Source organism: Conger conger, chromosome 2 (assembly GCF_963514075.1).
Source record: "Conger conger chromosome 2, fConCon1.1, whole genome shotgun sequence".
Lineage (NCBI taxonomy): Eukaryota > Metazoa > Chordata > Actinopteri > Anguilliformes > Congridae > Conger > Conger conger.
Window position 1 is genome coordinate 73,821,911 of NC_083761.1, and position 60,144 is coordinate 73,882,054.

The window sequence follows — 60,144 nt, forward strand, 5'->3', positions numbered from 1 at the left end:
AATTATACTGTCTGCTGTTGCCAGTGAGATCTTTAACAGGTGTTTGAGGATATAATTACAGTATTTAACCAATGCCACCAGAGCAGTATATTCATATGGGGACATTTCTAAGCTGAACGTTAAATAACTTTTTTGCTAATTAATAATGTGGTTTATAAGGTACGTGCTTCCAGTTTAATCATTGATATCAATTCAATTAAATTTTGAACTAATACTTTATGAGGGCTTTTGTTTCTGGATAGACAGTGGCAATTCATTTGTGCAGCTGTGTACATGGAAATATTGCAATCATGTGATTTTCTTAAAACCCTGTAGCATCTAATTTACTATACTATTTAAAACTGCTATTAGATTATACATTTTTTAATTAGTTTTGCAGAAGTGGAAGGAAACCCTCAGCAGCTCTTTCACTATGCGGATTCAGGGGTGTCGGATCGTTCTGTAGTTTATCAGGCGCTTGTACACCCCCAAACTACAGTATCAATGCTGACGGGCAGACAGTTAAGCATGGCGGTGCAGGGGGTCGTGTCTGCCCTGCTCCTCATATCGCTGCTGGGCTCACCCTCTCTGGCCCAGAACAGAGAGATCACAGATACGGTCCCCCCAACGACCAATCAGACCGCAGCGCCCTCCGTCGAACCAGAGGTCACCTTGACAACACCTGGAGGGGACAGGGAGGAGGAGGCTCTCCCGACCACGGGCAGCCGTTGCCAGGGCTACTACGACGTGATGGGCCAGTGGGACCCGCCGTTCAACTGCAACGTGGGCATCTACCTGTACTGCTGCGGCACCTGCTTCTACCGCTTCTGCTGCCAGTTCCGGCAGCACCGGCTGGACCAGACGTCCTGCTCCAACTACGACACGCCCATCTGGGCCAACACGGGCAAGCCGGGGGCGGCCGTCACCGAGGCCCAGGACGAGCACGACCGCGACCGCACGCACATGGTGGTCTACATCATCTGCGGGGTGGTGGCCATCATGGTGCTGGTGGGCATCTTCACCAAGCTGGGCCTGGAGAAGAGCCGCGGAGGCCAGACCGACATGACCAACTCCAGGTGAGTCCAACTCCAGGCCAGACCGACGTGTCCAACTCCAGGTGAGTCCAACTCCAGGCCAGACCGACGTGTCCAACTCCAGGTGAGTCCAACTCCAGGCCAGACCGACGTGACCAACTCCAGGTGAGTCCAACTCCAGGCCAGACCGACATGTCCAGCTCCAGGTGAGTCCGGCCGGACCGTGGAACAGGGGCTGGGGGGCTGGGTGTGAGAGCGAGTGAGAGTGAGGCAGGGGCAGAGAGAGAACCCAAAACAAAGAGAGAAAAATGAGGTTACAGGAGCCTTGAGGGATGTGTGTGGAAAGGAGGAGGGGTGGGTGTAAAGAGGGGGGTGAATGTAAAGAGGGGGGTGGGGGTGTTTGAAGGTGTAAGTTTTGAGTACCGCTGTAAGGAGAGACTCATCAAAGTGGAGGAACAGATGCTCTAAAACAACAGAATAAAAGGCAGGGATAGGGGCTCGGAGGATAAGAGAGGCGGTGAGGTTGACAAGTGTTTTTTTTTAATAAAAGGAGAGCAGACAGTCTGTCCTCTTTCTGTATTTTCTGCTTCATTCAGACAGTGAGAAAACGGAGAGGGTAACAGTCAGAGGGGTGATCACAGCTCAGGAGACAAGCCCTGGTGGGGGATAGAGCCCCTGTCTGCGCGGGGGGAGGGGGCTCAGACGCAGCTCCGCAGCTCACACCCCGGCGCACACACCCCGGGAGGAGGGGATTAACACAGCGCTACTCCGCTTAGCTATGATAGGCATTCTAAAAGCTGTGAACGTCTGAGCATCTTTGATGTGTTTCGAGGTTGTAACCATTTCCTTATGTGAGCCAATAGACACCCAAAGGTCACCTGACCAAGCGGTTTAAAAAGGTCAATAGCTCCTGGCTAAGAGTGGTATGACTCACATGTTCAAAGTTTAATGCCAATTTCTCGTGTGGAGTGTGACTGCACTGGATTCAACAGTGGATGTTATGTATCCGCCCGTTTGAGGAGAAACCATTGAACCATTCAACCTATTTAATAATTTAAACTTCCATATGATTTTTATGTAAAGAAATACCCAAAACATTTACCAAGTAAGCATACTGCAGTCTGCCACGCATCATGTACCCCGGATTTGCATGCACAGTATGAAGAGACAATATGCACGGTGCAGTATGCAGTGTTTTGTACATGATCACATTACGTCATTCTGGCTCTCTTTATGAAATAGATTTACTACAACCAGCAGGATGTGCCACTTTTCACACAGCCTCTGGCCCAGTGGGGACTGAATGAAGCACATAACAGGTTCTTGTTTTCATTCTTCTCCAGGAATGAATTATGCCGAGAACACAGTGAACCACGAGGAGCGGTTGTACGAGGGGCGTGGTGTTTTGGGTTTTCTTTTTTTTTTTTTTTTCCCGCTTGCGCTACGCCTGCGCCGTGTTTCGGCAGTCGGTCCGTCGGGGAGGTTAAGCGCCGTCTCGTATTCGCGCCGCCACACGTGGAAATGCGTGAGGAGCGAATCGCGTGCGGCTCAGCGGAATAGCGAGATTTGACTACCTGCCCGGGCTCCGCTTCAGCCCTCCCGCTCCACGGGACACCAAGCCTTGCCAGGATATCTGGTTTTGGCCAAATGGTGCCAGATGGCGGTATGGCAGATCTGGGTGTTGCTAAGCTAAAGTCAGCTAACTATTTATATCAGGGTGTATAACCTGTCCATAAGATAGTAATCCATCATAGCCAAGCTATTTAAAATTTGTTGTGGACCAGCACAAAAAAAGTTTTTTTAAAGATTTTACCTTTAAATTTTGAACTGTACTGGTAGCCGATCTGAACTGTGTGACTCAAACTATGAACTGTCACTACGAAAATAATAATAATAATAAAAACATTTAACCTTAGCAGAGCAGACACTGAATGCATATTTTGGAATACTGAGATAAAAAAGTTTAAAAATCAATATGTTTAATCTCCTCTGCTGAAATATTGCGGTCCGAAATATTGTGGATCAATAAGGTCCCTAGTATGTGCTAACATTAACCTGAGTGGTGCAGATTGTGTTCTTTGGGATTGTGACCATGCAGTGTGTGTTTGCTTTGTGTGTATGTATGTTCCTGCATGTGTGTGTGTTTGTGTATTTATGTCTGTATATATGTATGTATGTTTTGGCATATGTGTGTGTTTGTGTATATGTATATGTAACTCCATGTCTGTTTGCCTATGTGTACGTGTGTTTGTGTATGTGTATGTATGTTTCTGCGTGTGTGTGTTTGTGTATATACGTGTGTGTTTGCATATGTGTATGCGTGTTTGTGTATGCATTTGATTAGCTCGGTATCTAAAAGTATATTTGCCAGAGCATGAAGATGCAAGTGTTCGGATGACATCATTAATTCCTTGCTGTCTCTCACTAATCTGTTCATTGGCATCGCTTGCATTTGATTATGATATTTATCTAAATTGTGTAATTGAGCCCGGTTGACTCTTTTTTTTCTCTTGCTTCATTGAGCCCTGTCTGGGGTCTAGCAAGATGCATGTCAAATAAAATGTATGGCATCAATATTTAATACACATCATCACCTCTAATGTGCTTTTTAGATATAACATCAGATAATTCCTCATGTATTTGACTGATTCAATTAACTTTGTGAGGCTGATCTGAATTACATTTCCCTGATCTGATCTTTATTGCCTGAGGGAGGAGGAAGATTGGCGTATTACTTTTCTGCTGTAATGCAATGACAGGGACATTATTTATACTTCATTTCACCTTTAATAAGAGGGTGACTCACATATAAACGGGCAATTGACTAATTGTGAACACACTGTTAATACAGTAAACACATATTGAGATATTAACATTAAGGTCCACAGATAAGCACATTCTTATACATCATTAATGAAGAAAAGAAGGACAAGCAATCTCTTAATTGTTTTCAAATGAGTTAACCCCAGCTGACAGACAATTGAATTGCCTCAAGAAAATGTATCTAAATGCCTCTAAAATCCTATAAATAAATGTCCTGACATTGTACAGTCAGGATATGTCCTTTCAAAGAAAAACATTTGTTTGGTTTTGCCAGTGTGATAGCCAACTAGGTGAATGGTATTTTATGGACTATTTACTTATTTTCTCAATAAAATCAATCAAATTCACAAAAGAATTAAAATAAATTGTGAATGTCGTAAATAAATCAACATTTTAATTCACCTCTGTTACGTACTTGGGGAGATTCAATAGCGATGCATTGGATAATTTACTGAAATATAATGTTCGTTAATTATCCTCTTCTATTCTTGTTGCTTTACTGAAATTGATTTGATTTCAATAAAGCCTGTTTATGATTGTAGACAGTATATATATCAGAGAATGCAGGATTCTTCTGTTTTACATATGAGGAAACTGAATAGCAAATAACATGTTTATACAGATGTAATAAACTTGTATTGATGTGTTATACATCATTTATAAATCAATAATGTGAGAGCGTAAGCATAATAGTTGAGCGTACAGACTATAAATCAGTTGATTATTGGCATTTTGAGGGGCATATATGCCAAAGAATTGTGGGTCACTTTATATGGGCTGTTACATTAGTTTTTTCTCTTAATATTTACTCATCTTATGTTTAAAATAACTATATATTTAGGATTTGTGGTTGGCAGAAGAAATTATATTTATTGACTTTTCACCTAGAATCTATGGAAAAGCACCGATTTGCCATCAGAGGCTTTTTCACCCAAACCGAAGTGGAAATCCTCGGAAAAGCAGTTATGTGTTTTCAGTATGAGCGACGTTTGAATGATGGTAAAACATGGTATCAGTAGAGCTGCTTCGCAGAGATGCAGAGACTGAGGCTGGCTTGTGGATTAACACTGAGGCCTGTAGAGGTCTGTATTATACATGTATAATGCCTTACATGCTGAACCCTGCTGACGGGGCCTTTGTGCGGAGCCCTGAGAAACGCCACTCGTGTTTAGCGGGAGCTGGCTGGAACGCACGGGCATGATATCCCCCGTTCAGCCTCTCTCAGCTGCTCTCTTACACACACTCCCAGCCTCAGAAACCCCTCATTATCCTCTCCTGACAACTGCTGCTTCTGCACCACAGTTTGCCTGGCCTTTGTTCTGCGCTGGCATCTTTTACAATCCCCTCTCTCGGTCTCACTTTCTTGGTCCCTCTCTCTCCATTTTTTAGTTTGCATATCCCCCTTCATTATTCCCACCCAAACATACACACAAACACACACACACACACACGTACATGCATGTGCACACTCACACTTTCACGCATGGGCACACACACACACACATGTACATGCATGCACACACACACATTCATGCATGGGCACACACACACACTTACATGTAAATGCATGCACACACAACCACACACACATATGTAAATGCATGCACACACACATACATGCATGTGCACACACACACTTACACATTCATGCATGTGCACACACACACTCACACGTTCATGCATGGGCACACACACACATGTACATGCATGTGCACACACACATTCATGCATGGGCACACACACATGTACATACCTGCACACACACACACACACACTCACAAACACGTCATACATGCACACACATATACACACACATTCATGCATGGGCACACACACACACACACACTTACATGTAAATGCATGCACACACAACCACACACACACACACACACACACACACATGTAAATGCATGCACACACTCACACGTACATGCATGCACACACACATACATGTCAATGCATGCACACACACAACAACACACACAAACATGCATGCACACACATACATGTAAATGCCTACACACATCTATATGCATGCACACACACAACAACACACACGTACATGCATGCACACACATACATGTAAATGCCTACACACATCTATATGCATGCACACACATACACACACGTATACACGCACACATAAACACACACATTCAGAGACACACACACACACATACACACACACTCAGACACACACACACACACACTCAGACACACACACACACACACACTCAGGGACACACACACACACTCACACACATATACACACAGACACACTCAGAGACACACACACACTCACACACACACACACACACACACACACACATAAACACACACACACACTCAGACACACAACACACGCACACACGCACACAAACACACACACACACAACACACGCACACACACTCAGAGACACACACACACACACACACACTCATCTACTTGCTCTTCATCTTCTTTATCTTCCGTCTGTCTCTCTGTAACGCTTCATCCTCCACTCCATCTCTGTGACTGATGAAGATTTCTCTGGGCTGTCATGGGGTGGAGGTAGATCAGACAGATCTCACTGGTGCCCCCCTGTGTTTCTCACACAACAACCTCTCAGCAGGGCAATGAGACACAGAACAAGAACTAATCATTTATCTTAGCACTTAAAGCAGTCAATAATTTATTGTAGCACTTCTCAAGGGTGATCTGCCAAGTGGTAATATATCAATTGCACCATGTGCAATAAATAAAAATAAAATAAGTTAATACCACAGAGATATTCATAAATATGCAGGAGTACTGAATACATTTTTAATGCATACTGTGGGCTGTTACATATGAATCAACATGTGTGAATTCCCACTGCAGAGAAAACTGCAAAATTATCTCATTGTTCATCATTCCATCACAGTGTGAAATATTCTGATTGAGAAGTTCTGATGTTCTTAAAAACAAAGCAATGCTCAGACAGAATTTTTCCCAGCCAGAGTAAAATTTCATGAAATCTAAAATCAACAACTTTTTAAAGAAGGGCCCAATTCAAAACCCACAAAACGATGCTTCCAGCAAGCTGAATACTTTATGCAAGATTAATACCTCATGTAAGATGAATGGTTTACGTGAACCCCCCCCCCCCCCCCAGGCCTCAACACTTCTCGCAAGATTAACGCTTCTTGCCAAGATGAACACCTCACAAGATGAAAATTTGAGAGTAAGATTAACGCCTCGCTGGAGAAGATCTCCAGGCTTTCCTCAGTGTTCTCCCGTTGACCAGGAGAGCGGATCCGCGGCAGGCTTGTAGCTCTCCGCGCGCCATTAAACGGGGCGGGAGGCGGTTCATAAACGCAGTCGATTATGATTGAAAGGTGCGGAGGGATTCTCGGCGCCCGTCTATGGGCAGTAACTCATCGCCTCGTTACCAGGCTGCAATTAGAGCTGGTAATTGACTCCTCCGAGTCGGCGTAATGATGAGAGATGACTCAACTGGGCTGGGTAACGATCTGATGCTACTCTGCGCTGGCAGCGACGGGGGGCAATCAGCCCCATAAACTGGTCTCAGGTTTTTTTTAAAAGGGCAGACCCCCTGCCCCTACCCCTGTCTGCCTTGTTTCCTCCGCCCGCTCTTCACCTCTTCATTTCTGCCGTGACATTACGTAACAAAACGAAACTCTGCCCCACCTCCCCGTGGAACCGGAGGAGAGAGAGGAGAGATGGGCTCTTCTTTGTCTTGTCTGTCAGTGCCGCACCTCCCTGTTACTGCAGAAACTTGAAGAAAAACTCATCCCAAAGGCAGTTTGAGCCCCGATACAGGGGAATACTCAGCCCAAACATACTGCATTTTGGTTGCCTCTTCTCATATGGAATTAAGCTGCATTTTAAAAGGCCATCTTTTGCTTTTTAGTCATCTGTACTATTTCAGGAATGTTTTTGTTGGTGTTGTTCCTAATTGCGTTTTTATGTTTTATGTTTTACGTTTTACGCATTTGTGAGCACTGTGAAAGCAAAGTCGCTCCGCAGAGCTATCGGACAGCATCTGCCAGGGGACAGAGCCCCGCCCCTCCGCCCCATGTATACATAACAGGAGTAAAAATGAGAGAAACATGGCGATCATCGTCATAATGGCTGCAGAGGACAGGAGAGGGTCAGGGGTAAAGAGGAGCACAGCTGTGCGTTCTCGGAGTTCACGGTTCAGAGCACCGCACACAGAGGGCGCCATGCCCTCGAGCCGCGCGCGTCTCAATGGAGCCATCGCGCAAGGACAACACACTCGCGCGCGGAAAAGGGGCGAAGGCCGGCTCAACCTGGAGGAGGAGGAGGAGGAGGAGGAGGGGGAGGAAGGCTTTGAGATGCTCCAAGTTACGTAACTCGGCTCCGGAAAGTGCGCCGACCTCGATACGTAACCCAACGCTGTGACAGAGATCACACTATTCTCTGAGAGAGGGAGGGACAGGCTCGAATGCACTGTTAAAGGAATATTCTCTCTCTCTCTCTCTCCTCCTTCACTCCCCTCTTCTCTCTCTTTCTACATCCCCCTCACTCCATGTTTCTCTGTCTCTCCTCCTTCACTCCCCTCTTCTCTCTCTTTCTACATCCCTCTCACTCCATGTTTCTCTCTCTCTTTCTCTCTCTCTCTCTCTCTCTCTCTCTCCCTCTCTCTCTCTCTCTCTCTCTCTCTCTCTCTCTCCTCTTTGATAGCGTCTTACATGATTTGTCCTTTGCTTCTGGGTTCGGGTGCTTAATGTGACTTTCATCATTTGTGAAACATCAAACAGGCGTGAGTTACTAAATCCTGAACTGACACATGAAAAAAACATTCATGTTCCATACGCGTGCACGGAACTGATGAAAAACGGATGAGGGAAATAATTTTTGTTTCTTTTATCTGGCCCCCGTTGCACACCCAGAGGCCCCCCCCCCCCCCGCTGAGCTCCGGGCCTGCACCCCCCCCCACCCCTCTCCTCTGCATTCTTTCATTCCTCCTTTCAAGAAGCCCCAAACAGCGGTGAAAACATCTGATGTGAATGCAAAGTGGCTGGTCACCGTGGGTGGTGAAGAGGTTTCGGGTTTTTGGAGAGAAAATCTTAGACCTGTCCCCTGTGTCCCCTGTTCATCCAGCACCCAGACTCTCCTCCCCCGTGCGGGAGGTAACCAGTGGCATTTTCAGCCCACCTTCTGCCCCCTGGGGCCCTGCTGTGCCTAGACAGCCTGATAGACCCCCCCACCCCAACACTGACTCACTCAGCTTGGCACTGCCTGTGTGTGTGTGTGTGTGCATGTCTCTGTGTGTGAATGTATGTGTTTATGTGTGTGTGAATGTATGTGTGTGTGTGTGTGTGTGTGTGTGTGTGTGTGTGTGCGCGTGCGTGTGTGTATGTGTGTGAATGGGGTGCGTGTGTGTGTGTGCGTGTGTGTGTATATGTGTGTGTGCGCAGGTGTGTGTGTGTGCGTGTGTGTATATGTGTGTGTGCACGCGTGTTTGGGTACAGGACAGGTGGACACCTGCAGCCTGCATGCTTATGCACCACCAGCTGTGCACCGGCCCCTTTGTCATGTGATACAGGAGTGAGTTGAAGCGTACCTGCTGTACACCATGTGAAACCCTGAGGGACAGTGACTGATGGAAACACAGGCCAGCTCCACACTCTGTCTACAACACCTTCTATAAAGAAGGGTTTGGTAATACTGACTTTAAAAAACACCCCCAAGACATAGTGCTAAATATTATAAATGAGATGTAGTGTAATATGTAAATGAAATAAAAACTAAAATACCATAAGAAGGAAGGGATATGTACTGTATGTTTGCGTATGAACGTTCCTGTGTGAAAGCAAGGGTTAAAAGGTGGGTCTTGAGTTAATGTTTAAATTTCTCCACGGCGCAAGTCCATGGACAGACTTAAACAGGAATGAAATAATCTTTAGATAAGTTCTAACAGGGTATCGGGAGTCATGTAATATGTTCTCTTCCTGGTTTGACTCAAAACTCTAGCAGCGGCAGCGTTATTGTTCTTTGGCAGAGATGGTTTAATAACTGTATTTATCATCAGATGCGGTGCGCAAGAGGACAGCCCTTGCTCAGAGTATTGTCACTAACGCCCGAGTGTCAGAGCGAGTCAGTGGTCAGTCTGTCACATTTAACTGCCTCGAGTCCCTGATGGAGACCGACAGCTACAGCTGTAGCACAGAGGGAGCGAGGGAGCGAAAGAGAGAGAGTGAAAAAAGAGATTGAATGCTGGAAAGATCGATTTATTGTTTCCCGCTACAGACAAAATATGAGGCAATGGCTTTACTGTCATTTCTGTGGAAAGGTCAGGCAATAGTTTATTTATATTTATGTATTTTCAGCTTCATTTTCCCCTCCTGTGATATACTGCCATTTTGTGAATGTCACCCCTTTGAGTAAATACAGTAGCTAGTGTTATGAATGAGATATTAAAAATTCTGTCACGGTGAACTCAATGACTGCTACACACTTGTAGGTAATGTGTCTTTGCCTTCCTGTTAATCAATTCAATATCATACTGGGAGGTGTTTGACTACGGAAGATATTACCTAGCAAAGGATAAAAGATTGCTTCTGTGAGATGGAACAAAAGGTTTGTATTATGCCAGTATTTGGGTGCATGCATATTTTGACCTTTATGGTATTGGGCAGCCTGTAGCATAGTGGTTAAGGTACATGACTGAGACCAGCAAAGTCGGTGGCCCAATCCCTGGTGTAGCCACGATAAGATCTGCACCGTGGCTGGGCTCATTAAACCTGCATTTCTCCAGGGGGGATTGACCCCTGCCTCATCGAATCGACTGTAAGTCAGTTTGGATAAAAGCATCAGCCAAATAACATGTAATGTAATGAGATTGGGAACACTGAATAGAATAGAACAGTAGAACAGTATTTAGTAGAAAGGGTTAAACTGCACCATTTTGCTGTTTTAAACTACAGTTTAGCATGAACCATACTCTCTTACATTTTGGCTGAACGATATTACATTTTTCTGCCGGCATATCTTGTGCCAGTTGTTAACATTGTGAACAGCTATGGCGATGACACTGTATATTTTCTTTGCTCCAGCATTTCCCCTTGCTATGAGGGCAGTGACATCATTAGCCCAGTTATCAACCACAGGGTTCAATGTGTACTGTTCCAGAAAAGTCTCTTCAGAAAAACAGGTTTTGTGCATATTCTTGTGAATTTGAAAAAACAAAAAACAAGTACCCTTAGGCTGTTCTAAAAACAATGACAGAACAAGGGAATCAGAGGAAGAGAGCAATTCTGAGTGATACCAGATGAAGAGAAGGACTGTGGATTAGTTATGAGTTAGAGGGAAAGCGTAAGGAAGAGAAAGAGAGGTGGAGAAGAGAGTAAGAAAGGAAGAAGAAAGGAAGAAAGTCCTCCCACATCCACTGGTTTCACACAGACACATACACACACACACACACACACACATATATACACACACACACACACACACATACACACACACACACACATATACACACATACACACACACACACACACACACATATACACACACACACACACATATACACACACATACACATGCACACACATACACAGACACACACACACACACACAGGGAAGTCTGCGTTGGAGTGTCATTGATGTTTTTCAGTGTGCAGTGTGTTTTGTTGTATGCAGTTCGGTGTGTACAGTGTATTGTGTGTATTGTGGAGTCTGGGGTACAGTACAGTGTGCTGTGTACAGTAGGTATACACCCACCCGCACACACACACAAACACTCACATGCACAAACATGCACACACAGACACACACATACACACACACACACACCCACACACACGCACAGACACACAGACACACACATGCACAAACAGACACACAGACACACACATGCACAAACAGACACACAGATACACAGACACACACACACACCCACACACACGCACAGATACACAGACACACGCACTCACGCACAGATACACAGACACACGCATGCACAAACAGATACACAGACACACGCACTCACGCGCACACAGCCCCTCATCCAGTCCAGGCCTCAGACAGCCGTCTCAGGCCTGGGCCCGCTGTGCCCTGTTCGGCTCAGTGGGAGATCTAATGAGCCTCTTGTCAATGGCTGGTGAATCAGGCTACAGCTGTCTAATAATAACCGGGCCGTGTCCTGGAGTTATGTTTAGCAAGTGCAAATTACAGCTCCCCGCCGCCATGACCCAGTGCTTCCGCTGGGGTGACGGGGCACTCACACCGTGAGCCCAGCCTTTCACAGGCTGGAGCCGCGTCAGCGTTTACAGCAGCCTGCTCCACGCGCTTTCCCAGGACGCGTAGCTCAGAGCGTGTTTTACACACACAAAACACGCTCTCACAGACACGCGTGCACACATACACACACACACTTATTTGATCGAAGAAAAAATTGTTTATACTATTTTACTATTCCATCGGGTCATTGTGAATGTTCTGTAAAGAGTTTAAACCTCTCTGTAATTATAGTGGTGGGTCAGTGTGAGTGTTCTGTAAAGAGGTTAAACCACTCTGTAATTACAGTGCTGGGTCAGTGTGAATGTGTCTCTGAAAAGTTTTAATCTCTGTCATTACAGTGCTAGGTCCTTGGGAATGCTCTGTGAAGAGTTTTAATCTCTGTAATTGCAGTGCTGGGTCAGTGTGAATGTATCTCTGAAAAGTTTAAATCTCTGTAATTGCAGTGCTGGGTCAGTGTGAGTGTTTTGTAGAGTTTAAATCTCTGTAATAGCAGTGCTGGGTTATGTATGTGTCTCTCGGTCTCCCACAGGACGCTGACAGAGCTCTTGAAGCAGCCCGGGGGCGAGGTGGCCTGTGTGGAGGGGGCGGTGGAGAGCCCCCCCATCGGAACCAACGGCATATCTGCCCGCATGCTGCGCAGCAGGAGCGGTGAGCTCAGCTCTCGGTGCTACCCTAAACACCCCTAAACAACCTAAACAACCCTAAAAACCCCTAAACACCCCCAAACAACCATAAACACTGCTAAACACCCCTAAACACCCCTAAACAACCTAAACAACCCTAAACACCCCTAAACACTGCTAAACAATCCTAAACACCCCTAAACACCCCTAAACAACCCCTAAACACCCCTAAACACTGCTAAACAATCCTAAACACCCCTAAACACCCCCCAAACAACCATAAACACCCCTAAACAACCCTAAACACTGCTAAACAACCCTAAACAACCCTAAACACCCCTAAACACCCCTAAACAACCATGAACACCCCTAAACACCTCTAAACAACCCTAAACACCCCTAAACACCCCTAAACAACCTAAACAACCCTAAACACCTCTAAACACCCCCAAACAACCATAAACACTGCTAAACACCCCTAAACACTGCTAAACACCCCTAAACACTGCTAAACACTCCTATAAAACCCCAAAACACCCCTAAACACCCCTAAACACTGCTAAATACCCCCAAACACCCCTAAACACCACAAAACACTCATAAACACTCCTGAATACCACACACAACTGTAAAACTCAATGAAAGACCCAGAAATAGCTTGCCACTCAAATGAGAGAAAAAACTATTGTTATTCAGACAAATAATTTCATTGCTTCATCTCACAAATCTCAGACAGACTGACAGACATATGAAAATTCTCCTCTCTACAGTGCAGGGGGGTTGTTAGAGTTTCAGTTCAGGGCCTGCTGGCTGTAAGCAGTGAAGTCTGCCTGTGTGGAGACCATCGCTCTCTTTTGTCTGTCCCCCTCCCTCACTATCCTGCTCTCCACCTCGGCCTATGTCCCTCTCACTGGACCGGTCCGTTCTGACAGACCGTCAGAGGTGGGGGCTTTAATTAGTCTTTAATGAAGAGCTCATTAGTGGAGAAGATGCTGACGGAGCAGGCTGAGAGAAACTGTGTGTGGTCCGTCTGTCCGCCCTGTGCCCAAGCCCTCTCTCACCATGGGCCACAGAGAGAGAGAGAGAGAGAGAGGGAGGGAGGAAGGGAGGGAGAGGGAGGGAGGGACAGAGAGAGAGAGAGGGAGGGAGAGAGGGAGAAAGAGAGAGGGAGGGAGGGACAGAGAGAGAGAGGGAGGGAGAGAGAGAGAGAGAGGGAGGGAAAGAGGGAGAGAGAGAGAGGGAGGGACAGAGAGAGAGAGAGAGGGAGGGAGGGACAGAGAGAGAGAGAGAGGGAGGGAGAGAGAGAGAGAGAGGGAGAGAGAGAGGGAGGGAGGGAGAGAGAGAGAGAGGGAGGGAGAGAGAGAGGGAGAGAGAGAGAGAGAGAGGGAGGGACAGAGAGAGAGAGGGAGGGAGAGAGGGAGAGAGAGTGGGAGGGAGGGAGAGAGAGAGAGGGAGGGAGGGAGAGAGAGTTGGAGGGAGGGAGAGAGAGAGAGAGGGGGAAGTGAGAGAGAGAGAGAATAAATGGATGCTTTCTTCACACCATATTAGAGAGATTAATCGATTCAATTTCAGACACTTTGTCACTACAAAGTCTGCTCAATTTATAGTGACGGCGTTATATTTGCAGCATACTACAGAACTGCAATAAAGGCTATCTAACCTGAGCTCGATTGTGTAAATGACTAAATTTGTGTATTGATAGATACATCTTTGCCGTGAATATTCTTGTAGTATGAGTGTGGAAAACAAAGAGTAGCTACATGTATCAACAATTTTGAATAATGTTGAATGAAATGAGCGCAAATAAAGAGTTTTATTTCTGTTTTACCTAATTGAGTAAAGTGGCTACACCTGATGGCACCAACACATTGATAATCAAGGAAAATGATTGAAAACGGGTCAAGACCAATAATTAGTTTAAGGGGATATTTTCTGCCTCCTCACCACCACTCCTTCAAGCACTAAACAGAAGAAAAAGAACCAGATCAGAAAGATCTTTCCATGCAGTTGAAGAATGAAATCAAGGCCAGGATAAAAGGTTTTCAGATATGTCTGCTTTTTCTTCTCAGTGGGACATGACGAATCCCCCAGCTGGGAGCTCATAACTCGCTGTGTAGGGGAAGATCCAGATCCGGCAGAATATTATTCATTATTTAATATAAAATGCCAAGAGACTGTTAGTTTATGTTGTCTTTACACATCAAAACAGGCAAATGAAACAAAAAGCTAATACACAGTCTTCGCTTTCAAAGCAAGCACAAATTCAAGTGACAGAGCCAAAAGTGAGGTTACAGCAGAACATGGGACGTGTAGCCCTTCCTCAAGTGAGTGTGTGTGTCTGTGTGCAAACGCGTGTGTGTGTTATATATCTGTGTATACCCTGTACAGAGTGTGTGTGTGTGTGTGTGTGTGTGCGTGCATATATCTGTGTATACCCTGTACAGAGTGTGTGTGTGTGTGTGTGTGCATATATCTGTGTATGCCCTGTACAGAGTGTGTGTGTGTGTGTGTGTGTATGTGTGTGTGTGTGTGCATATATCTGTGTATGCCCTGGACAGTGTGTGTGTGTGTATGTGTATGCCCTTGAGAGAGTGTAGTATGTGTGTGTTTATTTGTGTGTGTGTGTGTGTGTGTGTGCATATATCTGTGTATGCCCTGGACAGTGTGTGTGTGTGTGTATGTGTATGCCCTTGACAGAGTGTAGTATGAGTGTATTTATTTGTATGTGTGCGTGTGTGTATATATATGTGTATGCCCTGGACAGTGTGTGTGTGTGTGTGTGTGTGTGTATGTGTGTGTGTGTATGCACTGTACAGTGTGTGTGTGTGTGTGTGTATGTGTGTGTATGCGCACTGTACAGTGTGTGTGTGTGTGTGTGTATGAGTATGCCCTTGACAGAGTGTAGTATGAGTGTATTTATTTGTATGTGTGCGTGTGTGTATATACATGTGTATGCCCTGGACAGTGTGTGTGTGTGTGTGTGTGTGTGTATGTGTGTGTGCACTGTACAGTGTGTGTGTGTGTGTGTGTATGTGTGTGTGCACTGTACAGTGTGTGTGTGTGCTGGCAGGCTGCACTGGCACAATCCCTGTATTAGCGCTGGAAGTAGGTCACATGGCTCCATTGTGTTGGAGAGCGTACGCTCGTGCAGCGGAGTGTTTCTGCGAGGCGCTTCCGGGCACCGTCTCCTGGGGGTGCACACGTGCCGCGATGCCTCGCCTCAAACAGCACGTCCACTCGGGTCCGGTCCCCGGACAGCACCCCCAGGCCCCGCTCCGGCAGGAGAGAGAGAGTGCAATTCAGCGCCGAGGAGCCCAGACCTGGTGCAGAGAGGATCCAGCCTGGCTTCTTACAGCAGTACAACTTGGGCCACGAACACACAGCCTAGCCTGACCATTCACGCCATTGCGTTTAGTCATTCTTGCGTGAAACCATTTTTAATTAATTATTTTATGTCATTCATACACACCAAAAATTCTAGTGCTTTTAATGCTAAGTGCATGCTGCCTCTGGTGCCTCATGTAAACACAAATACACTGGGAATATTTCCTTATGTTATTGATACTCCCTGTGTTTGCAGTTTAATCCCCGGGCATTTAGATTCAGATCTTTACTAGAGCAAATCAGTCACACTGCTGAGCTGCTGGGCTGTCATTTTTAATTGTTTCATGCCCTGATGACAAATATGGATTAATAACACACAACATTAATAGCTTCAATAACACTGCCGTTGTATGATCGCATGCTTACCGCACACGCTCGGCTCTGGCCAAACTCCCACTGCAGTACGTGTTCTCACAATATCTGTGTGTTCATCGATGCACATCTCCCAGAATGCCACAGCTGACTGAGAAAAGAGAGACGACATCAGTAGCGAAAGTGGTCTGGGACCGGGGCAGAGGAGGGGGGGGTCTTAAAGTGTGGAAACTGGGAGAGAGGAGCCTGTTCATTGTGCGCAGAGGCACTTCAGTACTTCTTACAAATTCACTGTGATAAACACTCGGGCGGTGAGCCAGTTACACACAGTATCTCTGCATAAGCCGCGTGGACTATCACGTGAGCGTGTTTCTGTGTGTGTGTGTTGGTGTGTGTGTGTGTGTGTGTGTGTGTGTGTGTGTGTGTCGGTTCTTCTACACTATTTGCGGGAATGGAGTAAAACTGTTTGATCATTCTTTCTCCCTCGTTCATCTCTCTTTTTCCCTCTTTCCCTCTCTCCCTCTCTCCCTCGCCAGCTGTCTTTAACAGCTCCTCCAGCAGTATTGCGCCCCCATATACAGTATACTGTACCCATTCCATATCTGTACCCCTTCCCCCTTAGCATATTTTAGCATACCTCTACCCCACCACCCAGCACAAACATCCATATGCATAGTGTGCAGCTGTATCTGTGCCACCTTATCCCCCGTACGCCTGTTGCCGTGCCGACTGCCTGCAGCCGTGCCTGAGCCGGTCTGCGCAGACGCAGCCGGGGTCTCTGTGGGGGATTAGCATGCGCAGACGCAGCCGGGGTCTCTGTGGGGGATTAGCATGCGCAGACGCAGCCGGGGTCTCTGTGGGGGATTAGCACGCGCAGACGCAGCCGGGGTCTCTGTGGGGGATTAGCATGCGCAGACGCAGCCGGGGTCTCTGTGGGGGATTAGCATGCGCAGACGCAGCCGGGGTCTCTGTGGGGGATTAGCATGCGCAGACGCAGCCGGGGTCTCTGTGGGGGATTAGCATGCGCAGACGCAGCCGGGGTCTCTGTGGGGGATTAGCAATGCGCAGACGCAGCCGGGGTCTCTGTGGGGGATTAGCATGCGCAGACGCAGCCGGGGTCTCTGTGGGGGATTAGCATGCGCAGACGCAGCCGGGGTCTCTGTGGGGGATTAGCATGCGCAGACGCAGCCAGGGTCTCTGTGGGGGATTAGCATGCGCAGACGCAGCCAGGGTCTCTGTGGGGGATTAGCATGCGCAGACGCAGCCGGGGTCTCTGTGGGGGATTAGCATGCGCAGACGCAGCCGGGGTCTCTGTGGGGGATTAGCAATGCGCAGACGCAGCCGGGGTCTCTGTGGGGGATTAGCATGCGCAGACGCAGCCGGGTCTCTGTGGGGGATTAGCAATGCGCAGACGCAGCCGGGGTCTCTGTGGGGGATTAGCATGCGCAGACGCAGCCGTGGTCTCTGTGGGGGATTAGCATGCGCAGACGCAGCCGGGGTCTCTGTGGGGGATTAGCATGCGCAGACGCAGCCGGGGTCTCTGTGGGGGCTTAGCATGCGCAGACGCAGCCGGGGTCTCTGTGGGGGATTAGCATGCGCAGCGCAGCTCCACGCCGCGGAGTAGAGGATTTGGATCTAACAGTCAAGTAACTGTAGCCGCACTGTAGTTCAAAAGGATTTTCACTGATCTCCATAGACCGTACTGGACTTGGATTATTTATATAATATTTATTTATTTATTACCCCAGAGGATTTGGTGCTGGTGGCTTAAATTATTTGACTATACGCATGTCTGCGCTTCAGGCGAAGGATGTTTTTCAGATTAGGCATTGACACAGTCGATTTGGCAGTTTAAAAGGGCCTTCTCCGAAAGTGAGGAGCCGTAACTGTGATTTAAGTGATGAGGCAACTCCATTCTGTGCCTGTGACACATCCCATGGGCTCAGGCTGCATACAGCCGCACACCGGATTACCGCAATCATGTGAGCTACGGCAGCACTGTGCAGGAAATGACATGGATTTACATCCTATTCAGCCAAACCAATGGCACCGCTTGTCAAAGTGATGTGCTCGCAGCTTATAATATCCCCGCGGCGATAAAGTCTTAATGAAATATCAACATTTTTCCCCTTTATGCATCATTAAGTACAGATATTTCAATGGTAATTCCAGCTAACGTGAAGGAAGTCGAAACGATTGAGACGATATCCCTCAAAGGTGAAATCTGTACTGTTGAGAATGGGAGTTTGCGCTACAAGGAACTGCTTAGCATGACCACATGTTGAATTTCTTTGGAAAAACTGACCTCCTTCTCAAGTTGGTACTAACTTTATTGTCAGACTAACACTAACGAATCTATTTCTAAAGAACTACTGTTATAAATCAGTTATTCATGCGTTATTAAGATGAAAGGGCTATGGCGGGACAACACTGCACTGATACGCACCAATCCACATTCAATTCAGAATTGCACCAGAAAACTGACCTGCTCTGTTCTCTCCATACATGCATGCACACATACATACACACAAACACACTATGTGCTCTTTACAATACTCTGTTCTCGGCACACACGCATACAGACACGCCTGCACATACACACACGCACATACACACTATGTGCCCTTTAAAATACTCTGTTCTCGGCACACACACATACACACATGCACGCACATACATACACGCACATACACACTATGTGCCCCTTAAAATACTCTGTTCTCTGCACACACATATACACGCACGCACATACACACTATGTGCTCTTTAAAATACTCTGTTCTCTGCACTCACTCATACACACATGCATGCATGCAAGCTCACACACAGACACATGTCATTTTCCCTGACACTGTCTTGCCTTGCTGTTTTTCTCTACAATGTACAATTGAAATGCCACAGGACAGCTTGAATATGAAATCAGTAGACTGGAAGAAATGTCAAGCGAGCTAATGCCTGTGTGTCTGCACGTGTTTGTGTGATGTAGATGTGTGTGTGTATGTGTGTGTGTGTGTGTGTGCGTGCGTGTGTGAGCGTGTGTGTGTGCATGTATGGGTGTACTCATGTGTAGTACTACTGCTATTACTACTGCTGGGTATGAACCTAACTCATTGGGTTTGTGTCATTTTATTTATACAGTATTGTTTAAACTGTATGTGTATTGTGTATGTCTATGTACAAACATATTTTCAGTTCATGAAGGTGCTCATATTGTACTTTAAGTCTACTGTAGGTGGATGAGACATGTGTATGTGGTTTGTGTGCATGATGTTGTCTGCTGGAAGTGTGTTTGTTCTGGCCACAAATATGCAGTAACATCACACTTATCACATGGGCTAAGAGAGAAAATAGTGTGTGGGGTTCTTTAGAAGACATTGCAGACTCTGAACAGTGTGTGGGGTTCTTTAGAAGACACTGCACACTCTGAATAGTGTGGGGTTCTTTAGGCAGACACTGCAGACTCTGAACAGTGAGAGAGAACAGATCAGAAGGGGAAAGACAGGGCTAAACAGAACAAAGAAATAACAAGAGATTGTCGCACTGTGAGATGAGAGAGCCTACCTGGCACCTGCCCCTCCCCCACACCCCAAAATCTCTTCTCATTCACTGCTAACCTGTTTTCTCACAACCCATTTTTACACCTCTCTCACCAGCACAGATCTCTGTCAGTTAGAAAGCTGCACTGGGACTCATTAAACTACTGACTTTATTGTATGTTCCCCGATGCGGTGACATGTCCTGACACCACAAACATCAAGTTCCCGTCTGGAAAATAACAAGTCAGGAACAAGAGCGATGCAGAGACACGGCTTTGTTTCCGAAAAAAGGCCAAAGGGAACAACCACTTCACTGTGCCTGCGATATTATTGCTGGGATAAATCTGCGCTAGTTCGTTCCGCTAATTTCGGCTAACCCCCTTTCTCACAGGGACGCACACGTCCATGTGGCGAACATCATCCAAAACCCACGTGCCAGCACCTCCCTGATAGGGCTTGTGTCCCGCAGGGCTGTTACCACGCAGACATCTGCTCCGAAACGTTTCATCGCCCCCCTCTCTCTCCAGCCTCCCCCAGGGCCCTTTATAGGCGCTATTACAGGTGTGCTGAAACTGCCCAGCCCTTTCCAGAATGTTCTGTGAACATGAGCACACACACACACACACACACACACACACACACACACACAGGGCCTCTACAGAAGGAGCAGGTGGTCTGCGGTTCTGTAGGGGTCTCTGGTGACGCAGACGACACACGGCTCTCATTTTCTTAAATCCACACCACTCAGCTCAGTTCCCCAGGGCCTATAGCAGCACGGCCCCAGACCTCTTCTTACCGCTCCTGAATGGGTTTCCATTATTACATTCACAATTCAAATCGTTTCAGTCACCTTGTAATATACATTCCATTTATATATGTGGATATGTACAGCAGCGTTTAAGGTTTAAGCAGCAGCCTTGCTCAATTGCACCCCAGACTAGAGAACTGAACCCACAACCTTCTGGCTAAAAGCTCTGTTGCCATAACTACTTGCCATATGGTAGACTGGTTTCAGCAGTGAGTTTGCAGAGTTTCTGTACATATACCATAATTTCTGAAAAAATAAATGAAATCTGCTGTTAGTAATCAGTAAAAGACAACATAAGTACAGTACATATGTACTTTACATCTGACACAGTGCTTGTCCAATGTCGCTTTGGTTGTGTCAGATATATACACTCACGAGCACTTTATTAGGAATATTTTTACTTTATTACACCTATGATTATCTAATCGGCCAATAGTGTGGCAGCAGTGCAATGCATACAGGGGCTTCAGTTAATGTTCACATCAACCATCAGAATGAGGAAAAAATGTGATCTAAGTGATTTTGACCATGGAATGATTGTTGGTGGCAGACAGGGTGGTTTGAATATCTCAGTTCAGTTCCTGCTGATCTGCTGATCTCCAGGGATTTTCATGCACACTAGTCTCTAGGGTTTGCAAAGAATGATGCAAAAAACAAAAAAAAACCCCAGTGAGCAGCAGTTCTGCAGACAAAAACGCCTTGTTAATGAGAGACATCAGAAGAGAATGGCCACACTGATCAAAGGTAACAGTAACGCAAATAACCACACATTACAACAGTGGTATGTGGAAGAGCATCTCTGAACAAACGCATCATAACTCTAGGTGGATAGGGTACAGCAGTAGAAGTATAAAAAATAAGTCTAATAAATACCTAATAAAGTTCTCACTGTGTGTAGCTTAGAGGAGCTGGTCTGGAAGAAATTACAGAGCAGGATTTACGATGCAGTTTAATGTCACAGACCCTATGACAGGGGGCCCGCCAGGTTACGTAACACATCTAAAGACTTACTTGCACTTTATTCCTCCCCTGCTAAATGCTTTTTAAAGGTCTATTCAGAACAAATTAATAAGCACAGTCATAACCTAAAGTAATATTTAAATATTTACTATTTAAGTAATATTCTCCCTCCGTCGTCTCTCCATCTCTCTCTGTCTCCTGTCTCCCTTTCTCTCTCTTCCCCCTCTTCCCCTACTCTCTCTCTCTCTCTCTCTCTCAGTGCCGTGTTAATGTCTCTCTCTCTCTCTCTCTCTCTCTCTCTCTCTCTCTGTGTCTCTCTCTCTCTCTCTCTCTCTCTCTCTCTCTCAGGTTCATGTGTTGCTGGGTCTAATTGCACAACAGTTGATGAGGGAAGGGTAGCTTGCCTTTGGAGGGTCTTTGTGCTGATATACCCTCTCCATTAGTCTGTGCCTCTCTCTGTCTCTCTGTAATGTGGGGCTCCAGGTCCCAGGACCCCCTTTATTGCAAAGGAAACAAAGCAAGTGGCCAATAAGAGGCAATTTGCCATTAATTAACATTAACCCCCTAAAATGACTGTGTCCCAGACACAGAAAGTCACTGCTGTGCAGTGTATGTGTGTGTGTGTGTGTTAGTGTGTGTGTGTGTTCATAAACTAACCTCCCTTTAGCCAGAATGGCATTTACTCTGTGATTATGCTCATCACAATGTGCATTAAGCAATCTAATACAGGGGCACACTGTCATGTGACAAGTTATTGTGTTTAATGGTTATTGTGGATGGTCTTCCAAAGGATTTAATACCAACAAGTAAGGATAATTGACATATACAGTATAGATTATAATATACACAGTGTGTTTACATATACAGTACTGTGCAGAAGTCTTAGTCACCTGTAGAACATTCTGTACAGATAAGATTCTTTCAAAAACAATTTAATGAAAGGTCCTAAATAAACGTACTATACATTTTACATTATATTTTTGTAATTTGGCAGAATAGTTAAACTGATATTTCTTGTGACCACCCTTTGGCGTTAAAACTGCATCACTTCTCTGTTCTGCGGTTCTGTAAGACAATCAGTAGTGAGGTTGTTCCAAGCATGTTGGAGAACTTGCTTCTTGCTTCTGCAGACTTTGTTTGGCTCCTTGCTTCTGATCTCAGACAGCCTTGATCAAGTTTTTATGTAAAACATAGTCAAATGCTTACAGTAATATGTTACTTTTTAAAAATGAAATACAAAAATGTCTCTGTAAAATTAAATATTTTAGAAAATGAATATTTGGAAATCTCAAACGTGTTTTTTATACTAACACACACAAAATTGCAAATATTTTTATGAACAAATTGTTGGCTAGCAGCTTCCCTCAAGCCTCAAGGCATTCTTGATGTACCATTCAGTCCGCCTGCACGCATAACAACACTGCTCTCTGCCTGAGAGCTCCAACTCAGGCTCAGCGGATAGATCTACGCTAACACTAAATATAGTCACTCTTCCCACAAGTTCATTTAAATTCAATTAAGGAGTTGTTTTACCATAATAATAAACGCTCATTACTGTGATGTTATTACCAACAGAGTGAATATCATTACCCGTGTATAAATAAAGGGTATTTCATTTCATAATTGAAATGTAAGAAGCCCGCAACAAGGTCGATGCGTTTAAAGATCTAATCACACGCTAAGTGGGCAGATGTGCTATTCTCACATCCGTGAAGTCATTCCCGTGAGATGTACGGCAAAGTCCAGCGCTCCAGATGAGCTCGGGGTCTCGAAGGGACAGAAGTCTTGGCTTCTGGGGACATTGGTGATGACTCGAATGACCCTCATATCAATGAGGCTCTGGATTTTGGGAGGGGGGAGGGGGGGGTAGTTTGGGCAGAATGTTCTACAGCTGTGACACTCAGTGCTTAGGGCAGGATAGCAGGCTTGCCTCTCAGAGTACAGTCTCTGCTAAATGAATCATGGCTAATTAATGTCGAAAAAAAAAAAAAAAAAAAATCCACTAATTGCATTAACGAACTCTCTGCCTCCTCCACCCCCTCCGCTCTCCCACTCTCAGCAGCAGTCTGGATGGACACTGCAGAGCGCTCAAGCTGGGTCAGTGCTGCGCGAGTGGCCAGCTCCCATAATGCAACGGGGCTGCAAATAGGGCACCGTGGTTGGGCGATAAGTGGGCTGCCTGGCTGTGTTTTGATCAGCAGGGCAGTGATGGCAGGGAGGTGAGAAGCTGCTAATGCTAACTGGTCGTGTCAGACTGAACACACGCACTGGCGAGTGACCTTCCTCACTGCTGTTCACCTTCACATGCACACACGCGTACACACATACACACACTCACACAAACACACACGCATACACACATACACACACTCACACAAACACACACGCATACACACATACACACACTCACACAAACACACATGCACACACACACACTCACACACACACACACACACACACACTCACACACACACACACACACACACACTCACACACACACTCACACACACACACTCACACACATTCTCACACACACACACGGACACACACACACACTCAAACACTCTCACACACACTCACACACACACACACACACACTCAATGGTTGGGGGAGGACTGAGGGCTGGTCTGAAGCCCAGGGAGGGAAAGTGGAAGGGTGAAAAAGTGAGCTGAAAAATACGCTGACATCACCTGTTAAACAGCCCAGCCCCGCCTCATCCACCAATCCCTGCGTCCCATGCAGTTTGGTGGGATAAGCTGATTATCTCTGAAAAAAACGCTCACATGCAATTAGGCTCCAGATTTGCACCGTTACCGTGGATACGGCAGCGCCCTGGGAGAACGCCTGCGCTCTGGTTTACTGCGTGTTCATCAGGAGTGGGGTGCACAGTACGGCACGCGGGGCGGAGGGGTGGCGCAGCGGTTAATGAGCCGGTGTGGTAACTCAGAGGTACCAGGCTGCATTCCCATGTGGGACGCTGGCAGTTTTACCCCTGAGCGGGGTACTTAACCGAAATTGCGTCAGTCAGAAGAAGCAGCTGTAACATAAAATGTTAAAATGCGAAAAAGATGGCCTGTTAAATTCCTGAGTGCAACTGTATTCAGAGGACCTGGAATCTGTCCTATATATGGTCCTCCTTGTTAGCTTGCCTAGCTGTCTCAAGGCCATTACCCACAATCCATCTGTTTTAATGATGTGAGCCGGGAGGAGGTGAGTGTTTGCCGTGTCTTTGAATGAATGAACGAATGAATGACTGAATTTGACAATTTAAAAAACAATTATTATTACATAAGACTGCACCATCATAGGAGACAGTGGTCCATTCAGAATTGTCGAGGAATATAAAAACAAATAAAGCCAACAGACTTTTTTTCATTGTGGTACTCGAGCGCCCAAACACGGACATGACAAAAGACAGACAATACAATTAATGCCACATAGACTGACAGCATACCTGCAGAGAAGGGAGGGGATGAACAGGCTCACCCTGGATGGCGGTCTGTATGCTAACCTCTCCCTCCGATGCTCCCTCTCTCACTCTCCAGAGCAGTACCACCTCAACAACACCTCCCACTATGGCCCAGCGGTGGCGCTGTCGCACACGCACGGGAACCTCAACATGGCCAACCTGGACTTCAACAAGTACACCTCGCTGAAGGCTGTGGGTAAGAACTGCAGTGCATGCATGTGAACGCCCGCGCACACACATGACCCCCTACACACACACACACACATACGCATGCCCATGTACACGCTCACACACACACACATACGCATGCCTATGTACACGCTCACGCCCGTCACAGTGACACAGTCATTGATTGACGGGGTTAATAATGGTGATTGTGTGATGCTGCACGGTGCAGAGGGAACCCACCTGTGTGTGGAGCGGTCGAGCGACAGGACCGTGCGGTCGACGGAGAGAACAAAGACACACACACACACACACACACAGGCTCACACCCACACATACACAGGCTCACACCCACCTACATGTACTGAGATTCATGCTCTCAGGCAGGGGTTACAGTCACAAGGACGTGAGGTTTCTCATGTTAAATGTATGAGAGTGCATGGTGGGGTGAGGCTGGCCACCCCTCTGGCACTGCAGGTCAGTGCTCTGACTAGAGAGGTCGAAGCCATCCTTCACAAACGCACACTGACACACATACACACACACACGCATGCACACGCGCGCACAAACGCATACAATTTGTTTATGTCTTTGTTCGGACCCAAGTGCTATGGCAAATTTGGCTATGAAAGATTTTTGTGTGAAGCTTTGACAATAATTAGTCACGCAACCTAACTGAGAAAGCACAAACACTAATACATGATGACATATAGACAGAGAGAATGGCACATTCACACCCATACACACACACACACACACACACACACACACACACTCCACTGTAGAACTGAAGACCAGCTCAACAATGCAAATGTCTAATAACCCAATCATGTGGCAGCAACTGCATAAAAACATGTTATAACAGGGGTATGCAGAAGAGCATGTCTGAACACACAACACATTCAGCCTTGAAATGGATGGGCTACAGCAGCAGAAGACCAATAAGACAAAGAAATCGCTCACTGAGTGTACATATGCACACATATGCCAAAACACAAATACACACAGGACCACTCATTTTCTGCCTGTGCCTGGCTGCCCACAGGGCCAATAAAGAGCACCACAGGTCAGAGAGAGGACAGAGTGGTATGGGCAAAGTTCTGCCAGGTGTAGCAGCAGGTCCTGGACCGGGCCGGACTTCCTTTCGTCTTAATTAAACCCTAACGATCCACACATTTCCGTTGGGGGTTGGGTGGGTGAGAAATGGATGGGGATGCTAAGATATGGACAAAGGAAGGTGTTAGCACTCCTGCTGTTAGCGCTCCTGCCAGCACACATACGCTTTCCCTGGTTTTAAATATATCTCCCCGTACAGACACACACACACACACACACACACCTACGCACACCCACAAACATGTACACACACACACACACACCCACACACACAACCACACACACACACCTACACACACCCACAAACATGTACACACACACACACACCCACACACACAACCACACACACACACCTACACACACCCACAAACATGTACACACACACACACACCCACAAACATGCACACACACACACACACACACCCACACAAACATGCAGACATGCACACACATACATACACACACATGCACACACACACATAAACATGCACACACACACCCACACAAACATGCAGACACACACACACACACACACAAACATACACACACACACACACACACACACACACACGCACACGCACACACACGCAAACATGTAAACACACACACACGGAAACATGCACACACACACACACACACACACACACACATAGCCACATCTTCATGCTTCACCTCCATTGTGGGGACAGAGAAGTGACTCTAAGCAATGGCTTCAGTTTTCAATTCTACTGGTCATCCTGGAGCATAGAATACAGAAATGTGTCCTCAAAATGCTATAAATGCAATTAATCATCTTGGGCTTGTGTTCACACTGTACCTTCAAACCCTGTAATAGCTTCCAGTTATATTTCAGGTATTTGCATCACCATTCATACAGTAGCAGCTTTACAGTTACAAGTTGAAAATGACTCCTGCCTTAAAAACGTGCTTATTAATATCCTCAGAGTTGCATCCATAACAATATATTTGTAAAACTTGTGGACAAGCATTTATGAAATTTGAAGTTTTGTACACACATATATTTATCTTACACCTCATAGTCAATTCATAGAGCAGAGAAATAAGCAATGCACACACACACAAACACACAGATTCAGTACAGACAAAGAAACACAGAAATGAGATAAGAACAACAGTTGAACCTCTTGACCATCTCTTGAACCTCTTGTCTGCATACTTTTATGCATTTAGTTGCTGCCACACGATTGGCTGATTTGTCACACTCCGTGTTCCCCTGTGATTTCATTTTCCGGCCTGCTCTGTGTTCCGACTCTCTTTGCCTACCCCGACTACTGCTCTTTGGATTATCCTTCTGTTCTGATTCTGATCACCCGTTATCGAACTTTGCTTGGCTTGTTGGATTTTGATTCTTGGATTACGTTCTGGACCGTTGCTACGTTCTGTTAGCCTGCATTCAACCCCTGCCTGCCTGATCTGCCTGTCATTCAATAAAGACAGCTATTCTGTCTACTTCTGGGTTGCGATTGGTTCTTCGGCCCCATTTCCATTAACACGCTGGCGTTCAGGTCTACCGAATGAATTGCTCACTGAGTGTACATACCTGTGCAGACACACGTGCACGGCCACACACACAAACGCACACACAGTCATGGGCTTTCTAATGCAATAGGGAAGCGTGAACGACAGAGCACTGAGCTGAACAAGGTTAGTGTGGGGGGCACGGGGGGCTGGCGGCAACGACCTCCCAGCGCAATACTCACAGCCCCCCCCCGCTAATCCAGCGCGACACCTCTACCCCGTCTATTTTTACTGCCTTCAAAACTTCCGCTTATTTCTTCTTCTTTTTTTCCTCCCCCACCCCTTCTTTTTAATTCACCGCTGACTGGAAGGGATTTTCTCTGGGCAGACGCGCTGCCCTGAGTGTCTGTGCTCCTGGGCTCAGCCCCGGCTTTACCTGACACGGCAGTGAGAGAGGAGCCAGACTGTAACTCGCTCTGTCATGCAGTGAGGACATGGGCCCGCAGGAAAGACAGAAAGGCCCAGTACTCTAAACAACAAACAACAAGAGCAATTTACCCTCCTGCGCGCATCACCCACACGCATTCAAACTCAATTACACACACACACTCACACACACACTCACAGACGCACACATACATACACACACTCACACACACACTCACAGACGCACACATACATACACACACACACTCACACACATGCTCACACACACGCTCACACACACACTCACACACTCACACACATGCTCACACACACGCTCACACACACACACACACACACGCATACATACACACACACACTCACACACACACTCACAGACGCACACATACATACACACACACACACACACATGCTCACACATTCACACACACAGACACACACACACTCAGAGACACACACGCATGTATGTGGACACACATAAACAGACAGGTACATGTGGGCATGCATGAACTCACACACATACACACACACAAATACACACACACACACACACACTCACAGATACACACACATAGACAGACCCAGAAAATGCACATACTCAAACACGAACATACACGCATACACAGAAATACTTTAATCAGGGTTCTGAGACTACAAAAAAAATGTATTCCATTATTTTCCTTCATTATTTAAATTCTTTGTACAAACTGGATCAGAGTCAAGATCCTGAATATGGGACAGAACAGGGAACAAAAGATAAATGAGCGCAGGATGAGAAAGATGGAAGAGAAGAACACATTTAATGCTTTGACTGCAGTTTGCAGAGAAAATGTAAACGCCCTGGAGATAAATCATACACTCACTGAGCACTTTATTAGGTATTTACTAGCCTTATTTCTTTTTACTTATTACTGCTCTATCTATATTATCTACTTAGAAGTTTGACACATTGTATGTTCAGAGATGCTCTTCTGCATACCACTGTTGTAATGCGTGGTTATTTACGTTTCTGTCATCTGCCACCAGACATTTCTGCTCACTGGAGGTTTTTTTAGTTTTTCGCACTATTCTCTGCAAACCCTCAAGACTGTTGTGGGTGAATATCTCAGGAGTATCAGCGGATACTCAAACCACCCTGTCTGGCACAAACAATCATTCCACAGTCAAAGTCACTTTCATCACATTTCTTTCCCATTCTGACATTTGGTCTGAAAAACAGCTGAACCTCTTGACCGCGTCTGAATGCTTTTATGCATTTAGTTGCTGCCACATGATTGACTGATTAAATATTTGCATTAACAACCTGGTGTACAGGTTTCCTAATAAAGTGATCACTGAGTGTATGTCTATAGGCTAATTATAAATGAAACCTTCTTGCTTCATGATTTTGTGATGCTTATGACTATTTGTTTGTGGCTTTATTTGTTTATTTGTTTATCTAGCATCCTTCTAGAATTTGTCATCATAATGTCATCATAGTGCTTGTGCAATGTGTTATTTTCTGTGCATCTAATTCCACACCTGTTCATAATGCCCCCTCCCGTGTATTTCTGTGCGGTTACCTGTGGAAATGGGCAGAAATAAGGATGATGTCACTTCTCTGACCCAGTGCTCTGGGATATAGGACATCTGGCTTCAGTAGGATGGAATATGGCCCAGAGCCAGTGAGAAAACAAGTGATTGTGCACAGTGGTGTGACTTAGTAACACCCAAAAATCCAGCAGTTAGATTTGGGTCAATGGACTCATCGCCGATTAGCTTCGAAAGTGATTGGGCAAACCTATGGCTGGAATGTAATACTGTGTCAAAGCTAAGGACAAATGTCAGTTTAATTTCAGATTTATCCATTTTATCCCGCCTTTGCTGGCCAGCGGAGGTTGGGCTCCCCTCTATAGCCGGGTTCCTCCGAGTTTTTTTTTTTTTTTTACCTCCTGTACTTGCTATTTTGGGGCTCCGGCATGACTTGCCCTTTCCCTTGTGCCCTTCTGCTACTCTGTAAAGTGTCTTTGTGACAGTCTCGGTGGGAAATCGCTCTCCGAAATGAACCGAACCCGGAAAAATTTAAATCCCATCTCTTTCTCTCTTTACCCGCCGCTCATGCAGCAGACTCCGCCTCCAGAGGGCACTACAAGAGCTACCCGCTGATGGACTTCGCCCACTACCAGGCCCCGCCCCCGACCTTCCAGCCAATAGTGCTGCGGCCCAAGGACAAGCCCTTCCTCCCGCCGCCGGACATCCACGCCCCCCTGAGCATCGCCATCCCCGGCGCTCAGCTGGTGCGGCCGCGCATCACCAAAACCATCACCCACCCCCTGCCCTCCGGCTCGGCCTTCAAAGCCTGGGACCCCAGTAGGGCCCACGTCCAGCGGCAGACCACCCATCCCGGGTACGCCTCCGGCCGCCGCCAGGCCTACACCAGCAGGAGGCAGTGCAGCATAGAGACGCTCCCGGAGATGGTGCAGACCCTGGCGTACGGGCACGGCGGCCCGCAGATGCTCCACCCCAAACACAAGGCCTACTCCACCAACAGCAAGACGGAGGTCACCGTGTGAGGGCGGCCGCGCGGCCCGGGACGGCCCCGGGGGGAGGATCTGTGTGTTCTGTGTGTCCCGCGTTATTTTTAGGAAACGGGTGGGGCGGGGCGGGGAGAGCGGCTCTCTGTGACGCTGATGCTTTCTGCTTTGATGGAGTCTGTCACTAACAGTCCCTGGGCCCCCACCCCTGGAATGTGCTGTACTGTACTGCCTGGCCACTCGACTCTCATAGCCCCCCCCCCCCCCCCCCCCCGCTCCTGTCTTTCTCCACCTCTCTCTCCCTCTCTCTCACACCCCATAGCTCTCACTCTCTCGTCCCCTATCTCACCCCCTCTCTCTAACTCCACATCTCTCTTTCTCCCTCTCATGCTCTCTTACCCCATCTCTCCCTTTCTCTCTCTATTTATCTCTCTCCCTCTCTCATCCCCTATCCCTCTCCCTCTCTTTAACACCACATCTCTCTCTCACCCCCATATCTTCCTTTCTCTCTCCCTCTCACACCCCATATCTCTCTCCCTCTCTCGAAAACCACATCTCTCTCTCCCTGTCACTCTCTTTTACCCCCACCTCTCCCTTCCTCTCTCTCTTACCCCCACCTCTCCCTCCCTCTCTCATCCCCCATCTCACTCTTTCTCCCTGCCCTCCTTCCCTCTCCTCTTCCCCCCACACACGGTCCGGGCAGCGTGTTTTCGGGTTGGCGGTTTTAGCTGCACAGGGGAAAAGGGGCCCCCTGGAGGCGAACGACAGAAACGCATGGACAGATCTGTCGCCATGTCAACCCCAATCAGCCTCCATCCCCACCAAAGTGAGATATTGTTCTGGCAGCCATTATTCGAAGAAAGAGGGGGATTTTTTAAAAATCTGTGCCTGAGAGCGAAAGCTGAACAGAGGATTGGGACCAGTGGAACATCTGGGCTGTCCAGTGAAGGGACCCTCGCTCCACCATGTTGAAGCCGGTGGGCACAGGTGGAGAAGGATTCACTCTGTCATGCTGGGCCCCTGAAGCTATTAGGAGAGTCCTACGTGGCCCCCTAAGGCACTGTACAGGTCGTCTCTCTCTCTCCTCACATCAAGCCTCCCTGTGTACAGGGCCACAGGACACCACTCGCCCTCTCCTACAATTTTCATTATATGATGTTTCTAGTATGCAGCCAGTTCTTGTAATAGTGAATTGTGTGCATGTATAGCAAGTGATCAACACTTTCATTCATGATTCCTACAAGCAGTGTGCATAGTGAGGTATCAGTAGGAATATGTTAACATCTGTGGATAATTCTGAAATATCACGCCAAGTCTGTGGTTGAGTTCAGTCAACATTTTGGACTAAGGGCCATGACTAAGTGCAGATATTTTCAGTGTGTGTGTGTCTGTGTGTGTCTGTGTGTGAGTTTGGGAGAAGTGGTGGTGGTGGGGGGTAGAGGGAGGGGGGTTTCACAGACAGGCTTCACTGTTTTATGGTCAATCCTGTCAATCCACTGAAAAGATGCGCATGCGTTTCACTTAGATCTTATTGTAATCCTCACAAATACTGTGGAATAACTGCTCAATTCAAATTCGTTTCTGATAATCCGCACCTGTCAGTAGGTGAGACAGATGGAGGTGGCAGGTGGATGTAGGTGTAGGTGTTACATCCACAAAGAGGGCAAGGGTTAGGCTTTATTAGTGTCGTGCCCAGTTTCCCAAGGCGCGCTATGTGTGCACCCTGTTAAACCAACTGTTTATAAACATACTTTATAATGAGTCGAGTGGGGACCTCAGCTGTTCTATTACAGTTAAAGGTAATAAGCGTAGTGGATTTATTATTGAATAACCTCTTTTCCACACAAACAAAAACACAAGCAAAAACACCCCCCACACACATCACTGTCAGAGACTGAACATTTTTGCTGTGTAACAGTTTTCCTACAGTGCTACCACACACAAACTATGCTGCACTTATGTGGACCTTCTGACGGTCACAGTTGCAGTTATGGGAACTTTCTGATGGTGACAGTTGCAGTTATGGGGACTTTCTGATGGTGACAGTTGCAGCTATGGGGACTTTCTGATGGCTACAGTTGCAGTTAAGGGGACTTTCTGATGGTGACAGTTGCAGTTAAGGGGACTTTCTTATGGTCACAGTTGCAGCTATGGGGACTTTCTGATGGCTACAGTTGCAGTTAAGGGGACTTTCTGATGGTGACAGTTGCAGTTATGGGAACTTTCTGATGGTGACAGTTGCAGTTAAGGAGACTTTCTGATGGTGACAGTAGCAGTGATGGGGACTTTCTGATGGCTACAGTTGCAGTTATGGAGACTTTCTGATGGTCTGCGGTTTCCCATGTCCCCTGTTTCCCCCAAACAGAATGACTAATCACAGAGCACCCTGTCTTCCAGGCTTTGCAGCCTAGCGTAGCCTGCGGGCTGGTGGCTGATGATCAGTAGAATTAATGGTGGTCAATAACTAGCATGGCTGGTAATGATCTGATATATTTGCGAGGATATGCTGAGGGCCACATGAATAATCCACAAAGACCCAGCTGTGAGTGGGAGAGATACAAATATGGAAATATAATTCCTTCATATGGTTATTTTGCTGGTTTGGATACCTGTGTTCTGTACAGAACATCTATTGTGAGTGGGCTATCATGTTTTCTAGGATACTCTTGCTCAGTTCAATACCCCAGGGTGGTGGGGTGAGGATTGTGGTGCAAAGGGCCAATTAGTCATTTGTATTCTGAATTCCTGCAATAATTAAGTATGTTTCCACTTATCTAGAGTAATATCTATCCATCCAGATAGCTTTGCAGAGATGGAAAGATTTTCTAGATTTCACAACTTTTTCAAATGCAGTTTGCAGTGATATAATGGCCCTCTCTACGGTCATTAATCGGGCCAAAATTTACATTACAAAAACTCAGAAAGAGCAGATTTCCCCATTGAAGTAGATTAATTTACCCTGTTGAAATGATACTGGATTGATTTTTGTTCTTCAGTACATAAATCGTCCTGGAACTATGAAACGATTTCCTATGAAACAGGAAAAAAGCTAAATGTGATTTGATCTGAACCAAAATGCGTGTGTTCATTATTATTTTTATTTTTTTTAGTTTGTTGCATTCATTGCAACACTGATAGATATTTGTAGCATTGCATTGACAAATCTATAAAGTGCTTCTGGACTTTATTCGCGTGAGAGCTTGTATTTCTCACAACCCAAATGTAGCAGTGTAAGTGATGCTTGCCTTTTTTATTCAAACAAATATACCCTCAGTGAGCACTTTATTAGGTATTTATTAGACTTATTGGTCTTCTGCTGCTGTAGCCTATCCACTTAGAGTTATGATGCGTTGTGTGTTCAGAGATGCTCTTCTGCATACCACTGTTGTAATGTGTGGTTATTTGCATGACAGTCACCTTCCTGTCAGCTTTGACCAGTCTGGCCCTTCTCCTCTGACCTCTCTCATTAACAGTGTGTTGTTGCCCACAGAACTGCTGCTCACTGGATGTTTTTTTGTTTTTTGCACCATTCGCTGCAAACCATAGAGTGTTTTGCATGAAAATCACAGGAGATAAGCAGTTTCTGAGGAACTCAACCACTCTGTCTGGCACCAACAATCATTCCACAGTCAAAGTCACTTAGATCACATTTTTCCCCATTCTGATGGCTGATGTGAACATTAACTGAAGCTCCAGACCTGTATCTGCATAATTTGATGCATTGCACTGCTGCCACACGATTGGCTGATTAGATAATTGCATGAATAAGTAGGTGTACAGTTGTTCCTAATAAAGTGCTCAGTGAGTGTATATGGCCCATATGTATGCATGTACAAATGCATTGTATTTATGTGTTCAGGGAACACATGAATTACAGATCAAATTAATTCATGGTTAATCGCTGTAATGTAGCTAGTAGTTAAGAGAAGATATCTGCAAATCATGTGTTCAAATACTTTTAGCCATAATGTATGGATCGTTTGATATACTTATGTACCATTGTTTGCTATGGTCATGTAATCGGTATGTATAAGGGCTCTGTAAATAATTTAATATGCATTAAGCTTATATTTATTTGATTATTTATTTTGAAATACAAATAAATATTCCAAAAGCAAAAAATACTTCAAACAGTGACATGGTATTTACTGTTTGGTTTGACGAGAGCCAAAATGAATTAGTTAAAAATGTGTTTGATAATTACTGTTTAGTGATTTGCCAAGGATTTTTTTTTTTTGTGAGATGTACAGCAACTATTTCTGATGAGCTACAAACTGAAGCGTACGCTTCCATATGCACCTATACATGTGCTAAAACCTAAAACAGGCTGTGAAGTGTCTGGAAAGAACCGAGCTTAAAATAAACTGCTTGTGTTGAGCGCAGAACCTCAGAACAGACATCATCAAATAGAATCATACTGGCAGAGATCAGCCAAGGTACAAATAGAAAAGCTCAAAACAAAACAACCCCATTGTGACTCAGTGGGCATTTGGAGGCAGTGGGCGGGCTTTTCTTAATTTGGGGATCCTGATTTCATGACAGAAGCTTTGAACAGAGAGATCCAATGATGATTCATGATGTAATTGTGTTTATGCGTGATTTTGATTGTGCTGTTATTTTTCTGTTGTCAATGGTAACAGTGTTCAAAACTATTTGAAATATTTGTATGTATAAACATATGTAAAAAATGCATTGGTCTCCACACACCCTGCTGAAAAAAGCTAGGTTTCGAAACAGCTGGTAGCTGGTAATTTCAAGCTGGTCATTTTATACCAGGGTGTACTGGGCCAGTAACATAAGCAGATGTGGGTAAGAGGACCACTCCAACGGCACCTAACATAAGGGCCACTTATGTATACTTTACTGCAGAGCTGTTCAACCCTGTTTCTGGAGAGCTACTGTACCATCCTGCAGGTTTCTATTTTAACCATAATCTGGCATACCTGATTAGCAGCTAAGTGAGATCTCTAGCTGTTGAATGAGGTGTTCTTTGTCAGAGATGGAGTGAACACCTACAAGACCTACCACATCTCCAGAAACTGGGTTGGGCAGCTTTGGTGTACTGTGTATAAGCAGGCTGTGAACCGAACGCACCGTTCTGTACGTACGTCCCTATCAGCTGTGGCCAGAGGACTGAAGAGACTGCAGATGAGATATGTGTGTTTGTACGTTATGCGCCTTTGTGATGACACCCTGAACCTGGTTTCCTGCAGTGCAGAGTATTGAAGCTTCCCCAATGGGCATGTATACAGCCTGTGATTGAGAGGTTGCAGGTTCCAGTCCCAGGCAGGCCACTGCTGCTGTACCCCTGAGGAAAGTACTCGGCCTGAATTGTGTATATCCAGTCGTATACAGTAAATGGATACTACTGTATGTACAATACTGTATGCACTGTATACTACTGTATGTACAAGAAAAAGCATGCAAGGTTGTCCTACTAGAAATGAGCTTCGGCAACAAGCTGGTAATGTAGAAAAAAAGCATTTCCTTTCCACCGGTAGCTATGAGAGGCTGCTGCCGCTCTCTGTGAAGGCTCCCCCTCCACTCTCTCAGGGCTCAATCAGACCCCACAGTCACGACCCTGAGATGCCCTTGACCAACATCACTCTGCCCCAGCGCCCTGTTATCACGGCCGCCCCCATCCCCCCCCCCCCCCCCCTCAGCAATTCCCAGCACAGACCGGTCTGTTAGCCGCCTGCATTAGAGCCCCCCCTATTCGAACATTACCCTTCAAGACCTGCCAAGTTGAGTGGCTGACATTACAAGGTTAGGGGTGTGTGTGTGGGGGGGGGGGGCAGTGTGTAGACATATCTGCGGCTGGCAGAGCCCCCGTGAGCAGGACGCAGGCCTGTAAGAGCATATGGCGTCTGTGTGGCACTCGGCCCAAAGCACTGAGCAGCCTCTGCATAGCCACCATATGCTGTCAGAATATTAACTCCGTTTGTAAAGCATGTTGTTCAATATACGGTTGGAAGTCAAATTCTTTTCTTTTTTTTTTTCTTTTTTTTTTTGGAGCTAGTCAAATTGAATGCCTCACCTGCAGGACCCAAGCGTTTGATTCACACACAGCGGGGGGGTCAGCTCCAATTTCAACTCTGTCAGTTCAGGAAAGGAATGAAAATTCTGTTAAAGAATTGAAAAAAAAATAGATTTTCGGTCAGGTTGCGCGAGAGCCGCGAAGACAAACGGATTTCACACAAATCTGCCACGCTGAAAACAAACGAGTGCGTGACTTTAATCCACTGTTAATTCTGCTGATATTTAATGCTTTGACTGAGCCAAAACCTTTTATTAGAAATGGAAGTGCTTGATGATCACACGTGGAGCAATTGAATAGTAACGATTAACCAATTTTTGGGAAAACTTCAAAAAACTTGTACAGCTGAGGTGTGGAACAGGTGTTGTTATGGTTTCATTGTTCTTGCACTACAGAGGCTGAGTGCAATTTAATACACTATAAGCACTATGTATTGAGCAAATAATACTTATTGTAAAAGGGCCATTATTAATGATGCTCAAGTTTAATATAATAATTTTAAAGATTAGTTATTTATTACAATTACTATTATTGTATAACTATACATACATTTCTAGGAGAAATCTTACTAAATGTTCTTTGTATAACTTGATTAAAAAATAAATAAACGGTGACAAACTTTCAGCGTGCTTGTTTATAGTTCTGTGTCTTTCTGGTTCATAATACCTAGCTTTCTGGAGATAGTGTTGGTGGGGTTAGGACTGAGACAAACGAGAATAATATATGCATGGTCTTTTATTGAGATCTAGTTCAGAGATTAGTCTAATAGTCTAATGCATCAGTCTAAAATCAACTGTATTGGAATCCTTGTAAAATTGTAATACTTTTAAATGTAAAACACTACGTGCGGTACTTTCTAGTTGATTTAACACTGAGACGTTTGTTGGGAATAGTTCAGGTTGGAATCCTGATTATACTGGGTGTGGCCAACAGTCCGGTGAAGGCGATTGGTCATTGGCCAGGGAGGAACGGTGTCAATCAGCAGGCAGTCTCAGCCTGGTGGTGCGATAGCAGCTTTTCCCTTCAGCCAGGCCCCTGCCTTCTGCCAGGGTCAGCCGTGCAGGTGTGCAGCCCACTGGCACCGAGACAGCGCCGCTCAGCTAAAGCAAGCGGCCATTTTGTTCCGCGCGTTCGGGAGAGTGCTCTTTTGCATATATACGGAGCATGCTGTAGTGGCGGGAGAGGCTTACCTCACATATGGATGTTCCAAATCAGAAAGATTTGCTGTAAAATTTGCTCAGGGGGAAAAGGAATAAAGTTACATATTATATTAGTATTTATTTATTAGTATAGTATTTATTTGAGTATTTTACTAGTATTAAAGGACAAAAATAAAAATATGACAAAACTGAAAAATCCTACAACGCATTGAAATGTAATCACATTTACTGGGGTGTCTGAAACCCGCATTAGAGGTCAGAGTTAAATAAAGGCTTAAATTCAGACGAGCACAAATGTGAGGTGCTTCGGCACTAATGTTGCTAATGTGCTGACTGGTGCAGGATGCTGTTCGGGGCAGAGAGGACTGTGGGTTGGATGGCTGTGGTGGAGCAGGCTGCACAGGCAGAACAGATCTATTCACTGCCCCACACCCCACCCCACCCCACCCCACCATGCCCCTTCTGCCCCTCCCTCCGATAGCTGCTGACAGCTCCATCAATCTCCACTGTTTCACTGTCTGCATGCCCCTTCTGCCCCTCCCTCCGATAGCTGCTGACAGCTCCATCAATCTCCACTGTTTCACTGTCTGCTCACAGCAGAAGCCAAAGAGCACTGAGCGATGTCACTACACTTCTCTGGAAATGAGTGGAGGGAGGGAGAGAGGGAAGGAGAGAGAAAGCCAGAGAGAGAGAGGGAGAGAAGAGGAGGGAGAGAGAAAGACAGAGAGAAGGAGGGAGAGAGAAAGACAGAGAGAGAGAGGGAGAGAGGAGGAGGGAGAGAGAAAGACAGAGAGAAGGAGGGAGAGAGAAAGACAGAGGGAGAGAAGAGGAGGGAGAGAGAAAGACAGAGAGACAGAGGGAGAGAAGAGGAGGGAGAGAGAAAGACAGAGAGAGAGAGGGAGAGAGGAGGGAGAGAGAAAGACAGAGAGAAGGAGGGAGAGAGAAAGAAAGAGAGAGATGGAGGGAGAGAAAGACAGAGAGAGAAGGAGGGAGAGAGAAAGACAGAGAGGGAGAGAGAGAGAGAGAAAGACAGAGAGAGAGGAGCAAATGAGAACAAGCACAGCAGCTGACGATATCACAGTTGCGTTCCTGCCCAGGATACCTGCTGGCGTACGGATCCGGCCCTCTCCTCCGAGCGCCCAGCGCAGCAGGTGATAATCGCTCCTGACAGAGCCCACAGAGAGAGTGCAGAGGCCACGGGAATCAGTCAGAGCGGGTCTGCGGGCAGAGCCCACCTCTCTGCACACCTCAGAGAGAGAGGCGTGGAGAGACAGCCAGAGACAAAACAGAGAAGGAAGAAAGTAGAGTGATAGAGGGAAGAGAGGGTAGAGAGAGAGAGAGAAAAAGAGTGAGAGGAAAAACCGTCATTTCAGGACTGTCTTCCTCCTGAGTGATAATTGGCAGCGCATCTCACACCACCCGAGAAAGGCGTGGCAGCGAGGGCTTTCTGTCGAGTCGCCCGAGGACACAGAACCCCCGAGCCTGGCAGGTGTCACTCTCACGGTAACTAGGCAATTGAACCGCAAAGGTGCGGAGCGGCTTTTTGGCGAGTCGCGCAGTTCTGTGGGTCCCGGCGTTATCGGTGGGCCAATTATCACAGGGAGGGTCAGCCAACGAGCTCATCTTTCACGTTTCGGTCAGGAGATTATCCCCATTCATCAATAATAACACTGTTGAGATCTGCAAATAATGCGAAAACAAAGACAACTTAATTACCCTGAAGATTATTCTTCCCAGTCCACGAATGAAAAGCGTGAAGGAATAGCGCTAATCTGCCCTGACGGAGACCAGCCCACTGTAACATCCTACTGTAAGTACAGCGATTCCTAAAGACTATATCGCCATCCGGTGGCGGTAGCCCAATGCTACATCTTCTTAATGTCACCATAATGGCCTGCATTCAATAGTACTGAGAAACACTCCCAGCACTTGTAATACAACTCATACATATACAGTATATCTCAAAAAAATATTATGTAAATATGTATACTTACGGCGGCACGGATGGTGCAGTGGGTAGCACTGCCGCCTCACAGCAAGGAGGTCCTGGGTTCGGATCCCCGCCAGCCAGGGCCTCTCTGTGTGGAGTTTGCATGGTCTCCCTGTGTCTGTGTGGGTTTCCTCCAGGTACTCTGGTTTCCTCCCACAGTCCAAAGACATGCAGGTTAGGCTGATTGGAGAGTCTAAATTGCCCGTGGGTATGAGTGTGTGAGTGAATGGTGTGTGTGCCCTGTGATGGACTGGCGACCTGTCCAGGGTGTATTCCTGCCTTTCGCCCAATGAATGCTGGGATAGGCTCCAGCCCCCCCCGCGACCCTGTTCAGGATAAGCGGGTTAAGATAATGGATGAATGTATACTTACAAATTCACGCATTCTTTACATTTTTCTTAATTTCTATGTGCAGTGCTGGTAGCATTAACATTAAATGAACATGGTATGAACATTCTCCAGTATGCACTTACAGTATAAACTTGTCTATAAACACTTAATATTTTATTGTATATGTGTACCTATATAAGCAGATGACAATAAACAAATTGCATTCAAAAGTCTAATTTTGAAATGAAAATGTAAATCTTGTAAGCTCATAGGGTTAGGGGTGGTTGCATTGTTTTGTTATTTAAATATCTTGGTACGTACTGGTGTTCATGGTGACGTCTATCTTAACAGGTGCTCCAGGACCTGTAGAAGTTGACAATGTACATTATTAATGATTCTGCATAGTAGTGTGTGTGTGTGTGTGTGTGTGTGTGTGTGTGTGTGTGCGTGTGTGCAACGGCAAATAAAGCCATTAAACAATCATAAGAAGCACTTTCTACATACAAACATGCACCACAAGGCAAACCCCATAGGCCTGTCCCCGAAATGAACTATATGATAATTAAAATGTTACATGTGTTCCTATATTCTAAAAGGCATGTTGACAAATGGCTTAATTTGCTTGTGGGTAGAGAACGTTAGTGGAAAAGACCAGCGCGGTCAGTTTTTCTGTTTAATTAGGAAGGAAATTAGCTTCAGCGATAAACGGCGTAGAGAAACACACTTAAAAACCACAGTGTGCATAGATCTTCCTGGCTAATTGCTCGTTAGAGCCCTTCTGGAGCTCACTGGAAGTAATTAAGCAGTGTGGCTGGTAACAGGAGCAGGGGTTGATTAATTGGCAGGATGTGCTTATATTGCAGACTGCACATTCACACCTACAGAACAGAGGAACATCAGCCACATTGGGACAGGCGTGTCATTTAGTGGTCAGTTAAGATAAAAATTGATTGATTAATGTGACAAACAAAGGATCATCTCCTTCAGCATTACTTAACAGTTCAGGACAAAGTTAAATAACTGATATCCCCCAGTCCCTCTACAAAAGAACCAGACAACTGAACTCTCCACATCATTTTCAAAGTTTTTCAAATTTTTTTAATAAAATTTTTTTACAATGTCCAAGCATGTCTGAACCTTAGCCTATACACCATATTCCCCAACCCACTAATTTATTATCAATCTATACAATCAGAAAAAAATATGAATAGATAATGTACCCCAAATACAGCAATACAGTAGGTTCTAGTTAAATCGCTGCGTCGGTGTAGCCCAACCAGACCAAGCACACCAAACAAGCTTAAGTGCAGTTTAGGGTTTGGGGCCCTCTGGTTGTTTCCCTCTTTTACACCAATCCACCACAAGGTGGTGCCAGTGAGTACAAAAATAAATCCACACGACACCGCCCCCCTCCCCTCCTCATCACAGCTCCACTCAAACTGCCAGGGGTGAAACGGTGTGGGCTGGAGGAGGGATGGCTGGAGGGATGGAGGATAAGTGAAGAGGGATTCTGAAAGTGAGAATATGTGGAAGTTCACCACGCTTTGCTACTCTCCTCCCTGCGCTGGGCCTGCTCAGTGTCGGGCCGAAGACACACGAACAGCTCGGCGCAGCGCAAGTCAGCTAACAGTGTACACCTCTGTCCGTGTGAGACCAATCCAAGCCCCGGATACAGACGCCACCAAACCCAGCCAGCTCGACAGCCCCAGCCCGAGTCCAAAACTCCAAAACACTACACCCCACTGTGGACCCAAACCTCACTCCAGGGCACTAAATCACCGAGGCCAAACTGGGCTGGACTGAGACCGGCCTCTGACCGGGTCGAAACCGAATAACGCCACACCTGCGTTTAGCGTTGTGTTTGGATGAACACACAAAAACATAACCAGAAAAATGCATCTTACATGTCTTCCAATGAAAAATGAAGGCATGTACTGTGAGTTTGCGATTCCTTGACGGCCTCTCCTCGGCAAAGTGCTGAAACAGGACAGTCCAGTATAGTGAGGGGAAAACAGCTCTCACATTCAGTACAGCGCAGACTCAGAGGCTAAAAGGCCAGCAGGTGTATAATGGGTATAATGGGGGTATAATGACTCGGTGCATAATGACTCGGTGCAAAATACTGTGTGCGCAAATGAAGGGGCTGCATGTATCCCTGGAGAATCTGCGTATGAGACCAGGGCTGGGCGATAAACCAGAACCATATTAAGTCAACACTGTTTGAGTACAGAAAAAAAGACTGAGTATGTGCCAGTGAAAAAGACTGAGTATGTGCCTGTCAGTGAATGTGGGTCTGTGAGTGATTGTGGGTCTGTGAGGATGGGTCTGTGAGTATGGCCTTCCCAGTGGAGCTGCAGGTCAGGAGTCCCAGTGGAGCTGCAGGTCAGGAGTCCCAGTGGAGCTGCACGTCAGGAGTCCCAGTGGAGCTGCACGTCAGGAGTCCCAGTGGAGCTGCACGTCAGGAGTCCCAGTGGAGCTGCACGTCAGGAGTCCCAGTGGAGCTGCACGTCAGGAGTCCCAGTGGAGCTGCACGTCAGGAGTCCCAGTGGAGCTGCAGGTCAGGAGTCCCAGTGGAGCTGCACGTCAGGAGTCCCAGTGGAGCTGCACGTCAGGAGTCCCAGTGGAGCTGCACGTCAGGAGTCCCAGTGGAGCTGCAGGTCAGGAGTCCCAGTGGAGCTGCAGGTCAGGAGTCCCAGTGGAGCTGCAGGTCAGGACTGTCCAGGAAGTCCACAGAGAACACGCTGGGGGGCATGTGTGAGCTGAGAGGGGCGAGGCCCACCCCCCCGGCGCCGCTCGTGCCCACGTCCAGCCAGTCCATGCTGTCCAGAGCGGAGTCTCCGAAATCGGGCCAGGGGGGCTGGGGGGTGAAGCCGAGCTCGCAGGTGTCCATGGGCGTCGGGGCGTGGTCCAGTATGCTGGAGGTGCTCAGCATTTGGCTGTGGAGGTCGTCGATCAGAGTCAGCGGCGCGTCGGGCTCCACCCCTATCAGAGGCGACCCCGTGGTGCTCTCCAGGAAGTCCTCCAGACGGCCACTTCCTGCACACGTCCTGCCCCCGCCTCCGGGCGCGCGCGGGGCCACCGCCGTCTTCTCCGGGGCCCCGCGGGAGGTGAGGGGCCCGGCAGGGCTGGGGGGCGAGGGGGTGGGGGACGGGATAGAGGGGCTGCTGGGATGCAGGCGGGACAGGGAGGGGTCCGGGGCTGCTTTCGGGCCCGACAACAGTTCTGGAGAAAATAGTAAAGAGTTAAACACATAAATGATTGACAGAGGGACATGCTACAGAACTGAACCACCATGATGTGGTGTCCACAGCACCAGGCACAGCACCAGTGGAGAATGTGACTCTCACCTCCGCTCTGCATGAGGATGTCAAACAGGTCGTCCATGTGCTGGCTACAGCCGTTCTGCTGCAGAAAGAGACAGGCGTATGTTTGTTACCATGGAAACAGAACAGGCCCAGTGCTGCCATGGAGGCAGGCTGACCATAGAGGAAGAACAGGACACGGGTGAGAGAAGAGATTGAGGAAAAATGATGGAAAAATGGAGAGATGGAGTGATGGAGAGGTGGAGAGATAGAGTGATGGAGAGATGAACAGATGAGATGGAGAGGTGCTGGTGGAGAGATGGATAGGTGAGATGGAATGATGGAGAGATGAACAGATGAGATGGAGTGATGGAGAGATGGAGGGAACGAGAGGTGCAGCAGTAGAGGGGCGTACCTTGCGCTGTGTGGAGCTGTAGGTCTGTTTGCGGGCTGGGGAAGGAGGCTGGAACAAAGTGTGCTGGTCAAGACTGGAGCTCCCCTCTCCCTGAATAACACAGAAAGAATCTTACAATGTCACTACAGTAAATAGACTGGGACACACACTAAGCCATGAAACCCATAAACACATTCAGCTCAAATCAAATCCATTAAGAAAGGCAAATCGACAGACAGAGAGACAGACAGACAGACAGGCAGGCAGGCAGGGCTTACAATCAGCTTGGGGGTGGGAGAGGAGGGGGTGTGGCCTCCAGAGGGCGCAGACTCATCGCTGAGAAAGAAAGCCGGCGGATTGGCTGGAGAGAGAGACAAGCCCGCCTCCTGAGAACTGCTGTTCACAATGTGCAGTCCTGGCTTCTGCCCCTGGGAGACATGAAGAGTAAACATCTGCTGCAAAAACTCCACCGCATGAGCAACTGTCAGTCTCTGGAACAACTGCTTCTGGATTTCTGCCCATTTTTCTGGATGAAAATCAGCACATATACAATGAAACGGTCTGAAAAGTCTTTGGGAAACTCAGGCTTTGGGTAGCCTGAAGCTCGCTCAGGTACATGACTGGGACCCAGAAGGTTGGTGGTTCAAGCCCTTAACCCTGCATTGCTCCAGGGGAAATTGTCCACTGCTTAGTCTAATCAACTGTAAGCTGCTTTATATAAAACTGTCAGTTAAATAACAAATTATTAATTTACTTATTCAAGTTGCACCAAATTAAGATGATTAACACTGCAACACCAGCTCTGGAAGTAACGGCATTTTCTCGGCAAAACTGTGTAAAGTGTCAGACTGCAGTCAACATTTATTGTGCAAAGCCTTCATCTTGATCCTACCTTTCTGGTTGGCTGAGTGACGAGACCAGGCTGCAGTGCCTGCTTTGATTGGCTGTCCGTACTGGCTGGCTGAGTGGCTGATTGGACAGGATTCTTACTGGGAGAGGAGGGCAGTCTCTGAGAGGGTGAAAGAATTAACAAGAAATTGGCAATCAAGAACTCAGAAAAAATGACCACTGATTAATTAAACGATTCAACCCTTTGAAGAGTAGGTTTTCAGTGTTCAGTCAGTGTTCTTGAACCCCATTGCTCCCAATGACCAGTAATGACAATTACGTTCTCGGTTAAGAAAATTCTCATCACATATTTGTGCCTGTACACCTTCAAGGGTTACTGTATATAAATTTCTATCCTCTGTCCTTTTTCGAAGCTGTCAATATGAAATGCATAATTTACCCATTATATACCATCATATACACTGTCTGCTGTACATCCATCATCACGTACCAGTATATATACCCATTATATATACCCATTATATACCCAGTCATATCTGTAGGCCTGTCCATCAGTGCAACAGCCTGCCGTGTGGCCCTGACCTCCCTGTAAACCTTAATTACCTCCCTGTAAACCTTAATTGTTGTCTTTCTGTGATTTACTTGTGTATCAGGATGTTTTAGTTTGGCTAGGTACAGGGTTTGTTCACACATTTGCGTGTTGCGGTATTACGTCGCTCTGGATAAGAGCGTCTGCCAAATGCCATTAATGTAATGTAATGGCCTCTCTTCAGTAACACAAGCGTCCTGCCTGGTAAGTGTTTGGTTCAGAACCCCCCGGGTACCTGCAGTGTGATGCGGCCGGGGACCTTTCCCTGTGGGGATCCGTTCCGCTGCCCCGCCACACCCTGACTGGTCACCGCGATCAGGTAGTGGTTGCCGTTGCTGTCGGTCAGCAGGGTCGGGGTGGGATGAGCCTTGAAGAGGTCCAATGAGAACGAGGGGGCGGGGTCCGGGGTGCCGGATTGCGAACCCAGGAACACCGGGGACATCTGGCAAAGAAGATGGCGGCAAATAACAGTTTAATAACACGCCTGAGAGCCAGATACTAGAGGACACAGCAGCTGCTCCGCAGGGTAAACTCAAGAACGTGCGACTGACACAAGGGGTCCTTTCCAAACACTGACAACTGCAACACTCTTCCATAAAAACACTGATATATTAACATTAGCATGAGATTTCTCTGAATCTAAACTTACATGCCAAAATTATTCTGAAGGACAGAAAGGTGTTCCTGGCCAGCCCTTATATATCTGAGATATATGAGCAGAGCAGAATACGTCACGGTTTCGGATTCAAATACTTTTCAGAGCTCGAGTGATCTTGTCTGGTGGACCAGAAGGTGGGATTTACACTTTGTGAGAGCATTTGATAGTTCGCAAATACACCACATAAGCTCAGTAAAGGGTAGAACGGTAATGAATGAAGCGACTACACGTATGTGACCCAGGTCTGGAGCAGAGTAACACGGCTGACCTGTTCAGACTGCGGCTGCGCCTGCCTCTTCTGCCCCTGCTGCACGAGCAACTGCTGGAGCTGGGATTGGTCCACTGGCCTCTGCTGCAGCTGGAGCTCTTGCTGCGATTGGTCCGCTGGCCTCTGCTGCAGCGGCACCTGCGGCCGCGATTGGTCCACTGGCCCGTGCCGCACCTGCGGCCGCGATCGGCCCGCCCGCGGCCCCAGCTCCTCCTCCTCCTCCTCCTCCTCCTCCTCGACGGCCGTGTCCCCGGGGCTCTCCGGGGGCTCCGGGGGCTCGGTCTTGACGGGGGCCGGGGCGGCGGCCATCTTGCCCTGCTCCAGCTGAGAGCGCAGCGTCTCCACCAGCCGCTGCTTGTGCTGCAGCATGCGCGTGAGCTCCTCGATCCGCCGGTCCTTCTCCCGCAGCATCAGGTCCTTGTCCTGCGACAGAGGGGAATGCTGGGACAGCAGCCAGGCGGCGGAGGAGGACGCGGGGCTGCCGCTCTCTCTCTGGGGCGACGGGTGCAGGCTCAGCTGGGTGAGGGGGGAGCTCACCTGCGTCCAAGGGAGACCGCACAAACGCTTAAAAACACTGACCCGTACAGACACCAAAAACAAAGGCATCAAGATAACCAATATTTTTTTTTAGTGATGGTCACCATTTTGTTTTTCATAATGATAGAAATATTGTGTCTTCCTTGTTTGTTTGCAGGTGTCACAAATCTCTTACTGGCCTTGTATGGCATTTTAATTAAGAATACAGTAGTTTATCTAGTTGCTTCCCATGTTTGTTGATGTGTCAAGTGTCTAATTTGATATGTCTGCAAAAAAAAAATATTCTGGAGGACAACGAAGATCTACTGAACACTGGGAATATTTCTTTGCACTGTACTCTGTCACTGTTCCAGCCTCTAAACCAGGGGTCTCCAACCCTGGTCCTGGAGAGCTACTGGGTCTGCTGGTTTTCGTTCTTACCCTGCAATTAACTATAATCAACTGCTTTAATTTAATTAATTAACTCACCTCACCTGGTTACCTGGGTCTCAACAGGTGCTGATTTTAAGGTGAAACCAAAAACCAGCAGACCCAGTAGCTCTCCAGGACCAGGGTTGGAGACCCCTGCTCTAAACCAATTCCAGTAAGTTACTACATGTCCTTAAGCAGTGAGAGAAGGCCTACCATTTCCCCAAACACATCCCCGTTACAGCTGGTCTCATCCATGCTCATCCCTGCGCTCGAGCGCTCCGAGCAGGTGGGCGACAACGGCGGGGAGGAACTTGTGCTGCCAGGGTGCATCATGGGATTTGGAGTTCCGGGTGTGGCCAGCGCCGGCAGACTCGCTAAAATCAAGCCCCTCTCCCCTGAGTGGTGAAAGATGGGGGTGTCCCCATGGGAAGGGGACAGGGCAGCAGGTTGGGCATGCTGTAGTCGGGTTGGGCTGTTTTTCGGGGCGCCGGTCCTGGACGCCCCTCCCACGCCCGCCCGGACCCCGTTCAGCTGCTGGTATAACCTCAGCCTCTCGATCAGGTCGCTCTTGGTGCCCGACACAGGCAGACTGCGCAGCTTCAGTTCCTGTTTGAGTTCAGCGACCTGGAGGAGAGGGTGCCCAGGGCAGAGCGTCAGGGCCTTTTCTCAGATCACACAATAACACCGTCTCCTATCGGTCTCGTAAAACACCTTCAGTACGTCTGGCTATTACGCAGTGTTCTATGCCGTACCTTTAACTCATCCAGGTTAGGAGGCAAGCTTCCTGGTTTGGCTCCTCCCACGGAAGCCTGGCTCTGACGGCTCGGGGCACTTTGATTGGACGAGGCCGTGGATGAGGCAGGCGCATTCCGTGACCGGGAGGGGCTGGTGTTTGGCGTCTCTGAGGGTCTGGCAGGGACAAGATGAGAAAAGACCAGTGTCACCGTTAACATTCAAGCACACATTTCTGCTCACCTGCGGCAACCAATGCAGATACTTACTGTCTGAAATGGACAAAATGCTGCCTTTTTATGAAGGAAGGCATTGAGTGCCATCCTGTTCAAAAACTAGCAAAAAATGATGCCATTTAAGGTGGCTTCATTAGGAAAATTTTGAAGGCAGAATCCATGCATCCTTTGCTGGGTAGGATATCCCATAGGTCTCTGCAATAACCTGTCTTCCTACTTCTGTTAAAATAATGGTGCCACAGAACAGAATGTGAGAATACAGCGGGCAGGATGTTGTGGTAGCTATAGTAAGACTCACATTGGTGGAGCGGGCAGGATGTTGTGGTAGCTATAGTAACAGACTCACTTGGGCGGAGCGGGCAGGATGGTGTGGTAGTTGTAGTGCTGCTGTTGCTGGTTGATGATCTGCAGCTGCAGGAAGAGCTGCTGCTGGTGCAGGATCTTGGCGTAGGAGTCGTCCATGGGAGGGGGCGGCTCTCGCTCGGCCTTCTGGTCCGGCGGGATGTACTGGTGGTACTTCAGCTTCTTCACCTTGGGCTTGCTGTCGCGGAGCTTCTTGGAGCGCTGAGAGGGCCGGTCCGAACGCGCCTGCGGGAGGGAGGGAGGAGGGAGGGAGGAGGTCAACGTGGCACTAACGGTGCAGCCGATACAGATCAACTCCACAGCAGCAGGTCAGACGGACACAGAGACGTCTCATGAGAGTGAGAGAGTCATTCGTATCCGGGGCATGATAACGGGATTACATTACATTACATGTTATCTGACAGGCGCTTTTATCCGTAGAATAACTGCGTAGGGAAGGGCACTGGCACAAATACAAACACAGGTCAGATAAAGTATGAAGTATAAAGTAAGTATTGTGTCATAACACAGTAGGTCTCCATTGCCATGAACATCGAGTCTACTTCACACAGCAAAGATATGGCCAAGGTTTAAGGCTGAGTCAGTAAAGTTATAGTGTGGCTAAGTCTTAAGGCTGGGTCAGTAAAGTTATAGTGTGGCTAAGTCTTAAGGCTGGGTCAGTAGAGTTATAGTGTGGCTAAGTCTTAAGGCTGGGTCAGTAAAGTTATAGTGTGGCTAAGTCTTAAGGCTGGGTCAGTAAAGTTATAGTGTGGCTAAGTCTTAAGGCTGGGTCAGTAAAGTTATAGTGTGGCTAAGTCTTAAGGCTGGGTCAGTAGAGTTATAGTGTGGCTAAGTCTTAAGGCTGGGTCAGTAAAGTTATAGTGTGGCTAAGTCTTAAGGCTGGGTCAGTAAAGTTATAGTGTGGCTAAGTCTTAAGGCTGGGTCAGGAAAGTTATAGTGTGGCTAAGTCTTAAGGCTGGGTCAGTAAAGTTATAGTGTGGCTAAGTCTTAAGGCTGGGTCAGTAGAGTTATAGTGTGGCTAAGTCTTAAGGCTGGGTCAGTAAAGTTATAGTGTGGTTAAGTCTTAAGGCTGGGTCAGTAAAGTTATAGTGTGGCTAAGTCTTAAGGCTGGGTCAGTAAAGTTATAGTGTGGCTAAGTCTTAAGGCTGGGTCAGGAAAGTTATAGTGTGGCTAAGTCTTAAGGCTGGGTCAGGAAAGTTATAGTGTGGCCAAGTCTTAAGGCTAAGTCAGTAAATGTATAGTAAGGCATAGTCTTCAGGTTAAGCTGGAAGTAATGTATGACTATGAGAGATGCAATAAAATAACATCAATATTAGTGCTGTCAATCGATTAAAAAAATTAATCGGATTAATTACAGGCTTTGTAATTAATTAATCTAATTAATCGAAATTAATCGCACATAATGATATTTGCCGTGAGAAGCAAAAAAATGTTGTAAAAATGTTTGAGTGCAAATGGATTTTAGTAGATGAGTGAATAAATGAACATAATAGACATTATTTACTTTAAAAGATCAACATATTTTATTTCACATCTTTTATTTCACAAACGGCCATAATATTGAAACTAAGATATGACCTAATGCCTATGCAATAGACCGTTCCCCTTATCGCAATGCATCCTGGGTCCTGTATCCAGGAAGCAAGAAAACCCATTGGGTTATATGGGAGTTTTACGACAAATTATGGAAAATCAAATTACATCTTGTGAAAAATCTTTACGTCTTTCAACTCAACCTGACCCCAAGACTCATCCATGAGGTACGGGTCTAGTTTTGAAGAGTTGCAGAGGCAAGAAATGGCTGCAGAAGTTGCAGATAAATGCACGCATCCACGCCGGCGGCAGGCGGGGCCGGGGGAGGACGCCCTTACCCAGGCAGCCGGTCTTATGGGGCTCCACCGGAGCTCGCTACAAGAGGGTCGGCGGCAGAGGAGGACCCCGCGCGTTCCTCCTCTGTGCCGACCCTCTCGTAGCGAGCTCCGATGGAGCTACAAGACCCAGTGCCCGGGGAAGAGCATCCTCCCTCGGCCCCGCCAAATTCAACTTCTGCAGCGATTTCTTGCCTCTGCAACACTTCAAAACTAGACCCGGACCTCATGGATGAGTCAGGTTGAGTTGAAAGACGTAAAGATTTTTGCAAGATGTAACTTGATTTTCCATAATTTGTTGTCAAAACTCCCATTTTTCCACCGGGCTCACTGCTATGTGTTTTGCGTTGAGGTGATATTTTAGGCTCGAGTTACTCCGATGGTACGCGAATTCCTTGCTGCACAAATTGCACAGAACCGTACTCCTGTCAACAGTTCCATCCGGCCGTTTTTTGAATGTATATTTCCCATTCAATACGCCAAGCAACGTGTTCTCATCAGCCTCCATCTTGTTTGCAAAGCTACTGGCCAGTGACGTACGGGGTCAAGGGCATCACAGCGCATAATTAATTGCGTTAATTTTTTTAACGCGTTATTTACTCTATAATTAATTAATCGAAATTAACGCGTTATTTTGACAGCCCTAATCAATATACAAGATAATGGTACATCAAAGCACTTGATTGGGGGTACATGAGTGTAGCGTTAAAACTAGAGTCTGAGGAGATGTGTCTTTAGACCACGATGGACAATAGGCAGTGACTAGAGGGGGGAGTGGATGAATGGGGTGTTTGTTCCACCACTGGGAACATAGGGTGGAGAAACTGCAGTCAGGGAGGAGAGGGAGCCTTTGATGTGTAGCCGGATGATCCCCTCACACAAAAAAAGGAGGGAACAGGAGGGAGGTACCGAAGCGGGATAACCGCACGCTCACCTTGGTCACCCCAGCGGAGGGGCGGGACCCCCTCAGAGGCGACGTCCCATTGGTCAGCCTGTGGGGCAGGGAGGGCTCAGAGAGGGAGAGCAGTGGGATCTGAGAGAGAAACTGGAGCGAGGACAGAGGGGTTAGGATGCAGTAACTCTGTGCCCATGTGTGCGTGAGTGTGTTCGCATGCATGCGTTTGAGTGCATGCACATGTGTGTGTGTGTGTATGGGTGTGTGTGTGTGTATGTGTGTTTGTGTGTGTACATGTGTGTGTATGTGTGTGTTTGTGTGTGTAAACGTGTGTGTGTGTGTGTGTGTGTGTGGGTGTGTGTGGGTGTGTGTGGGTGTGTGTGGGTGTGTTTGTGTGTGTGTGTGTGTGTGTGTGTGTGTTTGGGGGTGGGGTATGTACCTGTGTGTGTGTGTGTGTGTGTGTGTATGTGTGTGTGTTTGGGGGTTGGGTATGTACCTCTGTGTGTGTTTGGGGGTGGGGGTATGTACCTGTGTGGGGGTGGGGGTACGTACCTGTGTGGGGGAGGGGTTGCTGCAGTGAGTCAGCGTGTCTGGGGGCGAGGGCAGCGAGGCGTGTTCCAGGGGTGAGCTGTGGTTGGTCGGCTGGTCTGGGGAGAGGGCGTCGCTGCTGTCCTCGTCCAGTGAGGAGCTCTCAGCGGCCCCCTCTGCAGGAGACGGACAGGGGCGTTACCATGGCGACTCACAGTGACTCACCATTACCGCCGTGAACGGCCTCTGGTACGCGACACCAAAAGCACGTTATTACCCCGGAGCGTGTGAGCGTGTGTGTGTGTGTGTGTGTGTGTGTGTGTGGAACCTGCAGGGGCAGTCTGTCAGGCACAGCTCTGCCCGGATCTTCAACTCTCCTGCATTTCTCAAGTCGTCGGCGCAGCGTGCCTGAGCACTCCGCCACTCATAAATCAATACGATTGACATCACCGTTACGCAACCGCCGAGCGCACATTCCATCTCACATAAAGCCGTTTCAGGGGTGAACAGTGAACGGTCGCGTTTGCTGGAAAGCACCGTCATGACGTCAGTGAAGAGTGTGCCATGTGTGTGTGCGTGTGCGTACGTGCGAGCGTGTGTGTGTGTGTTACAGCAGAGAAGGGCGGCACTTGAGCGCAGTGATCAGTATTCTTCGTTTGAAAGAAAATCTGTTCACACATAATTCAAGGATTGCATATACTGTGGATTGGTAAGTGTATGAACCGATTTCAGCATCTCGGGCGGTTTAATTCATGACTTTGCTACAGCACTGGTAAGCGCACCTGATAAGACGGCGTCCCACAGTGTCTGTGTACAGTAAGTGGCAGTGTTTAGCGATTGGCACACTGCCCTTAACACAGGATAAGAAAATGGCAACACTCATGGTTTCTGATGAGGAACAACACCTGGTTTTTATCCTGCAGTCCTTAACAGTCCTATTGATCTCAGTATAGTATTTACCTGCGGTGCAGTGTTTGAGGCTGTTTGAGGCTGATCTCAGAACAGTATTTACCTGCGGTGCAGTGTTTGAGGCAGCAGGATACTGATCTCAGAACAGTATTTACCTGCGGTGCAGTGTTTGAGGCTGCAGGATACTGATCTCAGAACAGTAGTTACCTGCGGTGCTGTGTTTGAGGCAGCAGGATACTGATCTCAGTACAGTAGTTACCTGCGGTGCAGTGTTTGAGGCAGCAGGATACTGATCTCAGAACAGTAGTTACCTGCGGTGCAGTGTTTGAGGCTCATCTCAGAACAGTAGTTACCTGCGGTGCAGTGTTTGAGGCTCATCTCAGAACAGTAGTTACCTGCGGTGCAGTGTTTGAGGCAGCAGGATACTGATCTCAGTACAGTAGTTACCTGCGGTGCAGTGTTTGAGGCAGCAGGATACTGATCTCAGAACAGTAGTTACCTGCGGTGCAGTGTTTGAGGCTGTTTGAGGCTGATCTCAGAACAGTATTTACCTGTGGTGCAGTGTTTGAGGCAGCAGGATACTGATCGCAGAACAGTAGTTACCTGCGGTGCAGTGTTTGAGGCTGTTTGAGGCTGATCTCAGAACAGTAGTTTCCTGCGGTGCAGTGTTTGAGGCAGCAGGATACTGATCTCAGAACAGTATTTACCTGCGGTGCAGTGTTTGAGGCCGCAGGATACTGATCTCAGAACAGTATTTACCTGCGGTGCAGTGTTTGAGGCCGCAGGACACTGATCTCAGAACAGTATTTACCTGCGGTGCTGTGTTTGAGGCAGCAGGACACTGATCTCAGAACAGTATTTACCTGCGGTGCTGTGTTTCAGGCGGCAGCGGAGGACAGGGAGAATGTTCTTCTGCATCAGCTCCATGGGCCCGGGGCGGTGGGAGATTTTGTCGTTGAGGTTGTCCGCCAGGCGCGCTCGTTTCAGCCTCAGCTGTTTGGCCTGGAGGGAGGGCTCCGCCAACGTCTCTGAACAAGACAAACCCAAACATCCATCCATCCATCCATTATCTTAACCCGCTTATCCTGAACAGGGTCGCAGGGGGGCTGGAGCCTATCCCAGCATACATTGGGCGAAAGGCAGGAATACACCCTGGACAGGTCGCCAGTCCATCGCAGGGCACACACACCATTCACTCACACACTCATACCTACGGGCAATTTAGACTCTCCAATCAGCCTAACCTGCATATCTTTGGACTGTGGGAGGAAACCGGAGTACCCGGAGGAAACCCAAGCAGACACAGGGAGAACATGCAAACTCCGCACAGAGAGGCCCCGGCCGACGGGGATTCGAACCCAGGACCTCCTTGCTGTGAGGCGGCAGTGCTACTCACTGCACCATCCGTGCCGCCCAAACCCAAACAAACCAAGACAAAATGGTGTCAAGGGAAGAGAGGGTTAGTGGAACACCCCGAAATGTCCGGATAAATCCAGTTTAAACAGACCAGGACAGCGTCTTACATGTCAGTATGTAAGAACACACAATGTAGAGAACAGGCCACTACATTCCATTACATTGCATTAAACCTTAATTAGCAGACGCTTTAATCCAAAGCGACGTACAAAATTGTGCATATCAAGGTCATACAACAAACAACCGAACAGATAAGATACAATTCATATATGACTGGTGGTAAGGCTATGAACATATGTTCAGTACATAAGTCCATGTCTTCATCTACCATTACATTAATGGCATTTGGCAGATGCTCTTATCCAGAGCGACGTACAGTTGATTAGACTAAGCAGGAGCTCAAGGGCCCAACGGCTGTGGCTACACCGGGGATTGAACCACCGGCCTTGTAGGTCCCAGTCATGTACCTTACCCACTATGCTACTGCTGTATCATACCAAGACAGCTACAACTTTTTACATTACATTACGTGGTATTTAGCAGAGGCTCTTATCCAGAGCGACGTACAACAAAGTGCAAATCAATCACAAGAACAAGTGCAAAAGTAGACCTGAGAGGACAGTACAGTTCCGAGTCCTAGTGTAAACATACAGAAATTCAGAACTTGAGGAACTACAGTACAGCCCATACACTGTAACCTACAGTAAAAGTAGAACATGCTTCTACCTGACACCCGTCACAAACTAATAATACCAAATAAAGGGGAAGCAACTGAAGAGGAGCAGCAGCTTCTGCGTTCTCTGAGTTCTCTGAGTTATTTTACAACTGCCTGCAGGTGCAGTTCAGTGCTTCTCAGGAAGGGGGCGCAGTTGTGGTCACTCACCTTCCAATATGTGCATCCTTACAAGCTCTGATCTCTCTGGCCGAGTTTTGATCTTCCTCTTCAGGTAGTCTTCAGTCTGGGAGGGAGGGAGGGGGAGGGAGAGGCAGAGGGGGAGAGAGAGAGAGAGAGAGAGAACTTTAAGAGAGATAAAATAACTTTCGTTAGCGGTCAAACCGAGAGGTCAAGTTTGGGAGAGACTACGATCACAGTGCAACAACATTCAAAACTATGGGTATTATGGGTTTTTCAACACTATGGGTAGTGCCCAAGAGAGAGAGAAAGAGAGTGCGTGTGTCTGTGTGTTTGTGTGCAGCTGGGTGAAGGCCGAATGGAAAACCTACCCTTGCTCGCTCGAGACTTCTTCTCTGTTCGTGAAAGGCAGCAGGGCTTTTCAGTGCTGCAAACAGAAAGAGAGAAGTCAGTATACACACACTAACACTAACACACGCGCGCACACACACACACACACACACGCTCTGTCTCTCTATCTCAAACACACATACACATAAACTCAAGGGGAACAAGTTGCCAAAGCAGAACTGACTTCATCTCATAACTGCGGGTTTCTCTTAGCCAAAATCCTCCGATCTCAAGCAGCCCGCAGAGTCAGCTCCCCCAGAAAAGCCTAAAACAGACTCCCAGCTGCTCACTCCAAGCGCCGATTGACAGTAACACAAAATAAGGTTGAGGCTGAATCGGAAGAACAAGCAGTGGTCAACTCAAAAATAAAATGGTGGTTTCAAAACGTTTTTCCCTATGGACAACTGTTCCAAGTTCTCTGACACACAATACATACACATTTAAATACAATAAGGCATGCACACGGAAATGCACAATACCTTGCAATCATAAAAGGGATGGATGCACCTGTATGTTTGCAATTCAGCCCTGCAATATCACCCCCCTCTCCCCCCCCCCCCACCTCCAAACAAACCAGCTAGCAACACAACACTAATGCAAATTACATTACGTCAAACTGGTGCAGACAATCGGAGGAGTTCTCCACCGACCAGAGTTGAAGAAGCACCAGTCTGTACTCAGCCCCAGGGACTCGACGCTTCCGATCCCACTGAAGGACAGACAGCCTGGGGGGCGGAGGTCCACACAGCTCCAGCGCACACCAAGCTCCATACGAGGGACTTTACAAACAGAACTGCAACATTTTCAGTACGCCTATCAAAAATGGGAACAAAACAATGACCTTCCAGCGTACTTCCCCTGTTACATAAGCCCCGTCAGCCAGTCGAGAGGAGCTCACGCCCTCCGCCCTCCGCCCTCCTGGAGCCGCGGGTGGGATCCAGCGACCGTTGGACGTGATGCAACGCCCTGGACTGAGTAAGGCCTGACGAAACCGCCGGGGTGTTGGAATAGGCTTTCGGCACCGTGGCCCTGCGATGGGGCTCCACCTGCGGCTGGATCCAAAGTCAAGGGGCGGTGAGACCAATGCCGCGGCCAGCCCCGCGCCCAGCTATCGCTCCGCTGTCTCGGAGGACTGCAGATGGCCGAGGCGGGATTTACAAGACGAACGAAACGCCAACGTCTCACCAATTATAACCATCTTGACTCTACCGAAGTCTACAAAACTGAGCAAAAAATAACCTAATCACTCTGTCAAAAGTGTCTGGCCATACACGTGCGTGGGTGTGGTAGGGAGAATAAGCATCTTCCTGGCTCACTTCTTGTCAATTTCTCTCTATTCCCCTTCCACTTCTGGTCTGTAGGAGCGCAATACTGGAGGAGGTCAGCTGGTCACCCAAACCCACAGGCAGCCCAGCGCAGGCCAGATGTCCTCCGTGTCACAACCACAGCCCCCAGCAGGAGCTGTCACACACCGTGACTCTGCGCCCTTGATGGGAGGGCCCCGCCGGTCCTCACAAGGATAGAGAACTGAGACGAGGCAGCACACACTGCGCCGTGTACATGCTCCGGCACTCCGACCACTTCTCCAGAACGTTCTACAGATGATCATCCCCCTGCGGTGGACACACCGGACACAGCGTGACCCTCGACTGACCATCTTCCCCGTTTCATATCCAGCTACGGCTGACCGAGGTCATGACTCGCCATTATGACTGCACTAATAACACTGCACTTATCCAGAGAGACGTACAGTTGATTAGACTAACCAGGAGACAATCCTCCCCTGGAGCAATGCAGGGTTAAGGGCCTTGCTCAAGGGCCCAACGGCAGTGCGGATTTTATTGTGGCTACACCGGGATTAGAACCACCGACCTTGCGTGTCCCAGTCATTTACCTTAACCACTACGCTACAGGCCGCTGATAGTGGTGCTGTCTCAAGAAAATTAAAGAGAGCTTTACACCAAGTGAATGTATGTCCATGTGCACTTGTGTGTCTGTGTGTCTGTGTGTATGTGTGTGTGTGTGTGTGCGTGTGTGAGCATCAATGTTTATACGTGTAGTGCCTCCATGTACCTGCAACTGTGTGCATGCCTGATCACCGGACCGAACTGAGAAATGGCAAAATGCAACCCAAGTCCAAATGAACATCTCACTGAAATCCATGTGAAAATCCCATGTGGATTTTTAAGGACGTCCAAATCTTCCTAATGCTCTCTCCCTGTCATGGGTGTGTCCCACGTCCCAAAAGGTTCAGGGTGGCTCCCTCCAGAGGCCTCACAAGCGGTTTCACAAGCTCCCCTGTGAGTCCATTTCCTCTCCCCACTCTCTACTCCTTGAGGAGGCGCAGTTCAGACACATCTCCTGCAGGGTCTTGAGTAAGAGGAGCTTGTGAAGGCCAGGAGCCCCCACTCACCAGGCCTAAAACAGCCAGGCCTGCGGCTTTACGAAGGCCTACTCTACCAGAGACATAGACACTCAGGATGGGTTTTAATAATTTGGGGTGAATCAGGGGACAAAGGTCAGAACTCTTGAGTACCTGGCTCTTCATGGGAATGAATGTGCTTCCTCCTTCAAACTGAACATTAATTTAACCCTTTCAAGGAATGAATTTGCGATTAGAATGCTCTCAACTGAAGCAAAAGTCACAACTGGTAACTGAAAGCAGTTCTAGAACACTAAACATTTTTTAGAAAAAGAAACCTACTCTTCAAAGCGTAAAAAAAGAAGAAAAAACAGGAAGTGGAATTAAGGGGAAGTTTCCAGCTTACCTAAGAACAAACTGACCTGTCACTGTGAGCGAGGATGTCTCCGTAGCACAGAGCTGTACACCGAGAGATGCCGAGCACCGTAATCTCCAATCACACCACAGCTATTTTCCCTCTGCACAGGCAGCTAGTGGTGTGTGGTTAGCGTAGGTGAAGAGCGCTAACTGACACATTAGCCTGGCTGTTGTGCAAGCCAAGCAAAGCAGGAAGCTCATGTCGGTTATGACTGCAACAGACCTGGATCCTGCTTTCAGGGCACAAGGCCACTGTGTGTTTAGCAAGACCTGTTGTTGCCAACACAAGCCGATTTAAAGAAGGAAACAGACTGCTACACCACTATCACTGGTTCACTGTACACCAAACAGCCCACAGTCACCACGGAAACACTATCAGCCATGTTACCTTGCAAAACAGCTGCTTCGGAAACGCCACCCAACCATTTGAGTTCGTACTGTGCGGCACACCCGAATTAGTCCTCACTAACAGGTCCTAAAACAGGACGACCGGTCTGAAAAGAACGCGTGCGTAGTGGAGTGATGCCCTCCTTACTCGCAGGGGAAGCACCGTCCTGCGCTGTGTGCATCCGAGAAGAGCAGGGGGCAGGTTCGCAGATTAGACCGTGCTGTCACTGCGGTCTCCACACCGCAGCCTTCAGCACGGCTAACTGAGACAGAGATCACCGTTCAGAAGCGGCTTCAAAGAGCCCGAGGTTCAAATGGATACGAGCACAACCAAAGAGATTTCCCAGACACCGAGTGAACTTACAGCACACACACACACACACACACACACACACACACACACACACACACACACATACACACATACACACACATACACACACCACACTCTCAATTTCTGTGCGCTGTAACCAGTAACCGACCGGCGAGTCAGCGTAAATTTGAATGAAACTGAAGACGAGGCTATGGACTGTTGTGGATTGCCCATTTACGTTCAGACCAATGTATTTGTAGCAGGGAAAGTTTAATGGAGAACAGCAGAGTCTGCTGGCAGAACTTTATATGTGGTGTGATGTGCAGTAAGCGAAGTGATGGGATTTGGGCCACAGTAGAATGATGAATGCATGCTGAAACCATGTCTGAACGAGGAAGCCGTTTCCTCTATACCAGACTAGATCCCCCTCAGAGCTGTTAAGACTCATTTAATAGCGAATTCCACTGAAATATAGCACACACATTGCTTTAAAATCCTGTGCTATGCCGTCTGCTGACTAAAGTACCTATTCCGATAATGCATCGGTGCAGACTTTCAGGTTGTGGGCGCTGTAACCAGTGATGTAAATCCCCGGGGAGTCAGCATAAATTTGAATGAAACCAAGGACTCCTTTTACACTACGCTATGGCAAATGCCAATGGCCCTGATTCTCAAAGAGGCAAAAGATTAAACAAGACAAAAACACAGTAAATACTGGCAACCTCGCCACAGCCTTTCTGTAACAGCATTACAGTGTTGCCAAACTGCTGTGACAAAACCACAGCAAAAAAAGTTTTTCAAAAAACAACGATTGCTTAAGTGGTATGTGTGTGTGTGTGTGTGTGTGTGTGTTCTGCATGTGTGCGTCCTTGTGCGTGTGTGTATATTTGCGTGTATGTGTGTGTATGTATGTGTGTGTGTATGTATGCATGTATGTGTGTATATATGCGTGTATGTGTGTGTTTGTATGTATGTGTGTATATATGCGTGTATGTTTGTATGTATGTATGTGTGTATGTATGTGTGTGTGTGTGTATGTTTGCATGTATATG

General features: G+C 47.4%; 2 protein-coding genes across 7 annotated transcripts in view; one reads left to right on the top strand and one right to left on the bottom strand.

Annotated features, from left to right (window-relative positions):
* Positions 1-507: 507 nt before the first annotated feature.
* shisa8b (shisa family member 8b) lies at positions 508-30,937 on the top strand. Its single transcript, XM_061230518.1, has 4 exons — positions 508-1,055; positions 12,618-12,736; positions 25,258-25,377; positions 30,489-30,937. The coding sequence occupies exons 1-4, from the start codon at positions 508-510 to the stop codon at positions 30,935-30,937; spliced, it is 1,236 nt and encodes a 411-aa protein (XP_061086502.1).
* A 10,550-nt stretch (positions 30,938-41,487) lies between these two features.
* Positions 41,488-60,144, bottom strand: part of LOC133116928 (myocardin-related transcription factor A-like) — a 44,577-nt gene continuing 25,920 nt past the window's right edge. The window contains exons 5-20 of one of the 6 annotated variants that reach the window (XM_061226947.1): positions 55,595-55,650; positions 55,254-55,329; positions 53,818-53,982; positions 52,070-52,221; positions 51,557-51,667; positions 48,738-48,979; positions 48,176-48,332; positions 47,637-48,047; positions 46,476-47,012; positions 45,785-45,991; positions 45,004-45,120; positions 44,390-44,539; positions 44,133-44,222; positions 43,763-43,820; positions 43,073-43,637; positions 41,488-42,997 (exon numbers count right to left, since the gene is read on the bottom strand). In XM_061226947.1, the coding sequence (XP_061082931.1) occupies positions 43,099-43,637; positions 43,763-43,820; positions 44,133-44,222; positions 44,390-44,539; positions 45,004-45,120; positions 45,785-45,991; positions 46,476-47,012; positions 47,637-48,047; positions 48,176-48,332; positions 48,738-48,979; positions 51,557-51,667; positions 52,070-52,221; positions 53,818-53,982; positions 55,254-55,329; positions 55,595-55,650 (3,068 nt within the window). In that variant the 3' untranslated portion in view covers positions 41,488-42,997; positions 43,073-43,098. The other 5 variants (XM_061226986.1, XM_061226978.1, XM_061226961.1 and 2 more) reach the window with 5 other exon arrangements.

Excerpts from the sequence above, each read along its gene's own strand:
- shisa8b (XM_061230518.1), top strand. The coding sequence starts at position 508 with ATGGCGGTGCAGGGGGTCGTGTCTGCCCTGCTCCTCATATCGCTGCTG. Across the intron at positions 1,056-12,617 it reads ACCGACATGACCAACTCCAG|GACGCTGACAGAGCTCTTGA; the intron begins GTGAGTCCAACT and ends GGTCTCCCACAG. Across the intron at positions 12,737-25,257 it reads CATGCTGCGCAGCAGGAGCG|AGCAGTACCACCTCAACAAC; the intron begins GTGAGCTCAGCT and ends CTCACTCTCCAG.